Source organism: Lolium rigidum, chromosome 1 (genome assembly GCF_022539505.1).
Source record: "Lolium rigidum isolate FL_2022 chromosome 1, APGP_CSIRO_Lrig_0.1, whole genome shotgun sequence".
Classification (NCBI taxonomy): Eukaryota; Viridiplantae; Streptophyta; class Magnoliopsida; order Poales; family Poaceae; genus Lolium; species Lolium rigidum.
Genome location: NC_061508.1, coordinates 233,281,178 through 233,336,228, shown reverse-complemented (window position 1 = coordinate 233,336,228; position 55,051 = coordinate 233,281,178). Strand labels below are relative to the sequence as shown.

At 46.2% G+C, this 55,051-nt stretch overlaps 1 protein-coding gene, 1 long non-coding RNA gene, 1 other non-coding gene and 1 pseudogene across 3 annotated transcripts; 2 read left to right on the top strand and 2 right to left on the bottom strand.

Annotated features, from left to right (window-relative positions):
• Positions 1-1,405: 1,405 nt before the first annotated feature.
• LOC124683319 (triacylglycerol lipase 2-like) lies at positions 1,406-3,683 on the top strand. The gene is made up of 9 exons (XM_047217861.1): positions 1,406-1,612; positions 1,718-1,837; positions 1,912-2,052; positions 2,127-2,240; positions 2,328-2,471; positions 2,561-2,601; positions 2,932-3,011; positions 3,109-3,204; positions 3,283-3,683. The coding sequence occupies exons 1-9, from the start codon at positions 1,406-1,408 to the stop codon at positions 3,603-3,605; spliced, it is 1,266 nt and encodes a 421-aa protein (XP_047073817.1). The 3' UTR covers positions 3,606-3,683.
• Positions 3,684-5,190: 1,507 nt separating this feature from the next.
• Positions 5,191-5,351, bottom strand: LOC124685583. The gene has a single exon (XR_006997568.1). It is a non-coding gene; the product is annotated as a U1 spliceosomal RNA (small nuclear RNA).
• A 14,392-nt stretch (positions 5,352-19,743) lies between these two features.
• Positions 19,744-25,211, bottom strand: LOC124656067 (annotated as a pseudogene).
• A 4,219-nt stretch (positions 25,212-29,430) lies between these two features.
• LOC124683318 lies at positions 29,431-31,976 on the top strand. The gene is made up of 3 exons (XR_006996633.1): positions 29,431-29,940; positions 30,855-31,671; positions 31,771-31,976. It is a non-coding gene; the product is annotated as an uncharacterized LOC124683318 (long non-coding RNA).
• Positions 31,977-55,051: the final 23,075 nt, after the last annotated feature.

The window sequence follows — 55,051 nt, the reverse complement described above, 5'->3', positions numbered from 1 at the left end:
TGGTAAACCCTATAGACGAATGGTGCATCGCCACCACAAGAGCACTCTGTACACCGTCCTTAGTTTAGGAAAGTAGATTTGTTTTTCATCGAAGGGCCCTTATCTAGACTAGAATTGCATAATGAAGAGATCAAAGCCAGTTTAGTGAGCAATTCCACCCTCAAGTCTCATTGTTCTTTGTTTACTCTAACATCGCCTTCTGATGGGCTCAAGGCGCTATGAATTATTTTGTTACACAAAGTTGGACACTGTAGGTTTGAGTTGGCAAGATCATTAAACCAACTTTAGGAGATCTCTCTTTATACTTCTAGTAATATAAGAAAGATGTGCGCCTGTACGGCACGACGAAGGTATCCATAGTGAACTTAAATTGATCAAAAGAGTATTCTAAATTTCTTAAACAGAAACAACATTGCTAGTTTCCAACTGTGTCTATCGTTACAAATTATGTCATCCTTTTGCAATGTAGGTACTTGTCGTTGCCTATTCGACGGTACTCCAGAGGAGGGATCCTCATGGAGGGAAGAAGAAGTAGGGGTCATTGGGTGGAGAGTCCTCGGGACGGTGGTACGCGAGTTACCCAGTTTCGGAACACCTGCACGATGCTGCTTGTCTGGAATTATCTGAGCGCTTTCGTGTTGTTACAATGAGTTGTGGTAAATCATCTGTTGGTAAATCATCTGTATTCCCGGAAACGAACTTAACTGATCGCGCCGTGGTCAGTCTCGATCCGCAGCTGTTTAACAGATGAGTGCTATAGGCCCATGTCGTCTTTCATATGCTGAAATCGCCTGTACAGTTTTGAGGCCATGAGACCATTTCAGTATTTTGTTGTCTCCGTGACTGATGGATGCCGTTGTATTTGAATTCATCTTTAGAAATAAGTCAGCTCTCCGGATACTTGCTGCTAGTACACAAAGCTTGTGTTTCCTTCTCAGGCATTCTCATAGGTCAAACAGACTTTGGGATCACAGAATTGGTGTGGAGTGAACCATAGGGGTCTTCATCTCTGATCATCAAGATGGCATGATAGGTTTTACGTGGGTTGTTCTTCTGTTTTACTTAGTTACCTACTTCACATATGCACGTGCAATCTGTAATTTGAATAAGGTTCCAGTTTTTCTCTTGCAATTGTGGGGCCATGCTCTGTCAAGCGGTGAGCTATTTCCACAAAGAAACTCAGAAATCTAGAACACTCTTTTCGGTAATTTTGTTGCACTAGAGTTGAAGGTGGGATACTGTTCCTTATGTGGAGACCGTTCCTCCAGTATTTATGCCAAAACACCAGCGACACAAAGGAAGCACTGTTTTCTGGAAACGGAGACTGCAATTTGTGTCAACGCTATTGTTTCCCTTCCACAGAAAATTATACCACTCTCAGAAATAACCAGAATCATAGTAGCATATGACTCTACATCATATGATGGACCGGAATTTATTTATCATTAGCTTTATGATTCTTTCGTTTGTCTTCAACTCCTGCACAGCTCACTCATGGAGGAACAAGAGTTATGTGGATGATATTGGTCAGCGGTGTGAACCTTCAGACCATCCGTTTAGCCTGTGCAAGTCAGAAGCAGCAGCTTATGGCTATCCATGTGAAGATCACACGGTATGAGAGCTCTTATGAATGTACCCCTAGACACTTTTTGAACTTCAATGTTATTCCTAAATAAATCTGCCCCTTTCTAAAGTATACAGCTTAAATCTATGGCAGGTTACAACGGAAGATGGCTATATTCTTAGCTTAAAGAGGATTCCTTATAGTATATCTGATGGTGCTAACTCGACCAATAATACGAGGCAACCAGTACTGCTATTCCACGGGCTTATGGTGGTAAGGACACTGTTGGACAAACCTTGTGCTACTTTGTTTCATGCATACCTGAATCAAATGTGTGTGTTGGACAGGATAGCGTTTCTTGGCTACTGGGCACGCCAAAGCAATCACTTGGATTTATTTTAGCAGATGGAGGGTTTGATGTTTGGTTTGCCAACACCCGTGGAACTAATTCCAGCCGGAATCATACCTCCCTCTCCCCAAATGATCCGGTTTTTCTCTCAAGCCTGGTTAAGAACGCATTTCATTGGATTTTTACTGACAGTGTATTGATTAATATTTTCAGGCCTACTGGGATTGGACGTGGGACGAGCTTGCTGCCTATGATCTTCCTGCTTTCCTTCAGTATGTCTATGATTACACAGGAGGTCAGAAAGTCCACTATATTGGTCACTCCCTGGTGAGATCAGATGTCCCTCTTAAATATTTCGATGAGTTGATACTTGGGACTTGGGAGGTATACTTATAATTTTTTCATTATTTCCAGGGAACATTGATTATTCTTGCTGCCTTCTCCGAGCAAAAGTTACTACACTTAGTTAGATCAGCTGTGTTGCTCTGCCCGATTGCTTATCTGAGTAGGACGAAATCCAAACTCACCCGGCTTGCTGCTCAAATCCTCCTTGCTGAAGTAAAATACTGTTAAGCCTCTTATTATCAATTATCACATTTATAATTTACATAGAGAATGATTTATCACTTTGCTCTGTTATTGTGCAGGCATTTCACTTTCTAGGTTATCGCGAGTTTAATCCTATTGGGTAGGTATCTTTACTGCAATTTCTAGTGTTACGAAATGCAGTACATGCGCCTGCTTACCAAGTTCCTTCTTGTTACTTTGCCACTCACGGCAACTGATTATGAGTAGAGTGCATGTGCTTAAGATTTTCTATTAGGTTGCCATTTTATTAAACTATGATTATCAATGTGATATCAACGTTGCCAAGAGTCACCTGCATTCAGACATGACACCATTGTTGAAAATCTAAAGTTCTGTCGCATACTGGTACTCTGGGTAACCAGTCTCAACTTCTGTTTTGCTGACTCAAGCCTCAACTGTTGACTACTATAAATGTGCTGCTACATGACAGGCCAGTTACTCATGAAATTCTACTTCTGATATGCGGTGACCCTGAAATCGACTGCTACGATCTGTTTTCAGCTGTTGCGGGTACATTTCTTGTATACAACTGTCCATATTTCAGACAATGTATTATGCTAAGCTAAAATTGACCTCCTATCTGCCTGCGATTGCCTGATGTTTGAAGGACCGGACTGCTGCCTCAATACATCAACTGTATGCGCCTTCTGGCAGCATGCTCCACAGTCTACGTCTATCAAAAACCTTATGCATATGTCGCAGAGTAAGAATCACAATCAGAAGTTTAAGCTTTCTATTGTTGAAAGCTTAACTTTCCTTTTCCCAATTTGGCTGCAACCAGTGATCAGGAGCGAAGGTGTCAGAAGGTTCGACTATGGCAGCACCAAGGAAAACATGAAGCATTACAATCAGCCACGCCCCCCGCTATACAACCTCTCATCCATTCCAACCCATGTCCCGATGTTCCTCACCCATGGCGGCCAAGACTTCCTCGGCGATGTCCCTGACACCAGGCACCTCTTGAGGACGCTGGTCAGACGCCATGACAGCGACAACATGGAGGTGTTATACGTGCCTGACTATGCTCATGCCGACTTTGTGGTAGGTTTCAATGCTCCACAGTTGGTGTACAAACCAATGGTCGACTTCTTTCAACGCCACTGAGTGTTGATATGTCAGGTCTCTCTGTGATAAGCCTTCAGCAGTGCCTTCATATCAATCTATGCAATCAAACCTTCATATTACAAGCACCACCCTTTGAAAAAAAAACTTTATATTACTTGTCCTTGTATATATGGCTTTGTCAGTTCGTAGTATATGCCCCTACTTGAGTATTTGTCAGTTTGATCATGCGAGAGAATGGACTGTTCGGCCAAATATTCATTGTATGTATCCAGTTTACCTAATATATATCCTTGAGAGGCAAGTTCAGTACTGTGTTATCTATAATAAGTCTCGAATTTCTGAATGATAAGAAGACATATGCTGTTGATTCTTCTCGGTTATTTTCTGTTAAAGCTCAGTTTTCTGGTTGCTCGTGTTGTGTTTATATTTAAAGCTGTTGTGAGATGGCAAATCATGTTAAAATTAGATAGTTTGCCGTCTCAGGGCAAGAAGGGCAATGGCCTAGCAACTACTCCAGCCGGCATGCCCCTTCCTCAGCATCTTCAGCAGCTGCAACGCCTCTCAATCCCCTGAGCTGTGCATGAACTTTCGGCTGAAAGCTGCGTGAGTGTAATAGAATTCAGAGTGATTTTCCAAACTACTTTCTACCATGGAAATCTCAGGCAATAGATCTTGGGCGTGTTTTCTTGTCAGCTGCATACCACTCTAACCCTGATGAGGAAGCACGTACATTTTCTTTGCCGGCAGTAGGCTGTATTATTGGAAACAACCCCGATAAATTTTCCGTCTGCTCTATAACGTCATCAAAACAAGCAGACACTAGAATGCTGAAACTGTTTTCCGGATCTGAAGAACATACCGAGCCATTTTTTCAGGTTTAATTATCCGCCATTTCCTCTCTTATTCCGCACCGCAGAGGGGTTCTAAACTTCTAATGATTGTTGGTCAGATGGAGCCACTTCCTCTTAGTTTCGTCTGAATCTAGCAACCCAAAGGGTGTAGAAAAGAATTTGACTAGCTCTTTTTGTTTCCCGATAATGATCTGATCAATTGGTTTTAGAACATTTCGGCAGCCTTATTCGATTACACTATTCCAATCAACGAAAAGAAAGTTTCAACCCCTACGTTCTTCCCCATGTATTTGGCCCTTCCCCCTCCATAAAAACAACAAAATTTGACATACCTTTAGCTTTGCCGAGTCTCCCTTTTATTTGATGATGAGTGACTCATCGTCAATCTCTGGCCCTTCCAGGACCAAAGAAATGTCCTAGTATCAAATCTTGGCACAAAAAAAAATGTTGGAAGTGTATGCGATGTCTGTCTGTTCCAACAACTGTGGTCATTGACAACACTTCCGCACACAGAACCTGTGCCTGCAATCCAGATAACAAAAACCTCTCTTTTCAACAGTCCTAGTCACCTTCTAGTTCTCTCCTCTGAGCACAAAGGTGACGAAAACTAAGTTGGGGCAATTCCATCCTAGTACTAGCTAAACCACATGCTTGCCTTCTACACCGTAATATATATGGAAGAGTAAGAACAAACCATAAGAAATAGTCAGAAGAACTGAGAAACCATACCAGAGTAGAATAGTAATAGATGAAATTTTATTATAGTTAAATTGGCAGGGGCCGCGCGAACGCGTACCCCCTCTACCACAAATTACGACGTCCACTCTCCCACTTGAGGAGATGGTAGACCAACGCTCTCACAATGTGCAATGTGAGTCATTGATCTAGGCCACGGATCTTCTTGATCAACCGTCGACCCCGTCCAGGTAAGTAAGTTGCAGTAGAGCAACTAGCCGTCCTGATATAGCGAGTTCTCTATCCCTAATCTCCTTATGGCGTCGATGTGGTACTAAACAAAACAAGGGCGCTTGGGGTGCGTCTGTGGCGCGTTGCATTGTGACCAGATTTTGGGTGGGCTTGTTAGTCCAAACAGGCTCTGCCTAGGGCCCAGTAACCGAATAGATTCTCTCCGAAAAAAAAAACGTAAGATTGCTGACCGTTTCCTTATTTTGCTGCAGAATAATCTGTTGCCAGGAAACTGTCAAAAAAGAGTGGCACCTATGATTATCAACGGAATGAGTCAGATGTCTGTATGAGCCGCCCAAAAACTAGCTATACCGTGATGTCTGACTAGTGACTACTCAAAAGGGCCAGGAAACGGCATTGACTAGTGTTTGTCGTTGACCTTAGTTTGTCGTTGACCTTAGGTTTTCTTTTTTCCCAATATAATGCTCTAGTCTATTAGTTCAGAAACTTTCGCAAGCCATAGTTTGATTAATTATTCCAGTTATTGCCCAAAATCTTCAGTCGCCAGGGGATGCTTTTGGCCCTCTTCTTCCCTTCAAATGGCCGCTCCTTCGCACTTGACATTCTCATTGAGGGCATCTCCAGCGGCGCGACGCAAACGGATGCTGAGCGATCGTTTGCGTTCGCCTTGACCCAAAATGCGTCTGGCATCACCTCCAGCGGCGCGACGCAAAGTGACCGGACCGTCCGTAGGCAAAACTGGCGCATATTTGCGGTAGGTTTGCGTCTCTGCGGACGCTGCGCGGACGCGCCAAGTGTCCGCTCGCGTCTCCACGGGCCCGCCTGGCAGCGAGTATGCATCGAGGGCATCGCTTCGGCGGTCAGCGCTTCCGCGTCTGCGACGCAGCGTTCGCCATCAATGGCGCGGCTGCCTGTTCTGCACGCGCACTGGCGGGCGGCGGCTGGGCTTCTGCACCGCCTTCAATGACATCGTATCCCGCGCGCGGCCGCCCTTAAAAGTCCACCGGCCCCGGCTCTCCTTCGCCCACACCTCCACACGCACCACCACCGCCGCAACGCCATGGGTAAGAAGAACGACTTCGAGGCCCCCGGCAGCGGCAGCAAGAAGGGGACGCAGAGGGTGCCGCTGCCCGTCATGCTGGGGAGGCTGATGCACGGGAAATGGATGCCGTGTGAGGCCTGGTCGGGCGAGCAACTGCCTGGCGGCTGGCAGCTCAGCTGTCGCCGGGTGCCCATCCCTCCCATCCCTGCGCGTGAGCCTGATCGGACCGCGAAGATCCGGCGAAGGAGGCGGTACCTGCCGCCGGACCTCCGCGCCGATTCGGCGTACGCCATCGACTCTGAAAGTTGGCGTACCTATCTGTCGACCGAGACGGATAGGAGGAGGAGGGCGGGCTTCATGGGCGACAGGGATTTTCCCTTCGACCGTCCACCGCCGACTCGTCCACGAAGACAGCAGGCGCCGACGCGTCGTCAGCAGGTGCCGACGCGCGCGCAGTACAACGACGGCGACGATGACCACGACAACGATGACCACGACTACGACGACGATGAAGATTACATCGAGGCGCTCGCGTACCATAACGAGGAGGTCAAGGACGACAGCGATGACTACGTCGCGGCCGTCTTCCACGAATGGCAGCAGGCCATGGCGGAGGGCCGGAAATTTGAGTTCCCCGAGAACATGACGGACGACGAGATGGCGAAGCTCGGCGTCCTCGTCTCCGAGAACGACCCACCTGTGCAGCCGCCGCTGCCCCGCTACGCCACCGGTGTCATGCCGCCGGGCCTGTCGGAGGATGAAACTCTTCGACAGGCGTTACAGGACTCGGCCGCGCCACAACCGCCGCCGTACAACCCCTGGGCTCCTCCTCCACAGCCGCATCCCTGGGCGCCTCCACCGCCGCCACAGCCGCATCCCTGGGCGCCTCCACCGCCGCCACAGCCACAGCCCTGGGCGCCTCCACCGCAGCCACAGCCCTGGGCGCCACAGCCAGAGCCTTGGGCGCCTCCACCTCCAGCACCACCGGCGCGCTCGGCGTACGCTCCCCCGGTTTCCAACTGGCCGTGGACGGTACCGGAGCTCATCGTGCTCGACAGCGACGACGAGCAGCAGTAGGCGCACACGAGGGTTTATTTTCATGTGTTAAACTATGTAAATTATGTTTTCATGTTAAAAAAAATGATTCGGCCAAAAAATGCGTCGTGCCGCTGGAGCGACCCCCGACGCAAACGGCCGCGCGGTCGATTTCGATCATTTCGACCGATGCAAACGGACGCGCGCGGACATTTCCGAACGCTAAAATGCTTCGCGCCGCTGGAGATTTCCTGAGAAAACAAACAAATAACAAGTGAACCCCAACTGAGAAAACAAAAGGCAAAGTGGTACTTTAACAATCTGATAATTTGATAAGCTCTGTCGACCCAGGCTTCCTAGTCAAGTTCGATAGGAGAAGTAGACAGATAAACAAACACATGAGATGAGGTGACTTGGCGGCCGCTTGATGAACACTAGAGGAATGGGTCGATATGCTGAGGGTCGGGAACCCTCGGCGCAGCCTATTTTGGCCGTCGGCGTAGGCTACGCCGAGGGCAGCTCTCGGCATAGCTCCTCGGCGACTACCTCCCTCGGCGGAGCTACTATTACCGTCGGTGTAGCCCGGCCCTCGGCGTAGCACGCTACACCGACGGCATATAAATTTAAAAAATTCAGATTTCCTTTTTCCAAAAAAAATCGAAAAAATTCTTTTTTTAATATGCCGACGGCAAAGTTTCAAAAAAATTCAAATTTTAATTTGTTTTACACCATTTTTTTATTTTTTATATTTTTTTACTTGTTTATCTTTCACCCAATACACTTTTAACTCTAAGTACACTTAATCTTAAGTCAAATTACAATCATAGTTAAATTTCTCAATCAGTCACCCATCCTCACACTACTGCAGCCTCAGCACGCTTAACTTCTTGGTTCCATTCGGATGAGCTTTCATTAAAACAATTTACACCTTGCTGATAATAATAGCATATCAACCCTATTAATCCTTGGAATGTCGCACCTTTTTATTTTTGAATTCCAAACAATTACTTAAGTAAAAAATAATGAATATATAATTAATAATAATATTGAATTCAAAAAATAATAAAATGATTTTATTATTTGGTCTTTTCCTATTTAATATGGAATAATTAATATCTTTAAATCGAAAAATCGAAATTCCACAAATAATATGTCTAAATCGATCAGAAAAATGAGAGGAATCTAAATATAACATCCATATCAGAATTTGCACCTAAAAATTAGAGGAATCCAAATATAACGTCCAGTTTGCCATCTGGCCAAAACGGCCCCCTCGGGAGATGCGAAATGGTCGTACCGGGCGCGCTGGTGCACCGTTCGCCAACACGCTAAACGAACAAAAAATAGCACATAAAGTGATGTGTTATAGACCTAAAAACATTTTTTGTGGAATTTATTGAGCGACGGAAAGTGTACCCCTAGTTAAAATCCGGTCAATTTCCAGCGGATTCGGCGGGACACCGCAGAAAGCCGTAGGGATTCTCAGATAGCTAGAGCGCACATATGAAATGTGATATGTGGTGCGGAGGCGGTGTCCTACCACTATGCGGAGGTCTCGCGCAATACTAAAATGCGCCCCATGTAGCTGCTTCATAAAAAAAAAACCCGTTTTGGCACTCCAAAAATGAAAAACCATCGCCCATGGGTCAAATTGGAAATCCGCTCCTGGGACCTTTCTTCCCATCCCAGGGACCACGCACATGCCAAATATGACCTTATTTTTACAAAGTATACAGTGTCACAAGCCGTTTCCTACTCATTTGCCCTAGAAGACATAGAACTCCGGACGTGATAGCCCTGTTTGTGAAGGGTTTTCCAAAATAATTACCGTATCCTAATTCTAACTTTTGCAGTGGTTACTAGGACACATAAAATGACGCCATGCGGCTTCGCGGGATTTTCTGACTTCGTTTAAATTGCCATTTGGACAAAATGTCCCCCCATGGAGATGCGGTATGGTCGTACCGGGCGCGCTGGTACACCCGTTCACCATCGCGTTAAACAGAAAATATTTAGCACATAAAGTGATGTGTCGTAGACCTAAAAATATTTTCCCCAAAATTTATTGAGCGATAGAAAGTGTACCCCTAGTTCAAATCCGGTCAGTTTCCAGTGGATTCGGCGGGACACCGGAGAAAGCCACATGGATTCCTAGATAGCTAGCACGCACATATGGCATGTGATATGTGGTGCGAAGGCGGTGTCCTACCACTACGCGGAGTTCTCGCGCAATACTAAAATGCGCCGCATGTAGCTGTTTCACAAAAAAAAACCGTTTTGGCACCCGAAAATGAAAAACCATCGCACATGGGTCGGATTGCAAATCCTCTCTCGGGGCCTTTCTTCCCATCCCAGGGACCACACACGTGCCACATATGTCCTCGGTCTGACAAACTATGCGGTATCATAGATCGTTTCCTACTCATTTGCCCTAATATAAAAGCTAGAGAACCCCGGACGTGATAACTCTGTTTGTGAAGGTTTTTCAAAATAATTGCCGTATCCTAATTCCTACTTTTGGAGTGGTTACTAGGACACATAAAATGATGCCATGCGGCTCCACGGGATTTTCTGATTTCATTTAAATTGCCATCTGGCCAAAACGGCCCCCACGGAGATGCGGTATGGCCGTACGGGGCGCGCTGGTGCACACGTTCACCATCGCGCTAAACGGAAAAAAATTAGCACATAAAGTGATGTGTCGTAGACCTAAAATCATTTTTCCCGAAATTTATTGAGCGACGGAAAGTGTAGCCCTAGTTCAAATCCGGCCACTTTCCAGCGGATTCGGCGGGATACCGCAGGAAGCCGCATGGATTCCCAGATAGCTAGCCCGCACATATGACATGTGATATGTGGTGCGAAGGCGGTGTCCTACCACTACGCGGGGGTCTCGCGCAATACTAAAATGCGCCCCATGTAGTTGCTTCACAAAGAAAACCATTTTGGCACCCCGAAAATGAAAAAACCATCGCCGATGGGTCGGATTGGAACCCCGAAAATGAAAAAACCACTCCGGACCTGATAGCCCTGTCCGTGAAGGGTTTTCCAAAATAATTGCCATATCCCAATTCCGACTTTTGGATTGGTTACTAGGACACATAAAATGACGCCATGCGGCTCCGCGGGATTTTCGGACTTCGTTTAAATTGCCATCTGGCCAAAACGGGAACCCAAGGACATATAAGAAAGTGTTTGAATTGTTACTATATTAACATGGTATTGTACATGATTCAAATATGCATGATTTTGACATAAACGGATAGAGGATGTTTTTCTGAACATTTTGATACCTTATACGCATTTTTCTGACATCATATGAATTAGTTATGATTTTTACAATATTAGACAAATTTGAAAAATAGTCTACACCGAGGGTGGCCGTCGGCGTATCCCTGTCTACGCCTAGGACCAAAGATATACCGAGGGCTGCCCTCGGTATAGACCTCGCTACGCCGACGGTAACGCTACACCGAGGGTCGGACGGGCAGGCTGGCCATGCCGGGTCATACGCCGAGGGCCCCGACTTTTGGCCGTCGGTGTATAAAAGGCCTCGGCGTATCGTGCCATTCCTGTGAAGGATATGACAAGGGCCTTCTTGCCGATTCTTTACAAACAAATAACAAGTGAACCCCCACTGAGAAAACAAAAGGCAAAGTGGTTCTTTAACAATCTGATAATTTGATAAGCTCTGTCGACCCAGACTTCCTAGTCAAGTGCGATAGGAGAAGTAGACAGATAAACAAACACATGAGATGAGGTGACTTGGGGGCCGCTTAACGAAGGATATGACAAGGGCCTCCTTGCCGATTCTTTACTGTGACTCATCGCCATCATCATGGATTACTGTCCCTTCCACAATCAAAGAAGCGTCGTCCCCTCCTATCAGCAGCCAAAGACTAAAACAAAACAAAAAATGTTCGTGCGCTGTCGATCGATCCAGAACCTTACACGCATCAGATCGAAACTACAAAGTTTCGCTCGTACTTGTGATGTTTCACAGCTGGTCTGGTCGCTTTCCTGATCATTGTTTTCTTGTTCTAATCACACGATCAGTGCCGGCCACCAAAGCGGGAGCTAGACAGATAGATCCCCAGGTGGATTAAAATACGGGAGTGTGGTTGCAGGAGAACGTGAGGGGAGCTGGAGAATCGCATGAATCATTGGCTGTGAATCTGTGATCACTGATCACTGATCACGGGGCGCGCCGCACGCGTTCTTCGCCGCACGCCGTCAGGACGCGCTCGTTTGTCGTCGGCGTGAGCGTGTTGGAGGCGCTGGGCGAGCCTAGCAAATGTTGCACCTAGCGAGGGTTGCGGTCTTGGGGAGGTGTCTGGAGTGGCTAGCTGCTCGTGTTAGATTAACCATTGGTGTACTTTTTTTTTTTGGGTGCTCCATCACTACAGGATTTAACTGCGAAAAAAACAGAGCGGAAGATATATGTCCTGGCCCTGAAGAAACATGACAATCACACGGTGCAGTCTACACACAAGGCGGTATGCTTTAAGATTCGTGTGGCTATCTTTCATCAAGTACCGTTCAATTTTTATCAATTGCACGTGAATTGGACTAAATGAAACTCGACTGAAACAACATGAGCTGGAGGTCCCGTATATGCCAAAAATGAGTTTATTTGACATTTGCTCAATAGCACAAGATTTTTTGACATTTGTTTGATTCCACCTCCCACAGCTGGAGTGCAGTGGAAAATTATCTTGTGCAGCCTTTTGATGTGTTTTTTACGTTTTTTTCCTCCCATCTTAACTCCAGGATAACATTTAAAGTTTCGAGATACTCGATGCAAAAACAAAGCCTTCCATAGGCTGATAATTTCTAATTAAATTCTGAAATACTAAGTTGTATCTCATTTTATTTTTGCATATTAAGACTGAGTATATTTTTAAGAAAAAAGACCTTGCATTATATCCAACCACAAAATTCCCTTCACTATGTTGTGTATTATTTTTCTAAGTATACAAAATTCATGTTTTTTAAACAATAAACTTCATTACTCATTCTACTAACTCTGTTAATCTAGCTATCAAAAAAATATGCTAATCTAATGTTCGATGGAGCCCTCGAATATTTGACTTCTTTTCCATGACTAGGTTCCAACACAGATAGAGGACCACATGCACTATTTAAATTGTTCTTCATGCATTACTACCTTTGGATTCCAAGATATATGCCACTTTCTGAATTTATTCTACTAGATACAGACTGGTTAAGGAAAAGTATGGACCCCAGGAAAACTAAAATAAATAAAATTTGTACTAAACTTTTATATATTTAAGAAATTATTTGTACCACATCGTGCCAATAAGTATGTTTTTATTATATTCTTGGCATAGTTAACCCACATAGCTCGTTGTTATACGGTAGTTGTAATATTATTTATTACATTATTGTAAATGTATTTGTTCAAATAAACTTGTGTATTTTATTAATAAATAAATTTTTAAACACAATTTATAAAAAGTTTACTTCTTTAATTCATTTTAGAAATTGCGTAGAGTACATAATTTTTATATATGTGTGGTAACAATCTCCTAGGCATATGACCCAACATATATGTTAATAGTGGTTTCTAGTAGTATATGGCTAGGTAACCTGATTTATTGAAACCTCTAATAAATAAGTTGAATCGTTTGCATGATTCTTTAATTTTTATGTTTGGTCAAGCGTCTCCTACAAGCTACCCCGGGGTAACAAAATTAGTTCACATTGCTGATATAATAATAACCATTTTATTATTGCCGCTTTTCTCCATGAAACTTGAAGTTCAAATCCGCTTGAAAAATAAGGAGCTGGAAATTTTGTTTTCAGGAATAAGCAAGGTATGAGATATATGTGATATCTAAAACCTTATTGCAAAATGATAGAATATAATTTAGTGAGACTACATAAACTCATAAGTTTTATGGGAATATACGAAGGTTGAAGACGCTAGGCGTCCCGGTCCTCCAACTAGTTGGGCACTAACGATATTCACACATCCATGAAGTGATCGTCCTTAGTATGCACCATTGCTAAGACTCGTCGTTTTGAAGCATCGTGTGATGATCGGGTGTTATATTCTACGTGTGCATACAATGGGTGCAAGCTAGATTTTCACATGCCAATACTGAGGTTAAACTTGATGAGCCTAGCATGTACAGACATGGTCTAGGAAAGACATCATGATTTGATGGATAAAAAATATGAGTGAAATTGTTCATCACATTAAAAAATTACTAATAGTGAAATCTGGAACACTTGCCAAGTGATGATCAACTTCAAAGTAAGAACCTCAAGGTTATTGGTATTTGACCAACGGACCTAGAAGTTATTGATGGTGAAGTGTTTTCTGAAAATGAGGAAAGCTAAAAAAGAAACTACAAAAGATTTTGACAGAAAGAAAGAAAAGACAAGAAAGTCTAGCTCAGGTGTATATAGATTATATATATGTTATGAATGTATTCTTTGTTTGGTCACACAATGAAATTCTTAGGTATTTGTAGCATATTGGTTGGTATAAGGTGTCATACAAAACAACACAATACAAGAATACAATGGCCTAAGTGACTGACAAGGAATATGGTAGGAATGCACGTCTGGAACAAAATAAAGTGTTATTGTGTTCGTCGTTGGCATTCTACCTAGCCCTTCAGATTTATAATAAAGAACTTTATAATTGTTGTTTTGTTCTGGTCCAATGAAAACAATAAGTTAGTATAAATCTTTATGGTGAAACACATATGCATAACACTGACGCTAAAATGCCATAAGGCAAATGATGTGAATTCCACTTGTTAGTGGAACCGCCATTCAGGTCATGTTAGAAAGGAACGCGTGAAGGAACTCCATGCAAATGGATTTTTGGAGTCATTCGGTTATGAATCATTCGGCGCTTGCAAATCTCTTCTAAAGAGAATGACTGAAATACTGTTCATAGGCCAAGAGTTGAACGGGTAACTAGCTTAGTGGAAACATACATGATGATGTATATGATTCTTAGGCATAGTTGTGTCCGGAAGATTCCTCTACTTCATGAAAACTTCCAACAATGAATTGAGTGTATGTATAAGGATATATTTATTCAATAAGGAAGAAGTTTGAAACATTTGAATAGATTCAAATAAATTTCAGCATGAAGTGGAAATCATTGTAATAGAAAAGTCAAATATCTATGATGGGATCATGGTGGAAATATTTGAATTACGAGTTTTAGCGAACATCTAGGAAATTGTTCTACAACTCACGTTTCTTGAAGTATCATAGTGATGATGGAGTATCCAAGAGACGTATCCAAACCTTGTTAGGTTAATGATGAGATAAAATAAAATGACGCTATTATTTTTTTGGATTATACTTTAGAGACTACTGCTTTTACACTAAATAGAGCGTCATCATAATCCGTTGAAATGACACCATATGAGTTATGGCATGGGTATAAAACCTAATAGTCCTTTCTTAAATTTTGGTGTGCGTAGCATAAGTAAATGAGTTTACAACCAAAATTGGATGAATGTCTTTGTTGGTTATCCCAGAGAATTAATTGGGAATTTCTTTCCACTATGGAGTCAAAGACAAAAAATGTTTGTCGATGTTTCTTACTTATTTCCAAAAAAATTGTTTCTAGCGAAATATTTGAGTGGGAGGACGATGGAACTTGATGAGGTTTATGAACCTGAGCATGATGATCATAGTAGCGCAGCATCGAAAATGGTTCCGGAAGTGGCCACGATGATCATGGCTCCCATGTCTACAAAGTGTTATAGTCATGGAGATCGAAGTACCTATTGAACCTTGTAGGTATGGTTTACTTTGTGATCAAATAAATGATTTATGGACAAAGGATTGATTTTGAACAATAATAAACCAACTACATAAAAAGAAGCTATGATGGGCTCGGACTCCGTTAAAAATGGCTAAGTGCCATGAAATCCAAGATAGGTGAATACTTTTTGAAAGTAAATGGATCTATAAAATTGATGGACTTGGATACAATATCCTTGAAGAAGCTCGACTTGTCAAAAAATTGTTTACGACAATGTTCAAATAGTTGACTACAATAAAATTAGATCTTCCGTAGCGATGCTTATAGTCTATATGGATTATTCTAGTAATCACTACATATTTATTTTATGCGATAGGTTAGTAGGATGGCAGAAATACATACCTTACCAGAAGTGTGTATTAAGGATGTATACTAGATACAACCAAGAGTTTTGTTGGTCCGTGGAATACTAGATAGGTATACAAACTTCAATTGGATGAAGTGAGTATCATGGAGTTGGAATCTTCACCGGATGAAATAATCAAAGAGTTTTGATTTCATCAGAAACGATGAAGATACTTGCATTTGCAAGAAATTAAGTGGGAGCGCTGAGACATAGTTATAATATTATATGTGGATGACATATCATTGATTATAAATGATGTAATTATGTACTTGATGTGATTAAAAGGTTTCATTGAGAATTAAGTTCAATGAAAGGATAGGGACTAAAAACATAGTTAGCGTCAAGATCTATGAAGATAGATTAAAACACATAATAAGTTTAAGTCTAAGTACATAGAGTAAATATTGAAGTAGTTCAATATGAAAAAGAAGGTGTTCTTTTTCATGTGGAGGTTTTAACAAGACTTGAGTGTATTTGACACTCAATGAGTAAAAACACATGAAGTGATTTTAGATCACGAATAATATGTACACAATCAGATGTCCTATGCTCTAAATTGTTACGAGCATATACCAGAATGATTCATGTGATGATCATTGGACGACAGTAAGAATATCCTTGAGTACTTTAGAAGAACCAATGATATATATAGTTTTATATGGGGTAATGACAAACAAATCACTGTAAGTTGTTGCACCGATATTAGTTTGGTCACATATAAAAATAAATTTCAATCTTAATTAGGCTAAGTATTGATTAAAAGGTAGCACAATGAGCTAGAAGAAGTCTATGCTAGATTTAGATGAGTTCTAAATATTGTGACGGATTCTACAAACAAAGGCAGAGAATGTCATTGTTTTGACAATGACTGGGGATGTTTAAGTCGAGGAGTTCTTTGAGAACTTGGTGTAGTTCCGATAGTGTCAAAACTTTGAAGCTATATTGTGTGTGACAATATTAGTGACTTATTTCAGACCGCGGAATTAAGGTTCCACCATAGGACTAAGCATATACGATTAATGCCGACTCATTTGAAAAATGAGTGATGCGTGGAGACGCAAATGAATTGCAAAATATATATGTTTCTAAGCGTGTCAGATTCGTTGACTGAAACCTCTCCCGTGAGCAAAACATGATAAGCACCAGAAGGCCGAGATGTTATATTTTTACAAATGTAAACTAGATTATTGACTCTAGTGTAAGTGGGAGACTGTTGGAGATATGCCCAAGAGACAATAATAAAATGGTTATTATTATATCTTTGTGTTTATGCTAAATATTTGCATCCCATGCTATAATTGTATTAACCGAAACATTGATACATGTGTGTTATGTAAACAACAGGGGGTGCCTAGTAAACCTCTTGTTTAACTAGCTTGTTGATTAATAGATGATCATGGTTTCGTGATCATGAACATTGGATGTTGTTAATAACAAGGTTATGTCATTGGGTGAATGATATAATGGACACACACCTAAATAAGTGTAGCATAAGATCAAGTCATTAAGTTCATCTTGCTATAAACTTTCGATACATAGTTACCTAGTCCTTCGACCATGAGATCATGTAAATCACTTACACCAGAAGGGTACTTTGATTACATCAAACTCCATTGCGTAAATGGGTGGTTATAAAGATGGGATTGAGTATTCGGAAAGTATGAGTTAAGGCATATGGATCAAGAGTGGGATTTGTCCATCCCGATGACAGATAGATATACTCTGGGCCCTCTCGGTGGAATGTCGTCTAATTAGCTTGCAAGCATGTGACAAGGTCACAAGAGATGACATACCACGATACGAGTAAAGAGTACTTGTCGGAAACGAGGTTGAACTAGGTATGGAGATACCGATGATCGAACCTCGGACAAGTAAAGTATCTCGTGACAAAGGAAATCGGTATCGTATGTTAATGGTTTAAATGATCACTGAGTTATCGCTGAATGTGCGGGAGCCATTATGGATCTCCAGGTACCGCTATTGGTTATTGGTCGAAGAGGAGTCTCGATCATGTCCGCATAGTTCACGAACCGTAGGGTGATGCACTTAAGGTTCGATGTTGTATAGTAGCTTCGGAATATGATATGGAGACCGAATGTTTTTCAGAGTCTTGGATAGGATCCAGGACATCACGATGAGGTCCGAAATGGTCCGGAGAATAAGATTCATATAAGGGAAGTTATTTTCCAGGGTTCGGAAAAAGTTTCATGTTTGACCGGAGCTTCTAGAAGGTTCTGGAGGGCCACCGGTGGGCCCACCAACCCGGGAGGTACCACATGGGCCAAGGGAGTGCAGCCTGGCCTAATGGGCTAGGGGCACCAAGCCCTCAAGGCCCAGCCGGCCAGCCCCCTAGGGATAAGATCAAATTTTGGAGGACAAGATCAAATCCCTAAAATCGAGGGAGCAATTTTGGAAGGGAATGATTTCTGATCCCCCCTTTCCTTCCGTGCGCTGGTGGGGCCCAAGGGGCTGCCTTGGCCGCCCCTCCCTCTATAAATAGAGGAGAGGGGCAGCCGACCCCTTGCCGCTACACACGAAAGTCTGGCTGCCCCCTCTCTTCCTCCACCATAATTCTGTTCCGGTTTGGCGAAGCCCTGCAGTTTTTCTCCTCCACCACCACCACCACGCCGTCGTGCTGCTGGGATTCCGAGGAGAGCTACCACACCTCCGTTGCCCGCTGGAACGGGGAGAGGACGGACTTCATCGACACCGTACGCACGACCGAGTACGGAAGTGTTGCCGGATTGCAGCACAGGACGATCAACTACATCAACAACGAGATATGTTCTCGTAAGGCTTTGGATCTTCGAGGGTTAGTCTCTCATACATCTCGTTGCTTCGATCTTCACAGATTAGATCTTGCTTCTTCCTTGATTGGATCTTGATTTTTGTTCATGTTCACGGTAAAAGAAATTTGTTTTCAATGCATTGAACCCATCATCAAAAAGCATAGCTAAAAGTAATCACGATGAACATGAAACCATCTGGATTATATTATGTGTCCATACTTATATATAGGTAAGAGACTAGGTCGTCGTCACGTGTGGACATCTTTAGTCCCGGGTCTTAGCACGGACCAGGACTAAAGGTCCTCCATTCCCCTCTCCAGACAACAACCACGTCGAAGGTCTTTAGTACCGGTTCGTAACGCAACCGGGACTAGGGGGGCTCTAGTTCCGATTATTCTATAGTATCGGTTGGGCAACCGGGACTAAGGGGGCCTCTAGTCCCGATTATTTCATAGTTCTGGTTGGGCAACCGGAACTAGTGGCCGTCCTGAACCGAAACTAAAGGCCCGTTTTCTACTAGTGATAGTCTAATTAACGTGCTTTGAATTGTGATTGTTAACATCTAACATATACAGGTATTCTGACAAGTTCCTAGAATAAACATTCTTGTTCGAAAGTAAACATGAAATATAGTCACGATAAATTTTCGTGCATCCTAACTGAACTCTATGCAGGTGATGAGATTGGTTTGTTCATATGTGGTACCAAGCATGTGGAATGGACTTTCCCCTACAAATTGAGAACTTTAATTGTTTTGAGATATACAATACTGATGTTTTAGGCGTAATAGTTGATATAATAGTGATTACTAATGTACTTTAATAGTTGTTGCACTCCTTCTTAGTGCCCAGAGCGATGATGACCCCTGCCCCATCCCTCCCCCGGTTTTCCCAGCCTATGGGTTGGACCTGAGTAGACTTACAGGTTGGACTTACATGTTTCACACAAGCCCTACACTTGGCTTCTTCCACATTAGAAACCGCTGGTTGCCCCTCCTTGTCCCTCATGATGACCTTGATGCCTTCATTGCATGTGTTCTTATCTCGGGAAGCATCGACTGGTAGGAACTAGGGTTCTACCGAGGCGAGGGCGTAGATTGTAGGGGTGGAAGTGCGGAGAGCGAGAGGGAGGAAGGCGGCGCCGGCGGCAGGGCGCCGTGGCGAGCTCGCGGCGGCGGCTAGGGCTTGGGCGGCGCGAGCAAGAGAAGGCCGACTCCTGCGGGAGTCGGCAATAATGATATCTCGATTATTGCTTGATTGATTTAGTCTATTACAACTCGTATATATAAGAGAACTAGCGAAACCCTAATGCGCTAACCGGGCTAAGCCCCTAACTAAGCTTGGCCGGTTGGGCCAATGGGCCCCTCCGGCGGTAGACCAGGCCGGTCATAACATCTCTCCCCGCTCGCGCAAACAGCTCGTCCTCGAGCCGGTAGTCTGGATAATGCTGCTGGAACTCCTCGCGGGGCTCCCAAGTCGCCTCCTCCTCAGAAAGGCCCTCCCACTGCACCAACAAGTGCCACACATCACGACGAAGTTGAGCGCGGAGCACCTTGGCCGGACTGGGCAGCAGACGACCCTCAGCCGTCGGTGGAAGTGGTGGAGTGGCCATCGGCGGGGCACCGTGATAGGGCTTCAGCAGGCCCACGTGGAACACGTCGTGAATGCGAGCCCCTCTCGGCAAGCGAAGCCCGTAGGCCATGGTCCCAATCCGCTCGACGATGATGAAGGGCCCCGCATAGCGCGGACCAAGTTTACGCTTGGCACGCGGGTCGAGGGACCGATGAGAGCGGTGCAACGAGCGAAGCCACACCCGAGTCACCCACCGCATACTCAACCTCCCGATGTCGCCCGTCATAGTAGTGCTTGGCGACCTGTTGAGCTTGGACAAGACGCTGCCGCACCTCGGCCAGCATCTCGTCGCGAGCGCGGATGAGCTCGCCAGCTGCCTCCGTCCGCGCTGTCGCTGGATCCACCGGTAGGATAGGCGGTGGGGGTCGACCGTAGACCACCTCGAACGGCGTGGCACGCGAGGGCGAGTGGTAGGAGGTGTTGTAGCGATACTCTGCCCATGCAAGCCAATCCACCCAAGCGCGAGGACGATCACCCGTAACACAGCGCAAATACATGGCGATCACCTTATTGACCACCTCGGACTGGCCGTCCGTCTGAGGATGGAACGCCATGCTGAACCGGAGTTGGACCCCAGCCATGCGGAAGAGGTCCCGCCATACGTGCCCTGTGAACACCGGATCGCGATCACAGACAATGGACGAGGGAAACCCGTGTAGGCGGACGATACCGTCGAAGAAGGCGCGGGCCACAGACGCCGCCGTGTAGGGATGGCCAAGCGCGATGAAATGGGCGTATTTGGAGAAGCGGTCAACCACCGTAAGGATGACGGACTTGCCGCCCACCCTCGGAAGGCCCTCGATGAAGTCCATGGAGATGTCGGCCCACACCTGTGAAGGAACGTCAAGCGGCTGCAAGACACCGGCTGGACGCAAAGTCTCCGTCTTGTTGCGCTGGCACGTCTCACACGAACGCACCCAATCCCGGACCAGGGCCTTATCGCCAGGTATGTAGAAGTCCGCACGAAGGCGATGGAGGGTCTTCTGGACACCCTCATGACCGGCTGAGTGCGCCAAGAGCAGCACCTGATGGCGGAGGTCATCATGGTCGGGGACGAACACGCGGCGCCCGTGGAGGAGAAGGCCGTCGGTGACGCGCCAAGGGTCGTCCAACTCGCCCGCGGCAAGCTGCTGCCGTAGTAGCTGGGCATCCGGCGCGGACACCGTCGCCTGGCGGATGCGGTCGAAGAGGGCGAAGGAGGGACCCGAGCGGATGCAGAGCAGGTGTCCGGCCGAGTCACCCTCAATGGCGTCGGGCTCGACGTCGCGGGGGGACAGGGCGTCGGCCACTCGTGTTGAGGCGGCCCGGACGATACTCCACCGTGAAGTCGAAGCCAAACAGCTTGCCGATCCACCGGTGCCGGGGCACTGTCGACAGCCGCTGGTCCAAGAGGAACTTAAGGCTGTAGTGGTCCGTACGTACGCGGAACGAGCGCCCCCATAGGTAAGGACGCCAGTGGCGGACGGCCTGGACCAAGCCAATGAGTTCCTGCTCATACGCCGCCAGCTTGAGGTGGCGTGCAGCAAACGGCCGGCTGAAGTAGGCGAGCGGCCCGTCACCCCGGTGAAGGACGGCACCGAACCCCGCCCCGGAAGCGTCACAGTCGACGATGAACGGCTTGTCGAAGTCCGGCATCTGGAGAACGGGGCCCGTCGTGAGGGCCCCCTTAAGGGCCTCGAAGGCAGCGGTAGCCTCGTCGTCCCAAGCGAAGGCCTCGTGTCGCAGCGAGGCGCGTGAGCGGCGAGGCGATGAGGCCGAAGTCCCGGATGAACTTCCGGTAGTAGCCGGCGAGCCCCGAGGAACCCGCGGAGGGCGCGTGGTGAACGTGGCGTCGGCCAGGCGGCGACCGCTGCCACCTTGTCCGCATCCATGGCCACCCCGTCGGCGGAGATGACGTGACCAAGATAGGCCACCGAGGTCGTCGCAAACGAGCACTTCGAGCGCTTGAGGTGAAGTCGATGCGCTCGAAGCTCGTTGAAGACGATGGAGACATGCTTGCAGGTGCTCCGCCCATGATGCGTCGTAGATCAAGATATCATCGAAAAAAACCAGCACAAAACGACGTAAGTATGGGCGAAGGACATCATTCATCGGGGCTCGGAAGGTCGCGGGCGCGTTGGTGAGGCCGAAGGGCATCACCACGAACTCGAAGTGGCCATGGTGTGTCCGGAACGCCGTCTTGGCGATGTCCTCCGGGTGCATGCGCACCGATGATAGCCTCGAGCGGAGGTCGAGCTTGGTGAAGAACCTCGCGCCGTGGAGCTCGTCAAACAGCTCGTCAACCACCGGGATCGGGAACTTGTCCTTGAGCGTGAGGGCGTTGAGGGCGCGGTAGTCGATGCGGAAGCGCCACGTGCCATCCGACTTGCGCACCAAGAGCACCGGCGCGGAGAACGGGGACGTGGAGATCCCGATGATGCCCGCCGCCAACATGAGTGCGCACTGGCGCTCCAGCTCGTCCTTCTGCAGCTGGGGGTAGCGGTATGGGCGCACAGCCACGGGCGCCGACCCGGGGAGCAAGTGGATGCGATGGTCACATGCTCGTGGGGGCGGCAGGCCCTGCGGCTCCTCGAAGATGTCGCCATGCTGCTGTAAGATGTCGGCGTCGTCGGCCCCCGAGACTAGCTGGAGCTGCGGTGCGGGAGATGTGCCCCCGAGGCCCTCCCAGCGGATGTGGCGTCCCTGTCGCCAGAAGGTCATCGTCAGGGCGTCGAAATCCCAGAGGATGGGTCCGAGTGTCCGCAGAAAGTCGACGCCAAGGATGAAGTCGAAGCAGCCCAAGTCGATGCTCGGCGCACGTGATGACGAAGTGCTCGTCGCCGATGGTAAGGGGGACGTGCTGCACCACCCCATGGCAGTGGAGGCGGTCACCGTTGGCCACGGTCACGCGGAGGGAATCCCCGCCCGTCGGCCGTAGCGCGAGGCGGCGCATAGTGGCGGCGGGGAGGAAATTATGCGTAGACCCCGTGTCCAGTAGCGCCACCAGGGGCTCGCCCTGGATGGTGACCGGGAGCAACATCGTCCGCTCGTGGCGGATGCCGGCGAGCGCGTGGAGGGACACGACGAAGGCCGTTGCAGCTGCGTCGGTCGGCCCGGCCGTCTCGGATGCCGCGGCCACCGGGCCGGCCATCGGGTCGCCCTCCTCGTCATCGACAGTCTCCAGGTAGAAGAGGCGAGGGCACACGTGTCCGGGCGTGTATGGGTCATCGCAGTTGAAGCGGAGTCCCGAGCGGCGGCGTTCGAGGCTGCTCCGCCGGGGTGAGGCGGCGGAACGTGCGTGTGGCCGCGCGGGGCAGGGCCAGCCGGTCCGGGTGGGGCAGGGCGGGTGGCGGCTGCGGCCGGCGGAGGAGGACGGGCGGCGCGGGCGCCGCGGGTCGGGGACGTCCGCCGAACCGCCCGGGCGCGACGGCTCATAAGCGCGCGCGTAGTGCATCGCCGTCCGGAGGTCCCGCGGGGCCCGTAGCTCGACGTCCACGCGGATATGGTCCGGGAGGCCACCAATGAAGAGCTCGGCACGCTGTTGGCCCGTCACGCCGGGCGCATGGCGGGCGAGGGCTTGGAAGCGGTCGGCGAAGTCCTGCACCGTGGTGGTGAACGCCAAACGTCCAAGTTCCGCCAAGCGGCTGCCGCGGATCGGGGGCCGAAGCGGAGAAGGCAGAGCTCACGGAACCGGTCCCATGGAGGCATGCCACCCTCGTCCTGCTCCAGGGAGTAGTACCACGTCTGGGCGGCGCCGCGGAGGTGGTACGAGGCGAGCCACGTCCGGTCCGAAGCCAGGGTACGCTGTCCCCGGAAGAACTGCTCGCACTGGTTGAGCCAGTTGAGGGGGTCCTCGACGCCGTCGTATGTGGCGAAGTCCAGCTTGGCGTAGCGTGGGGGAGCGAGGCCGGTGGCGCCCTGGGCGGGATACTCCGCGCGACCAGCGGACGGCTCGGCGAAGCGGGCGGGCGGCGGGTCCGGGAAAGACGGCCGCGGAGGGTCCCCGGCGGTGGTGTAGACGGGGGCTGGCGCCGGTGCGGCCGAGTGGATCGGCGGGGGCTCCGTCGCGGTCACCCACGCGAGGAGTCGGGAGGGCGAGGGCGGGAACTCGGACCCGCCGGATGGGTACCCCCGGGGCAGCGTGGCGGGGCCCGGGCCGGGGGCCGGCGGCCGGGACGCCCATGGTGGCGGCGGTGAGGCCGGGGCGGAGTGGGCGCTCCTTGGCCGGGTAGGGCTGTCGGCGCGGCCGGGTATGCACCGAGGGGTGGCGACGGGACCGGCGTAGTCATCCCTCGCGTGCCGATGAGGTACGGGCGGATGCCCCGGACGGCGGTGGCGAGGTCGCGGATGGCCGTCGACCGGCTCTCGCGGCGAGAGGAGGGGGGCGGCGCCGGCTACATCGGCCAGGGGCGCTGCGGCGCCCGTGGAGGGCGGCGGCAGCTGCGCGGCGGAGGAGGCCGGCGGCGTCTCGGAGGCGGCGGCGGTGGTGGCGGTGATCTGGCCCGAAGACATGATCGTAGATGTCTCTGATACCAAATTGGTAGAAACTAGGGCTCTACCGAGGCGAGGGCGTAAATTGTAGGGGTGGAAGTGCGGAGAGCGAGAGGGAGGAAGGCGGCGGCGGCGGCAGGGCGCCGTGGCGGGCTCGCGGCGGCGGCGGCTAGGGTTTGGGCGGCGCGAGCAAGAGAAGGCCGACTCCTCTGGAAGTCGGCAATAATGATATCTGATTATTGCTTGATTGATTTAGTCTATTACAACTCGTATATATAAGAGAACTAGCGAAACCCTAATCTGCTAACTGGGCTAAGCCCCTAACTAAGCTTGGTCGGTTGGGCCAATGGGCCCCCTCCGGCGGTAGACCAGGCCGGTCATAACATTTGGTAGAAACTAGGGCTCTACCGAGGCGAGGGCGTAGATTGTAGGGGTGGAAGTGCGGAGAGCGAGAGGGAGGAAGGCGGCGGCGGCGGCAGGGCGCCGTGGCGGGCTCGCGGCGGCGGCGGCTAGGGTTTGGGCGGCGCGAGCAAGAGAAGGCCGACTCCTCTGGGAGTCGGCAATAATGATATCTGATTATTGCTTGATTGATTTAGTCTATTACAACTCGTATATATAAGAGAACTAGCGAAACCCTAATCTGCTAACTGGGCTAAGCCCCTAACTAAGCTTGGCCGGTTGGGCCAATGGGCCCCCTCCGGCGGTAGACCAGGCCGTTTCATCGCGCTTGGCCATCCCTACACGGCGGCGTCTGTGGCCCGCGCCTTCTTCGACGGTATCGTCCGCCTACACGGGTTTCCCTCGTCCATTGTCTGTGATCGAGATCCGGTGTTCACAGGGCACGTATGGCGGGACCTCTTCCGCATGGCTGGGGTCCAACTACGGTTCAGCACGGCATTCCATCCTCAGACGGACGGCCAGTCCGAGGTGGTCAATAAGGTGATCGCCATGTATTTGCGCTGTGTTACGGGTGATCGTCCTCGCGCTTGGGTGGATTGGCTTGCATGGGCAGAGTACTGCTACAACACCTCCTACCACTCTGCCCTGCGTGCCACGCCGTTCGAGGTGGTCTACGGTCGACCCCCACCGCCTATCCTACCGGTGGATCCAGCGACAGCGCGGACGGAGGCAGCTGGCGAGCTCATCCGCGCTCGCGACGAGATGCTGGCCGAGGTGCGGCGGCGTCTTGTCCAAGCTCAACAGGTCGCCAAGCACTACTATGACGGGCGACATCGGGAGGTTGAGTATGCGGTGGGTGACTGGGTGTGGCTTCGCCTGTTGCACCGCTCTCATCAGTCCCTCGACCCACGTGCCAAGCGTAAACTTGGTCCGCGCTATGCGGGGCCCTTCATCATCGTCGAGCGGATTGGGACCATGGCCTACAGGCTTCAGTTGCCAGAGGGGGCTCGCATTCACGACGTGTTCCACGTGGGCCTGCTGAAGCCCTATCACGGTGCCCCGCCGATGGCCACTCCACCACTTCCACCGACGGCTGAGGGTCGTCTGCTGCCCAGTCCGGCCAAGGTAAAACAAGCCGAGATGTAAAAGGCTCGTTTTTAGGTGTTAGGGTTGTGTTGCGTCGAGTCATGGTTTGTTTAGGTTGCAGCTCGAGGACGAGCTGCATGTCCAAGTGGGGTGTAGTGTTAGAGTACGTCATGGGCCTAGGCCCGTTAGTCTTATGGTTTGCTTAGGGGTCAAGTAAGCCTTGCTTGGGAGCCAAGTAAACCTCTCTATATATGGAGAGGAGATGTATCAATCTAATCAAGCAAGAATTAAGAAGGAAATCCCTTCCCTCTTGCCACCGGCCGTGGGCAAGGCCCCCGGCCGGCCCTCTCGCGCCCTCGCAGCCATCTCTCTCCCTCCCAAACCCTAGCAGCCACATAACACTTGGTATCAGCTTTCCAGGTTCGATCATGTCCAACCATCCCACCACCACTGGCCCGATGGCCACCACCACCGGCGCCCCGCCCAGGCCGGTGCCGGCCACCTCCACCGCGCCGCTTCCCGTCGCCCTCACCTCGGAGGAGATCGCCGGAGCAATCCGCGATCTCACCACTGCTGTCCAGGAGATCCGCCTCTTCCTGGCCGGTCCCTACGGGCCGCCACCGCCGGCGGCGTTGCTGCCGTGGCAGCCGACGCTGCTGCTGTCGTTGCCGCCACCCGACATCAGGCTGCTGCAGTCCCCGCTGCCGCTGTCCACCATCTCCGGGCCGGGCCCTACCTCGGCGCCGGGGGTCCCTCTTCTCCAGCAGCCGGCCGCCTTTTTCCCCACCGGGATGCTGCAGCAACAGCAGCGGCCGCCGCCGCCACCAACGCCGCTGCGACTGCTGTCCTCACCGATGCTTGTCCCTGTCGTTCGGTGGGCAGGCCGCAACAGCGGCAGGCTGCCGTCGCCACCAACACCGCAGCAGCGCGGCTGCTGCCGCCACCGACGCCGTCCCTGCCTTTCGGCGGTGTGGGAGCGACCTTGGCCACGGGCTCTACATCGACACCGCCCGAGATGCCCTGCCACCGGGTCCGTTTCCCTCCGTCGCCGTCACCTGCTCCGGCTTGGATCGCTATCCGCCACGTGTCGGCGGCGGTGAAGCTGCGGCTCGCTGCGCGCGGCCTCCTAGCGCGTCGACGTGTGCGGGAGATGCGTGATCTGCGGTTGCGGCTCCTCCAAGTTGCGCATCGTTGCGCAACGAACCTCGATCTCGTCCGCTGCGTCGGGGATCTTGGGCATGCGGTTCGCCCCACGGGCGGCGGACATGCTTTGTTTTCCCGCGGGCGGCGACCTCCAAGTCTGCGACATCGACGGTCGGCCGGCGGGGAGAAGACATGGTGTCACCGACGAGGAGCGCACCGCGTAGCACCACTGCATTCCGCCGCCGGCCGCCGCGAGGGCTCCCTTGGTCCCGATGGTGTCCTTGGGATCCAGGGGCTGTAAATGCACAAGTTCGGCACACGGAGGATTCTTGCCTTATCGTTCGGAGTCAAAAATAAAGGACATGCTGTTTTTCCCGCGGGCAGCGACCTCCAAGTCTGCGACATCGACAGTCAGCCGGCGGGGAGAAGACATGGTGTCACCGACAGGAGCGCACCGCGTAGCACCACTGCATTCCGCCGCCGGCCGCCGCGAGGGCTCCCTTGGTCCCGATGGTGTCCTTGGGATCCAGGGGGCTGTAAATGCACAAGTTCGGCACACGGAGGATTCTTGCCTTATCGTTCGGAGTCAAAAATAAAGAGTCGGAGTCTCATTCGGGTTAGCTTATTTCAGGTCAATACAATAGGCCGAGATGTAAAAGGCTTGTTTTTAGGCGTTAGGTTTGTGTGGGGTCGAATCGTCGTTAGGTTGCGGCTCGAGGACGAGCTGCATGTCCAGTGGGGTGTAGTGTTAGAGTATGTCATGGGCCTGGGCCCATTAGTCTTAGGGTTTACTTAGGGGTCAAGTAAGCCTTGCTTGGGAGTCAAGTAAACCTCTCTATATATGGAGAGGAGATGTATCGATCTAATCAAGCAAGAATTAAGAAGGATATCCCTTCCCTCTTGCCCGGCCGTGGGCAAAAGGCCCCCGGCCGGCCTTCTCGCGCCCTCTCTCCCTCCCAAACCCTAGCAGCCACATAACACTTGAAGCGGGCGGGCGGCGGGTCCGGGAAAGACGGCCGCGGAGGGTCCCTGGCGGTGGTGTAGACGGGGGCTGGCGCCGGTGCGGCCGAGTGGATCGGCGGGGGCTCCGTCGCGGTCACCCACGCAGGAGTCGGGAGGGCGAGGGCGGGAAGCTGGACCGGCCGGATGGGCACCCCACGGGGCAGCGTGGCGGGGCCCGGGGCCGGGGGCGGCGGCCGGGACGCCCATGGTGGCGGCGGTGAGGCCGGGGCGGAGTGGGCGCTCCTTGGCCGGGTAGGGTCGTCGGCGCGGCCGGGTATGCACCGAGGGGTGGCGACAGGGACCGGCGTAGTCATCCCCTCGCGTGCCGATGAGGTACGGGCGGATGCCCCGGACGGCGGTGGCGAGGTCGCGGATGGCCGTCGACGGCTCTCGCGGCGAGAGGAGGGGGCGGCGCCGGCTACATCCGCCGGGGCGCCGCGGCGCCCGTGGAGGGCGGCGGCGGCTGCGCGGCGGAGGAGGCCGGCGGCGTCTCGGAGGCGGCGGCGGTGGTGGCGGTGATCCGGCCCGAAGACATGATCGTAGATGTCTGCGATACCAAATTGGTAGGAACTAGGGTTCTACCGAGGCGAGGCGTAGATTGTAGGGGTGGAAGTGCGGAGAGCGAGAGGGAGGAAGGCGGCGCCGGCGGCAGGGCGCCGTGGCGAGCTCGCGGCGGCGGCTAGGGCTTGGGCGGCGCGAGCAAGAGAAGGCCGACTCCTCTGGGAGTCGGCAATAATGATATCTGATTATTGCTTGATTGATTAGTCTATTACAACTCGTATATATAAGAGAACTAGCGAAACCCTAATCTGCTAACTGGGCTAAGCCCCTAACTAAGCTTGGCCGGTTGGGCCAATGGGCCCCCTCCGGCGGTAGACCAGGCCGGTCATAACATCGACATTCGCATAAACACGTTTTGTTGGTTTGTATGGTTAGGAATTGTTTTTATACATAGACAAGTTGTCGTTTCGGCGTAGGAAAAGAGGCCAAGTGCCCCATTTTCCACTAAATAACTCAAACCATTTTATTGATATTATTGTTCTATATCATATTCCAGATTAGCTATTTTTGTTTATTCAAGCTGATACAGTTGTAGAAGGGGTACTCTTTTTGCCTAGACATACAAGATGTTTTAGCTTTAAGCGTGTTTGCAGTCTTGATTTATCTACACTACTCCTACTTAAAAAGGAGGAACATGTTCCCTATTCTGCCACTACAACCAAACCCCTTCGTCGTCCCACTTCCACGCGCGTTGTCGTGGCCGAATGGGCCAAGCCCAACAAAACCATTTCCAACCCTGCACAACACCCACGACCATGAATCCCTCTCTTCGCGTGCATCTATCTCCTCCCGATTTTCTCCCACTCGCCATGGCCGCCGTCGCAGTATCCCCTCCCCATTATCTCCCTATCGCCATGGTTGCCGTCGCAGTGAAGGCCGGAGGAGGCGAGTTGGCGTTCCACTACGCGGACTGCGGCGGCGCTGCCTTGGTCCCCGAAGACTGGTTTCCGTCTACCCGCGGCGGCCGAGATCGCCGCGTCGTTGTGGCCCGATCTCCTCCACGGTGACGGCGTCGCAGGGGGCGGATACAGGTCGCGTTGTTGTGGATCGATCTCCTCCACGGCGACGGCGTCGCAAAAGGCGGATACGGGTTTGGCGGCGGCCACGATGATTAGCTCGTGGAGATATTGTGGCGAGCGACCGAGATATCGCAGCTAGCAAAATCCCTACGACCACTTTCCATGGCGGAGGAGGAGCAGCATGGGGCCTGGGCGCACGAGATCCCTCCAACCCAGCTGCCAAGATCCCTCCGAGACCACGCCGACCTAATCCGGTACTCACATCACCCAGATCTGTCCGGATTTACCATGGCTGCTTGTAGGTTTTTGTGTGATGTTTACTGTGTCATTTTTGCACTTCTGCATCAAGGAATTACGGCCGTACCAGTGCCAGGTTTCTGTCATATTTCCAATATATGTTTCCCGTGACTTTATCAGCAGTATCAATATGACATGCTCTAGGAGAAGTATTAGGACTTCAGAAAAATCTTTTTAATTGATCTGATTTTCTCTACGATCCAGATATTTGGTCTTGATTATGTACGTTTATGTCACCAGAATATTTCAGCTAGCAACAAACCGTAATATATTAAGTTGTGTTTGCAGCCAATTTTGCCTGCCACAGCCTGCAAGTGTGCAATCCTTGCTATGCCTTCATTCTATACGCAATTCACATAACGGCTTGATTTAGGAGAGGCAGGCCTATCAAGTTATTTTATATGTATCTTTTAACCAAAAAAATTTAACCAAGCAAACCATATGAATGTTTCTCTTTTTTATCTTAAGAATAAATCCCAATTGTAAGTTGTTCTATAATGTTCTACCATTCCTTTTTGAAATATGATTTTGTATACAGAAATGATATGTCGGCATAACTTTCTTCATAATTTCTATCAGATATGTAGCTATCTTGTTAGCTTTTCTTAAATCAAATTTACTTTGTGATAATATTAAAGAGTGAAATTTGGTGTTTATTATTGCAACAAGTACTGAAACCGGATTTGCGTCAAAGATGTAGCTGATCCTCTTATCGCTGGTGAATGTTTGTATCCTTTTCATGAAAGTTGTAGCGGATCTTATTATCGTTGATGAATGACCAAAACTGTCATCATCTGAAGAATTGTTTAACAAATCAATGAATGGTTAAAAATAAACTCCTTAAAAAATTCTTATGTTTTACTATTTACAGAGACTACATGGTGCTACTTTAACTTAGAATACAACTTGACAGTATTCAGAACATGGCGGTGGGATGATGCTGGCAGGAGGAAAAGAAGGATGCAATTTCTGAAGGTTTATATTTACTATTTTGAGGACGACAGGTATGGAATTTCGCAATAGTACTATGTGTCCTATACTTATAGTTAAGTAGCGATGGTGGCGCAAGGGCGACATGGTTCTATCGACGCGGCAGCGGGGGCCGAGGAGACACAGTGCATCCCGCACGTTTGCTTGTTGGCTGGTCTCCTAAATACCTGCACACTACATCTACACTAAGTCACTGATGGTTCTTGTTTAAAATCGTGGTCTTGAATTCTTGATATGATTACATGTAAGCTGGGGGTAAGTAGGCAATTATTTCATGTTTAATCTTGTCACTTGGTCGGTCCATGGAAAATGAAAACTCCTATAAGAAATTAGTAATATATTGTGCAGTAAAACTTCTCGGGCGCCTTTAAGCATGATTTAAGTGTCTACAAGATTTAGCTTAACCAACAATATTTGACAATGCTTTGAGAGATAGTTACGTGATGATAGAAATAACAACTTTTGTAACAAATAGTTAAATATGATTTGGAATTCTTTATTGAAAATTTAGTATTTTATTTACTGAATTTTGTTTCAGTTCATGTTTATCCTTTTCTAAAAAAGTTGTTTGCATCAGATTACTTTTTGTTGTTCGCCATCAGACTAATTGAGTCAGAAAATATAATGCGGAGATGGGAGGAGAAGAGAGCAAAGGAAATTGGTATGTGCTGTCTACCTTTAATGGTTAGCGAAGCAAGGTGATTGATTCACAAAACCCATTCCATATTTACCCGCTTAAATATACTCTTGTATACCACCTGATTAACAAAAAAAAATCTCCGTCCAATGGATTCCAGAATGCTAGGCACCGCATGCTGCAGCCAAGGATCATGATACTTACCTGACAAGTACTAGGTAGTAATACACTGGAATTGTATGGAACTATCTTTTGTCTTTAACCACTAAAGCATATATAGAAATATACATTGGGATGTCGTGATTTCAAAAGTTGAAATAAAAATGTCTATTATGAAGACCATAAAGATAAAAAAAACTTTTAATTAGATAATTGTGTGCTATAGTTGGACAGTAAGTTTGCTAGAATCAGTGTTCTCTACTTCAAGGAGGGAAAGAAAGGGGTTCGATGATGACCGCCTTGCTGTGTGTGCCTTGTGTGGTCACGTATGCCGAAATCATAGAAGAAAAAAATAAAATCACCCATATTTTAGTTGTGCGGCTAAATATTCGGTTTTTCATTTTCCACCGATGGATTCATTAGCATGCATCGACCATTGCGGAATTTCCAAGATAGAGACTATGATGCCATGCAATGCATCTAACGAACCTCACCGATGGATTCATTAGCATGCATCGACTATTGCGGAATTCCCAAGCCGGAGGCTATGATACCACGAAATTTGGCTAAAGAAGCAGGTGCAAGATGTTTGGGAAGGTCGGTGGCCGGAAGGGGAGCTACCACGAGCAGCCGTGGGCACCGGCTTCACGGATGTGACAAATCGAAGGAGCTCATTGTGTTTCACCGTAGGCCGGACGAGTGGAAGCCTTAACTCCTACTCGCGTGCTCGCTCTCCGTCACCGGCACATCGTGGAGGCCGCACCCTGCCGGAGGGCTCGCTCCGAGCAACCGCCCCATTGCCCCACCCCACCCTGGTGGTGCTTCACTGTCGTCAAGTGGAGATACATCCATCCGAGCTCGTACTCGACATTGGCAGTAACCCTACTCTCAAATTGCGTAATTAATTGATACTTTTCTTCTTTGTTGTGATGCAAATCAAATCCTTTCTCATCACTCCAGCTTCTCTATAGAGTTATTATCGCAATATTTTTTCCGAGGATTTTGTATGTACGATTCAGGTTCAGCTAAACCCCCATGCCACACGTGAACGCCAAGGCAGCTGCGGCACCGCCAAGGAAGTGAAGGGGTGGATCCAGCGCTGGAGACGATGGTGTTGCTCGCATGTATGGACCAGGCCCTGAAGCGCTGGAGACGATGGTGTTGCTTTCACGGACGTGTGATACATCTCCGACGTATCGATAATTTCTTATGTTCCATGCCACATTATTGATGATATCTACATGTTTTATACATACTTTATGTCATATTTATGCGTTTTCCGGAACTAACCTATTGACGAGATGCCGAAGGGCCGGTTCTTTGTTCTGCTTGTTTTTGGTTTCGAAATCCTAGTAAGGAAATATTCTCGGAATCGGACGAAATCAACGCCCGAGCATCTTAGAATCCCCGGAAGCATCCGAACACCCGAGAGAGGCCGGAGGGGGCCACAGGCCCACCACACATGACCCTGGCGCGGCCAAGGGGGGGCCCGCGCCCCCTATTGTGTCGTCGCCTCGTTGACCTTCTGACGCCGCCTCTTCGCCTATATAAAGGTCCCTGACCTAAAACTTCGAGACGGAAAAACCATGGTAAGAGAAACCTTCCAGAGCCGCCGCCATCGCGAAGCCAAGATCTGGGGGACAGGAGTCTCTGTTCCGGCACGCCGCCGGGACGGGGAAGTGCCCCCGGAAGGCTTCTCCATCAACACCACCGCCATCTTCATCAACGCTGCTTGTCTCCCATGAGGAGGGAGTAGTTCTCCATCGAGGCTCGGGGTACATGCTCGGTAGCTATGTGGTTCATCTCTCTCCTATGTACTTCAATACAATAATCTCATGAGCTGCCTTACATGATTGAGATTCATATGATGATGCTTGTAATCTAGATGTCATTATGCTAGTCAAGTGGGTTTTACTTATGTGATCTCCGGAGACTCCTTGTCCCACGTGTGTAAAGGTGACGAGTGTGTGCACCGTGTGGGTCTCTTAGGCTATATTTCACAGAATACTTATTCACTCGTTATGAATGGCATAGTGAAGTGCTTATTTATATCTCTTTATGATTGCAATGTGTTTTGTATCACAATATATCCGTGTGCTACTCTAGTGATGTTATTAAAGTAGTTTATTCCTCCCGCACGGTGTAATGGTGACAGTGTGTGCATCGTGTAGTACTTGGCGTAGGCTATGATTGTGATCTCTTGTAGATTATGAAGTTAATTATTGCTATGATGGTATTGATGTGATCTATGCCTCCTTTCGTAGCGTGAAGGTGACAGTGTGCATGCTATGTTAGTACTTGGTTTGGTTATGTTGATCTGTCATGCACTCTAAGGTTATTTAAACATGAACATTGAATATTGTGGAGCTTGTTAACTCCGGCATTGAGGGTTCGTGTAATCCTACACGATTAGTGGTGTTCATCATCCAACAAGAGGGTGTAGAGTCTAGCATCTATCTATTTATTCGTTATGTGATCAATGTTGAGAGTGTCCACTAGTGAAAGTATGATCCCTAGGCCTTGTTCCTAAATATCGCTATCGCTGCTTGTTTACTTGTTTTACTGCATTTATACTGCCTGCAATATTACCACCATCAACTACACGTCGATCCTGGACAGCAAAGCACTTTTACGGTGCCATTGCTACTTGCTCGCATTTATTCATACCACCTGTATTTCACTATCTCTTCGCCGAACTAGTGCACCTATTAGGTGTGTTGGGGACACAAGAGACTTCTTGCTTTGTGGTTGCGGGGTTGCATGAGAGGGATATCTTTGACCTCTTCCTCCCTGAGTTCGATAAACCTTGGGTGATCCACTTAAGGGAAACTTGCTGCTGTTCTACAAACCTCTGCTCTTGGAGGCCCAACACTGTCTAAAAGAATAGAAGCACCCGTAGACATCAAGCTATTTTCTGGCGCCGTTGCCGGGGAGATCAAGACACGCTGCAATGGGAGTCTCCACAATCCAATCTCTTTACTTTGTTTTTGTCTTTCTTTATTTTATTTACTTTCTTGTTTGCTGCATTATATCAAAAACACAAAAAAATTAGTTGCTAGCTTTACTTTATTTACTGTCTTGCACTCTATATCAAAAACACAAAAAAAAATTAGTTACTTGCATTTACTTTACTTTTTTCATCATGTTTCCTTTTAATTTTACCGTAAAAGACATACCGGTAGGACGTGGGTCTATAGTTGGGAGAAACAATATAGAAGAATTTTTCAATCATGTTAGTACCGTTGAAGATTTTGAAGATAGACACTTGGTAGAACTTGCTCCTAATTATGAAATTGCTGCTTCGTTGCTTTAGTTCGCATGTTGGAAACTAAATTTGTTAATCTCAATCCTATAATCCAACACATGTTTCTTACACTCGGTGATATGGAAGAAGGGGAAAAGAAAGATTTTGTTTTAGAAACCCTTCTTAGAGAATTTGGTAGTATAGCAAGAGAGGCTAGAAAGGTCTTTATTAAATATAAGATGCTTGGTTCTTATACCAATTTTGTTAGTATCCTTGAAAAGATGGACATGGAGAGAGTAAGGTACACTAATAATATTAATGATGGTGGGGAGATCAAAGCACCGATACCATGTAAGCTCCTAGCGATGAATGAAGCGCTAGAAAATAACTATGCTTGGCTTGTTCCTGAAAATTTGTTTGATGAGAGCAGCAAGCCCAAGACTAATGAAAAAGGAGCCGCTGAAACTTATGTATCCAACATACTATGCATGGTTGAGAAAACTCCCAACACCCAAGGTAATGCCGATGCCTCATCTCTTGATAATACTTGATATACACTTTCTGCGCCTAGCTGAAAGGCGTTAAAGAAAAGCGCTTATGGGAGACCAACCCATGTTTTTACTACAGTATTTTTGTTTTGAATTTGAGTCTTGGAAGTTGTTTACTACTGTAGCAACCTCTCCTTATCTTAGTTTTTTGTTTTTTTGTGCCAAGTAAAGTCTTTGATAGTAAAGTGAATACTAGATTTGGATTGCTCGCGCGATAGCAGATTTCTTTGTCTGTCACGAATTCCGATCTGCCTCTCTGTAGGTAGCTCAGAAAATTATGCCAATTTACGTGCGTGATCCTCGGATATGTACGCAACTTTCATTCAATTTGGGCATTTTCATTTGAGCAAGTCTGGTGCCTCAATAAAATCCATCTTTACGGACTGTTCGTTTTGACAGATTCTGCCTTTTATTTTGCATTGCCTCTTTTGCTATGTTGGATGAATTTCTTTGATCCATTAATGTCCAGTGGCTTTATGCAATGTCAGAAGTGTTAAGAATGATTATGTCACCTCTGAACATGTTAATTTTTATTGTGCACTAACCCTCTAATGAGTTGTTTCGAGTTTGGTGTGGAGGAAGTTTTCAAGGATCAAGAGAGGAGAATGATGCAATATGATCAAGAAGAGTGAAAGCTCTAAGCTTGGGGATGCCCCGGTGGTTCACCCATGCATATTCTAAGAAGACTCAAGCGTCTAAGCTTGGGGATGCCCAAGGCATCCCCTTCTTCATCAACAACATTATCAGGTTCCTCCCCTGAAACTATATTTTTATTCCATCACATCTTATGTACTTTGCTTGTAGTAATTGGTAAAATGTCTTGGATAATGTGATACTTGGCAATTGTTGTGCTCATGTTTAAGCTCTTGCATCATATACTTTGCACCTATTAATGAAGAAATACATAGAGCTTGCTAAAATTTGGTTTGCATAATTGGTCTCTCTAAGGTCTAGATAATTTCTAGTAAAGGGTTTGAACAACAAGGAAGACGGTGTAGAGTCTTATAATGTTTACAATATGTCTTTTATGTGAGTTTCTGTTGCACCGGTTCATCCTTGTGTTTGTTTCAAATAAACCTTGCTAGCCTAAGCCTTGTATCGAGAGGGAATACTTCTCATGCATCCAAAATCCTTGAGCCAAACACTATGCCATTTGTGTCCACCATATCTACCTACTACATGGTATTTCTCCGCCATTCCAAAGTAAATTGCTTGAGTGCTACCTTTAAAATTTCCATTCTCTACCTTTGCAATATATAGCTCATGGGACAAATAGCTTAAAAACTATTGTGGTATTGAATATGTACTTATGCACTTTATCTCTTATTAAGTTGCTTGTTGTGCGATAACCATGTTTTCCGGGGACGCCATCAACTACTCTTTGTTGAATATCATGTGAGTTTCTATGCATGTCCGTCTTGTACGAAGTAAGGGAGATTTACCACTTTAATGGTTAGAGCATGCATATTGTTAGAGAAGAACATTGGGCCGCTAACTAAAGCCATGAATCATGGTGGAAGTTTCAGTTTTGGACATATAACCTCAATCTCATATGAGAACATTAACTGTTGCTACATTCTTATGCATTAAAGAGGAGTCCATTATCTGTTGTCCATGTTGTCCCGGTATGGATGTCTAAGTTGAGAATAATCAAAAGCGAGAAATCCAAAATGCGAGCTTTCTCCTTAGACCTTTGTACAGGCGGCATGGAGGTACCCCTTTGTGACACTTGGTTAAAACATGTGTATTGCGATGATCCCGGTAATCCGAGCTAATTAGGACAAGGTGCGGGCACTATTAGTATACTATGCATGAGACTTGCAACTTGTAAGATATAATTTACATGATACATATGCTTTATTACTACCGTTGACAAAATTGTTTCTTGTTTTCAAAATCAAAGCTCTAGCACAAATATAGCAATCAATGCTTCCCTCGCGAAGGGCCTTTCTTTTACTTTTATGTTGAGTCAGTTCACCTATCTCTCTCCACCTCAAGAAGCAAACACTTGTGTGAACTGTGCATTGATTCCTACATACTTGCATATTGCACTTGTTATATTGCTTTGCATTGACAACTATCCATGAGATATACATGTTACAAGTTGAAAGCAACCAGCTGAAACTTAATCTTCTTTTGTGTTGCTTCAATATCTTTACTTTGAATTATTGCTTTATGAGTTAACTCTTATGCAAGACTTATTAATGCTTGTCTTGAAGTACTATTCATGAAAAGTCTTTGCTTTATGATTCATTTGTTTACTCATGTCATTACCATTGTTTTGATCGCTGCATTCATTACATATGTTTACAATAGTATGATCAAGGTTATGATGGCATGTCACTCCAGAAATTATCTTTGTTATCGTTTACTGCTCGGGACGAGCGAGAACTAAGCTTGGGGATGCTTATACGTCTCCGACGTATCGATAATTTCTTATGTTCCATGCCACATTATTGATGATATCTACATGTTTTATACATACTTTATGTCATATTTATGCGTTTTCCGGAACTAACCTATTGACGAGATGCCGAAGGGCCGGTTCTTTGTTTTCTGCTGTTTTTGGTTTCAGAAATCCTAGTAAGAAAATATTCTCGGAATCGGACGAAATCAACGCCCAGCATCTTAGAATCCCCGGAAGCATCCAGAACACCCGAGAGAGGCCAGAGGGGGGCCACAGGCCCACCACACATGACCCTGGCGCGGCCAAGGGGGCCCGCGCCCCCTGTTGTGTCGTCGCCCCGTTGACCTTCCGACGCCGCCTCTTCGCCTATATAAAGGTCCCTGACCTAAAACTTCGAGACGGAAAAACCACGGTACGAGAAACCTTCCAGAGCCGCCGCCATCGCGAAGCCAAGATCTGGGGGACAGGAGTCTCTGTTCCGGCACGCCGTCGGGACGGGGAAGTGCCCCCGGAAGGCTTCTCCATCAACACCACCGCCATCTTCATCAACGCTGCTGTCTCCCATGAGGAGGGAGTAGTTCTCCATCGAGGCTCGGGGCTGTACCGATAGCTATGTGGTTCATCTCTCTCCTATGTACTTCAATACAATAATCTCATGAGCTGCCTTACATGATTGAGATTCATATGATGATGCTTGTAATCTAGATGTCATTATGCTAGTCAAGTGGGTTTTACTTATGTGATCTCCGGAGACTCCTTGTCCCACGTGTGTAAAGGTGACGAGTGTGTGCACCGTGTGGGTCTCTTAGGCTATATTTCACAGAATACTTATTCACCGTTATGAATGGCATAGTGAAGTGCTTATTTATATATCTTTATGATTGCAATGTGTTTTGTACCACAATATATCCGTGTGCTACTCTAGTGATGTTATTAAAGTAGTTTATTCCTCCCGCACGGTGTAATGGTGACGAGTGTGTGCATCGTGTAGTACTTGGCGTAGGCTATGATTGTGATCTCTTGTAGATTATGAAGTTAATTATTGCTATGATGGTATTGATGTGATCTATGCCTCCTTTCGTAGCGTGAAGGTGACGAGTGTGCATGCTATGTTAGTACTTGGTTTGGTTATGTTGATCCGTCATGCACTCTAAGGTTATTTAAACATGAACATTGAATATTGTGGAGCTTGTTAACTCCGGCATTGAGGGTTCGTGTAATCCTACACGGTTAGTGGTGTTCATCATCCAACAAGAGGGTGTAGAGTCTATCATCTATCTATTTATTCTGTTATGTGATCAATGTTGAGAGTGTCCACTAGTGAAAGTATGATCCCTAGGCCTTGTTCCTAAATATCGCTATCAGTTGCTTGTTTACTTGTTTTCTGCATTTATACTTGCCTGCAATATTACCACCATCAACTACACGCCGATCCCGGACAGCAAAGCACTTTTCTGGTGCCATTGCTACTGCTCGCATTTATTCATACCACCTGTATTTCACTATCTCTTCGCCGAACTAGTGCACCTATTAGGTGTGTTGGGGACACAAGAGACTTCTTGCTTTGTGGTTGTAGGGTTGCATGAGAGGGATATCTTTGACCTCTTCCTCCCTGAGTTCGATAAACCTTGGGTGATCCACTTAAGGGAAACTTGCTGCTGTTCTACAAACCTCTGCTCTTGGAGGCCCAACACTATCTACAAGAATAGAAGCACCCGTAGACATCAACGTGCAACTAAGCTTCGACCGCCGCCTCTTCAAGGTCTGTACTGCGCCCTTTTCGCTATCCTTTTCTAAAAAGTTTTATTGCTTTTGGGTAAGTTCAACTCCCAATGGTATTAATAAGATGGAAATCTTGATGTGTTTCTTTTGTACCGCTCTGGGTGTTTAAATCTGAATGCTTCTTTTACTCAAGCCGCCGAAGATAGGAGCTACTTATGTTGGCCATCTATTGAGTGTCAGCTTGTGCTACGATGATCACTCGTGTCCTTAACCTGTTGAAATAAATGACCGGTGTTTCTCTTGTTTCTTTGGTGCTATTGTTATCCCAAGTTCAAAGATGGCCATGGTCAGAATTTTTTTTTTTTTGAGAAGAGAGCCATGTATTAAGTCAAAAGACACGCGGCAGCGTCATGTGTTACAAGAAGGTTGACCCGGTCAGGTAAGAAATCTGTCCAGATACAGCTTCCGGCCGTGCTGGCAATGCTAGCTAAAGCATCAGCAACCTTGTTGCTCTCCCTTTTGACATGTAAGATACGGTAAGCACCACAATTCTTCAGGCAGCTCTTTGTTTCATCGTAAGTGGACCAAAGTCTTAACCTGTCCATCTCAGCAGAACGAAGAGCTCCAAGTCGCAACCGCACGAGTCCATCTCCAAGATAATCTTCTCGTATCCCCGTCCCGAATGAGTTTTATAGCCATCGGGGCAGCTTTTGCCTCGGCTTCCTCGGCTTCGAAACAATGTGTGATGGGCGAGCACGCCGCGAGGATCACCTTGCCCTGGCTGTCTCTGACCACAGCACCCGCCCCTCCAGGCTTGCCTCCTGAGCTGAACGAAGCATCCGAGTTGATCTTGATCCACCCATCCGGCGGAGCCGACCACACAGTCGCACTAGAGCTGCACTGGCCGCGTTCTGCTGGTGTTGTAGTGACAAACATAGGCCTCTTCCCTTTTGGGTCACCCGGTACTGGGACTTGCTGGGAGTCAGCATGGGCATATGTCTCCAAGAAAGCTACAGATTGCTCAATGGTCTCTCTGCCTTTGTGATGAATAACATCATTTCTGAGATGCCATGAGCGCCAAAACAACATCAGGATTCTGGATTTGGTGATCTCATTGACCTGGCTGAGCAAGAGCTGGAGCCAATCCTTTCCCGTGTATCTGAACAAGTATTCATCAGCAAGAGTCCAAATCTTTCGCATCGCATGGCGCAGCGCCGAGGCCTTCGTGCAACGGACAGTGGCATGGTGAGCATCTTCGGTGTCATTGCCGCAGATATGACATCGGTCGCTGAGCTCAAGTGTTCTCCTCCACTTGTTCTTCATAGTCGCGAGTGTGTCCGTGGCAACTCTCCAGCCAAAGACCTGGATTTTTGGTTGCACGTTTGATTTCCAGATGGAGTTCCATACCGATCTGTCGCCATTCGGCGCCATGCTACAGCTGCTTATGTCACGATTTCGGTGTTTCAGATCCAGGCCCAGTATGTGCCATTAGCTTTTCATTTCACACAGATATAGAGTTCCGTGCCTGTTTAAAATTTAGTTTCACTTGACTTATGATTTAGGGATAGTGTAAACTTTCTGAAACGAATTTGAAGAAAAGAATGTCTATGTCTATATTTTAGTTCTTCTCTCAATTGAACAACTAGGACATCCAAGAGATCAATAGGTAATTTTCTCACGGAAGAAGAAAAGGAAAATCAATAGATCAAGTAGCATTGCCTCCTTTTTTACCATGTTTAGTCAGTTTTTGTTTTCACATGCTTCTTTAAAGGATCATGATGTAATTTTAAACCTATGTTTTGTGCTCTGACTATTTAATTTAAGTCTACATGGTGTTCAATGGTTGTAACTATTGTTCACTTTAAAGATATAAAGTTTTATCTCTTAATCTATCATTGAGGTAAGATGATGTGAAAATTTTCCACGAATTCATGTTGTTGTTTGCATAGTGAACTGATTTTGCAGATAGGTAGATAGGTAAAGATCTCATTAGTAATTAGGCATGAACACATTTGTATTACTTCCATCTGACGAGCTGGCTACATTGACCAATGCTCTTGCAACTTGCGATTATCGTGTTTTTTGTTTGGAAGTAATGAAGTAGGACTAACTGAACTGGGAGGCTGGCTTTAAATTAGTGGTTCAGTGCCGCGAGTATGTGCATTTTTTCATCTTGTCACATGTTTCCCTCCTTTTAAATTGTAGGTGTAACAGGAAACTGATGCATAGAGTTTGGTAGAAGATTAGAAAAAGCCGATGTACATGACCAAGACACTTCTTGATTGAAGAATAGAGCTTGCAAAGATTACGACTAAGCTTCTAGCTAGGAGGTGGCAATTAGTAAAACTAGATAACACCCCGCGCGTTGCTGCGGAATAGTTTGATAATTTTTTAAATAGATGATGCATGAGCAGTAACTTCAAATATAGAGCGCATAGACAATGAAATACTTAGCTGCAGAAAAAAAATAGGCACCAGCCTATTTATGTTTGTAGCGAATGTCAATGTGTTTATCTCTAATAGCCACCCTTCCTGTAGAAGTATTGCATGCTTCAGTATGAAGTGTTCATTAACCTACATGGTAGAAAGGTGAAAAAAGATTTTGTAACTCAGAGATACATAGAAACCAAATAGGAGCAAAAATAAGTGGCGTCCTGCAGGATCCTGATGCGCTGCTCGTGGCCAGCTTACTGCTTCTAGGAGCCGAGCTGGTGGGTTAATGAGGCCATGCCGAGCTACGGCCAGACACTTATCCCTTATAACTAAGTGAGATGAGGTGGTTCAGAGTCACACGAGGTTTGGAAAATTGATTCCACTTAGTGGGATTATCAAATTTTGGATTAGCGTCTACATGAAGAAAACGTAAATTTCAGTGGTAATTATCGATGAAATAAAACTCAGCATCAGCATTGACAAAACGTGCGCGAGCCTTCCAGATGTTCCCGTTAAGTCGTCTCTGATGGCCCCATACGTGCACACCAATTCGTCCAGTGGCAGCAGAAAGACTGGGCAGCGACCGGCAAACGCATCGGCACTCGGCGTTGTGCACGGCGGCACCCGAGAGGCTGAGAGGCGTTCGATGCCTCGGCCTTCCGCGCCCAGGAGGCCAGGACACAGCCGACGCCATGGAGCCAAGGCCGGACGTGCCCACGGCAAGTCGTGTTGCCTTCTTCGATGCCAGGCACTGCTCGCCCCCACCGTCTCACTCCATCACCGATGAAGCAGCCACGCACACCCTGCGCATGTGCCCAACGACAACGACCAAGAAGTTGTGACAGAGGAACGACCCGTCGTCACTCACTTCAACTTAATTCCTCAGCGCGCAACAGCAGTACCAATCCCCGCTTAACCACAGTCATCGTGCCTCAAGAAAGCACCGCCGAAAAGGCAAAGCTGCAAATAATAAATTGGAGGATTAGTTGCTGGCTTAGACCTGAAGGAATGTGTAGAGAATAATCTCGTGCAAGCATGACGGGCAATGGAAGCCAGGATTGCTGTGAGCACTTCGTAAACGACATGCAAGTGCGAAAATTCGAACTCGCGGATCAAGTAAGAAGAAATCGATTCCGTAAAGTGATGGTTGGAGATGAACCGGACGGAAACCATGTTGGATCTTTAAATAGGAACTGGAGCACGAGGGAGATAAAGGGGCATGGAAGAGGAAAAGTACCAGGTAGATAAAGGGGCCGTTTCACTGTCCCTCACCGAGCTAGAAATTGAAGACCAAGAGAAAATCATCGGGAGACGTACCGATGCGTCTACAACCAATAACATTTTACTGAGGTTGATTGGGAAGATGAATCGGAAATCAGTGGTGATTGTCCCAGTCGATCGGAGTTTATTGCGGCCGGTGATGATTTCTTTTCAAGAAGATAAATATCAACGAAGAAGATGAAGAAGCTGTTTATGGGCAGGAATGATAAGATGGGCTATGATTAAGAAGGTGTTCCTGCGGCGACCAGAAGACTAAACAGAAACCGAATGACATGGCTGACAACTAAATAGAAACGGAAGAAGCACATCTGATGTGGCATCTTGGTGATGTGGCATGCTTGCATGTTGAGAGAAATCAATTAGTGGGTTGCTTCTATTTAGGTATTATAGATTATTGGATCATCTTTTATGATGGTGTACTGTGCTTAGATATATGTGTGTAGTACTGAAGTGGGAAGAGTCAAGTGAAACGAAGATTGCTTGTAATGCATGAACAGTTGCGAGTGTACCAGTTAGATCAACTTTATACTATACATTGGTCTTCTTAGTTGAGTACTATGGAATGCTTGGAATTGTGTAGAGAAAATATTACATAATATCTGTATTAAACAATAATGAAATATGTATTAATAGATAATATAGGAAGGCCGCTGAATTCAGACCTAAAATTCAAAGACTATTTTTTCTTTCAATAGGAACAACATCCATAGGGAGTTAAACATTCAGAGTTAGGTCTTAGCTAACAATATTCAACGATAACATTCAGACAGATGGCTATGTTGTGAGCTCTGAGACAAAGACGTGTATTTTTACCGTTGTTTCTCTTCTTGCAAAATAGGATTAGCATGCAATGTATTAACTTGTAGTTACAGTGCAATTTAGACCTCACTTGATGGCTTTCCCAGAAAAAACCTTAAGACATGTTTTGGCAATTTAGGAAGATATATTTTATTTAGTGCTTTTCTCATGTTAATTTTTTTGCATGGGACTTTATACTTTAGATATCCAATGATGCAAAGAAGGATTGTAAGGTAAATGGCGAGTTTTTCTCTTACTTTTGTTTGGATTTTTTATATAGTAGAACATTTAAGTGCATTTAAATTTTGGTGAGATCAAATATGCTTCAAACTGAAGATGTTTAGCTCAATTCAAGCCCGTCGCAAGGCACGGGCATACTAAACCTTGTTTTTTTTCTCGAAGTATCTGTTTAGTGCTTAGGTCTTGAGTTACACATAATATTATGTGTGTGCGTAAAATTTGACAATTAACGTTTGATGTGTTCAATAATTTTAAGATTACATGTTTGACATGATTGGTGTAGAACCATTAGAGTATTTATAACCCTGTTGCAAGGCATTTGTAATTACCTATTGTCTTAAGCAAGGATGGCTAACATGGTACGAAATCGCTAGATTGTTCTATAGGTTTAGAAGAGAAAAAAAAGCACATGCTATTGGTCAAGATTTAGGAGGAGGAATAAAAATGTCGGCGTATAATGTTGGATCGAAACTACAAATCATCGTGCTTGTAGCGACTATCAAAATAAAATCACCTCTCTTCATGTCTTGTTTTCCCGTGGCAACGCACGAGCATTTATACTAGTAGAGAACCAAATTTTGATTTACCAATGAGTAAAATGCCATGCATGGTTTTTCCACATGATTTTTGAAAATTTCGCTTGGTATTTTTGGATAAACAGCAAAAGGGTGCACGATATCTGCAGTGAATTACGGAGTTAGACATGACTTCCTATGTCATTGTGCAATTTAGTACTCCCACTGCCCGGTGCCTAAATTTCTTCTCGTGTTCTCTTTTAAATTCAGTATACTCCAACTACAGCAAAGGCAAAGGCATAGCATCTGGCAAAGCACCTGCTAGTTCGTGCGTTAAGGGCATGAGCAATGGAGGCAGCTGTCCAACTAGGTTTGGATAAAAATTTTGACATATGCATGTCATATTGTGGTCCTACTAATATGTCTTTCTCTTAAAACCTGATTTGGGTTTTTTCTTTCTCTCTCACATTTTCACTTAGTTTTCATTTTATTGCTGAAGAGGTTGTCTCCTTATCCGAACCTAATTTGCACCCGAATCAAGATAAAGCTGCGAGGCAACACCCGTGGAGCTATGCATTGGCCATGCCCTAGTGCAGCCATATCGCATACGCTGTCCTTTCACTGACGTTTTCATCTCATCCCAATCGTACCAAACTTCAAATCAACATCTGACTCAATAGAAGACTCTTCAATCAAACCCCCCTGAAAACGAAAGAACCTCCATAATCGCTACCACAAGTTATCATTCTGAACCGCACTCCTGATCACTTAACACAAACGTTTAATCCTGCCATAGCACACAAGTTTGTTACAGAAAGTCCTTTCACTAATCTGTTCATTCCATCCCAATCGTACCAAACTTCAAATCGATCCTCAATCAAACCCGCCTGAAAACGATGGAACCTCCATAAACGCTACAGTACTAGTTATGATCCTCAGCCGGACTCCTGATCACTTATTGCCCCGCCTCGTTGCAGACAGTCAGACACGCCCTTCGAAACCTATGAGCCAAAATGCCACCTCCGGATTTATTGAGTCTGACTGAATAGGATCTGTCAATGGAGAAACTCTCTGAAAACAAAAATAATAATCTAAAGGTTGCTCATCATTTCATAATTTTGTTGTAGAATAATCTGTTGCTAGAAAATGTCAAAAAAGTGTGGCACCTATAATTATCAACGGAAATCGAGTCAGATGTCTGTGCAAGGCTCTCTTTGTTTTTTCACTCTGCCGCCCAGAGCTACACCTACTACTATTATACTCAAGGGTCAGGAAACAGCGTTGACTAGTGTTTTTCGTTGACCATAGGTTTACTCTTTTTTTCCCAATATAATGCCCTAGTCTATTGGTTCAGAAAGTTTCGCAGGCCATAAACTGATTAACTATTCCAGTTATTGCCGAAAGTTTCAGTTTCCAGAGGGGATGCTTTTGGCCCCAGGCCTCTTCCCTTTAAAATGGATGTTCCTCTTATTGAGAAACATAAACAAAGGCAAGGAGTATAATTTGATAAGCACTGTACGTATAAAATTATTTGATAAGCTCTGTCAGACACAGACTTCCTAGTAAAGTTTGATTGGAGTGGAGAGATAAACAAACAGCTGATATGAGGTGACCTGGCGGCCGTTTGACGAAGGACATGACGAGAGCTTGGTGCCGCTTGCCGATTCTTTACTAGCCATCATCGATCATGGATATCTCCTCCCCCCGCGTCGCCCTCCTCTGGCGACAAGGGGGGAACCCTAGCCGCCGCCACACCTCGCCCCCACCCCGTCTCTCCCCTGCTTCGCCGCCGCCAGGGGGGCCCGGCAAAGCCGCGCGCGCCCCAAGGAAGGTGGCGGCGGGGCGGCTTCTTCCCTCCCGCGGCCCCTGGTGAGAAGGAGCTCACTTGGGCGCGGCGGCTGGTGGCGGGCGCGGCGACGGGAGGTGGGCGAGGCGACGGACGACAGGCGCGGCGGCGCTCCTGGCAGCGGGCGGCGTGTGGTGGCGAATAACTTTTGAAGAACGTACTTCTTAAGGAATAACAAGTATTATAATTAAGGTTTAGGTTGTTTAGGTTTGCTATTTAATTCCCTAAGTAAAGAATGGTTGGTTCCTAAATAGAATGGTTCATAAGTATCCAACACTAGTAGGGTTTAGTGGAACATGGTTATGTAATGATAAATATTGGGCATAGATGCTATTGGAGTTCATCACAATGGTGTGATGTTGAATAAAGATAAATAAGGATTATGGTTTTGGTAATAGGATCTAGGTTTTAGAATTTGTTGATCCTATTTGATCATCTAGGTTTTATTAAGATGAACACATGGAATACTAAATTCTTAGTGATAGGGCTTCTACATTTTATGTGGATATGGCAAGTATTTAGTTGCTATTATGGTTCTATGATTGTAAAGCAAGTATCATGATCACATGTTCTAACCTAGTGGTTAGGGTTAGAAGAAATTTAGGGTTCACATGTAATAATGGAACTAGGGTTCCTAATGGAGTTAGGGTTTTAGGGTTTCTCATGAAATGATAGGTTTCTAGTTTCCTCCCTTATGGAACTAGGGTTTTCTAATTACCCTAAAATTCTTGAATTAATAACTTGTTTGCAAAGTTAAAGTTATTAATAATTTTGAAATAAAAATAATATTGGATTTGGCATTTTTCTATTTTAGAACAATTAATAATTAGGACAATTAGGGTTTAGATCCTTTTAATAAGGATTTAATAAAATAACAAATAAAGAAAATTAGTTTTTAAGTTTTGTTTATTTAATAATTGGTTTCTATTTAATTTGTAAAGGTTTCCTAATTATTGAATTTTAATTCAATCAAATACAAAAGAAAGACTTAATTAATGAGTTTAAAATAATTAAATTTTTATTAAAAATAAAAATTTCATTTTATATTTTTATTGGATAGAGTTTACTTTTCTAAGAATTTTGATGTCTTATTTATATTTTTCTGACTTAATTTGAATTTTATATAAATTTGGAAAGTTGCAGTAATTATTGAATTTGAATTTAAACAGGAAAATGACTGAGTGTACCTGGGTTAGTTTTACCCAGAGCCACTGACGAGTGGGCCAACGGTCCACGTCAGCTGCCATGCAGTATTGACCAAGGTCAAAATCGCTGGCGTGGCACGGTGGCTACTGGCCGGCGGTCAATCGACGACGGCGCCGGGGCTAGGCTGCCCCCCAGGACGAGCGACTATGCCTAAACGAACCGCGGCATGATGGGGAGTCTAATGGTGGCGGCGCCGCCCCGGTTTGGTCACCGGAGCGTGGCCGGCGGCGATGGTCTGCGGCGGTGGCTACGGTTGATCGGCGAGGAGTATGCTACGGCAGGTATTTGAGCTCGGCGAGCAAGCTAGGAGGCTTAGAAGCTCACCAGGGTCACTCCAGGCTTGACGGCGAGGTCGGAGCGGGCCTGAGACGCCGGATTGAGCCATGACCGGCGTCGGGGAAGACGGCCAGACGTGGTTGATTGGAGGCGTATCAGCTCGATTCCTGGCGCACGGTGGCCATGTAGAGGACGGCGGTTCTAACGGTGGTCACGGCAAGGTTTGGGGCATCCCCAATCGACGGTGATGGTCTTTGCCGGAGCAAGTTAGGGTTTCGGTATGGAGAAACAAAATGGAGCAAGGAGGAAGAAAACGAGCCAGGGTTCATCGTGGGGTATTTATACTGCGCGGGAACACGATCCTTGTCACGAATTGTAGTAAGGAGAAGCTGCCAGCGAGAGGGGGAAGATCATCACGGCGTCGTGCTGCTCTCCAGCTCACGGAGAGGATGAGGACGAGCTCGTCCTCGATATTTTTAGACGAAGGGGTATTGGGCTGGCTTTGGGCTGCGGTTTGGGCCGAGTTTGTGTACTCCTGCTGGGCCAGTTGCTGGGCTGCTACGGTCTGGTAAGGTCCAGGTAAGCCTTCTCTCCTTTATTTCATTTTCTGTTTTGTATATTTTCTATTTTCCATTTCTCTTTTCAATTCTATTTTATAATTCAGATCTGAATGCTTTTCTATTTTGCAGGTATTTGATAATTTGATTTTTATGAGGACTAATAAAAGGGTTATTGTATTACTGAATTGTTTTTGAATGAGCATTTAATATATGTGAACCTTTATTGCAAATTTTAATTAAGCATGATTTATGCTCTCATTTTAATTTCCATTTATCTTGTGAATCAAATCTGTTTGGAAATATTGGAGTTGATACTTTCAACTTAAAGTATTTCAGAGGTTTTATGAGGACTTGACTTCCATTTGGGGAATTGGTCCCTTGCACATGATTTTATGTGAGCTCAAATGTATTAGGGTTTTATAGTTTCTATCAAAACCCCCCTTATTAAGGTTAATACTATCATTATATTTGAAACTATCTAAGTAGGTATTGTTTCCATCATGGTTTATCTTGTTACAAAGATAATTGGTTGATCACCACACATGGTTTAATTATCAAATATGTTCTAGGTTTTAACTGTGATCACCTAAGTGATGCACAAACTAAGATTGAGACGTAGTTTAGGGTTTTACTTGTGATCATCAATTAATTCACAAGTTAGGTTGTGATATGGGCATAGATTCTTTTTATAGTTAACTTTGGTTATATGGATGAATGGTTTCTCACCATATAAGTGTTGGAGATATGCCCAAGAGGCAATAATAAAATGGTTATATAATATATCTTTGTGTTTATGATAATGTTTACATACCATGCTATAATTGTATTAACCGAAACATTAATACATGTGTGTTATGTGAACAACAAGGAGTCCCTAGTAAGCCTCTTGTATAACTAGCTTGTTGATTAATAGATGATCATGGTTTCATGATCATGAACATTGGATGTTATTAATAACAAGGTTATGTCATTATATGAATGATGTAATGGACACACCCAATTAAGCGTAGCATAAGATCACGTCATTAAGTTATTTGCTATAAGCTTTTGATACATAGTTACCTAGTCCTTATGACCATGAGATCATGTAAATCACTTATACCGGAAAGGTACTTTGATTACATCAAACGCCACTCGCGTAAATGGGTGGTTATAAAGGTGGGATTAAGTATCCGGAAAGTATGAGTTGAGGCATATGGATCAACAGTGGGATTTGTCCATCCCGATGACGGATAGATATACTCTGGGCCCTCTCGGTGGAATGTCGTCTAATGTCTTGCAAGCATATGAATAAGTTCATAAGATACCACATACCACGATACGAGTAAAGAGCACTTGTCAGGAGACGAGGTTGAACAAGGTATAGAGTGATACCGATGATCAAACCTCGGACAAGTAAAATATCGCGTGACAAAGGGAATTGGTATCGTATGTGAATGGTTCATTCGATCACTAAGTCATCGTTGAATATGTGGGAGCCATTATGGATCTCCAGATCCCGCTATTGGTTATTGGTCGGAGAGAAGTCTCAACCATGTCTACATAGTTCGCGAACCGTAGGGTGACACACTTAAGGTTTGATGTTGTTTAAGTAGATATGGAATATGGAATGGAGTTCGAAGTTTTTTTCGGAGTCTCGGATGGGATCCAGGACATCACGAGGAGTTCCGGAATGGTCCGGAGAATAATATTCATATATAGGAAGTCATTTTCTAGTTTTGAAAATGATCCGGTATTTTTCCAGGAAGGTTCTAGAAGGTTCTAGAAGAGTCCGGAAGAAATAGGCATAGAAGGTGGAGTCCCAGAGGGAATCCACCCACCTTGGCCGGCCAGCATAAGGGAGGAGGAGTCCCAAGTGGACTCCCCACCATGGTGGCCGGCCACCCCACCAAGGAAAGGGGGGAGTCCCACTCCCCCTAGGTTTGGTCACATGGAAGGTTTTTGTTGGGGTCTTATTCGGAGACTTTGACCTAAACCTTGGGGCTTCCACCTATATATAGAGGGGAGGAGAGGGGCTGGCCGGCCACATCAAAACCACCATGGCCGCAACCCCTTAAGGCTGCCCTAGCCGGCGCCCCCTCTCCCAAACCCTAGCGGTTCCCTCCTACCTCTCTCTCCCACATAGCTTAGGCGAAGCTCTGTCGGAGATCTCCACCACCACCGCCACCACGTCATCGTGCTGCCGGGATTCCGAGGAGGATCTACTACTTCCGCTGCCCGCTGGAACGGGGAGAAGGACGTCGTCATCAACGCCGAACGTGTGACCGAGTACAGAGGTGCTTCCCGATTGTGGCACTGTCAAGATCTTCTACGCGCTTTTGAAAGCGGCAAGTGATCGTCTACCGCAGCAACGAGAGCCTCCTCTTGTAGGATTTGGAAATCTTCAAGGGTTGGTCTCGTTCATCCCCTCGTTGCTCCCATCTTCTAGATTGCATCTTGGCTTGGATTGCGTTCTCGCGGTAGGAAATTTTTTGTTTTCTATGCTACGAATCCCTACAGTGGTATCAGAGCCGTGTCTATGCATAGATGGTTGCACGAGTAGAACACAATGGTTTGTGGGTGTTGATGCTTATGTTGTCTTTAGTTTGAGTACTATGCATGTTTGTGACATAGTGGGATGAAGCGGCTCGGGCTAACTTTACATGAACGCGTTCATGAGACTTGGTCCTCGTTCGACATGCAACTTGTATTGCATAAGAGGCTTTGCGGGTGTCTGTCTCTCCTACTATAGTGAAGATTCAATTTACTCTTCTATTGACAACATTAGTATCACCGTTGTGGTTCATGTTCGTAGGTAGATTAGATCTCACTCGAAAACCCTAAACCACGTAAAATATGCAAACCAAATTAGAGACGTCTAACTTGTTTTTGCAGGGTTTGGTGATGTGATATGGCCATAATGTGATGATGAATATGTATGAGATGATCATTATTATATTGTGGAAACCGGCAGGAGCCTTATGGTTGTCTTTAAATTTCATGTTGAGTAGTATTTCAAAGTAGTTGTAATAGTTGCTACATGAGGTGTACAACCATTAAGACGGCGCCATGGACCTTGACGCTACGCCGACGATGATGGAGATCATGCCCGTTGATGATGGAGATCATGTCGGTGCTTTGGAGATGAAGATCGAAGGCGCAAAGACTAAAGGGGCCATATCATATCACATATGAATTGCATGTGATGTTAATCCTTTATGCATCTTATTTTGCTTAGATCGCGACGGTAGCATTATAAGATGATCCCTCACATTAATATCAAGATAATAAAGTGTTCTCCCCTCGTATGCACCGTTGCACGGTTCGTCGTTTCGAAGCATCTCGTGATGATCGGATGTGATAGACTCAACGTTCACATACAACGGGTGTAAGCCATGTTGCACACGCGGAATACTAGGGTTTGCTTGACGAGCCTAGCATGTACAGACATGGCCTCGGGACAACGGAAACCGAAAGGTTGAACACGAGTCATATGGATGATATGATCAACATGTTGATGTTCACCATTGAAGCTACATCATCTCACGTGATGATCGGTTTTGGTGTAGTGGATTTGGATTGTGTACCACTTAACAACTATGAGGGATGTTGTATTAAGTGGGAGTTCATTAGTATTTAGATTAAAACATGAACTAATTATCATGAACATAGTCTGAGTAGTATTTTGAATTAATTTTGTAGTATTGGCATCCGTTTTCTACCATGCGCTAGTCTTGTTATTGAGATAGAAATACTGTTAAAATCTGACAAGTAACTTTACGGACTGGTACCGTATTGTTAATGAATCAAGAAATGATTAAGTCCTATTGCAAACTTTTAGTAAACCTCACATTGTTGATTCAAAGAGCTATGGTTTCAATTAGTACCTAAAGTTATCTTGTCTCCGTGAAACTTGAAGTTCAAAACTGTTTGAAAATTAAGGAGCTGAAAATTTAGTTTTCAGAAATAATCAAGGTATGAGATATATGTGATATCTAAGACCTTATTGCAAGATGATAGAATATAATTTGGTGAGACTACATAAACTCATAAGTTTTATGGGAATGTACGAAGGTTGAAGACGCAAGGCGTCCCAATCCTCCAACTATTGGGGCACTAACGATATTCGCATATCCATGTAGTGATTGTCCTTAGTATGCACCGTTGCTAAGACTCGTTGTTTCGAAGCATCACGTGATGATCAGGTGTTAGAGATTCTACGTATGCTTACAACGGGTGCAAGCCAGATTTGCACATGCGAATACTAAGGTTAACTTTATGAGCCTAGCATGTACAAACATGGTCTCAGAAAGTCATCATGAATTGATGGATAAAATTATGAGTGAAATTATTCATCATATTACAAAGTTACTAATAGTGAAATCTAGAACACTTGTCATATGATGATCAACTTCAAAGTAAGAACCTCAAGGTTATTGGTATTTGACCAACAAACTTAGAAGTTATTAAAGATGAAGTGTTTTTCTGAGAATGAGGAAAGCTAAAAGAGAAACTACAAAAGATATTTTGGCGAAAAGAAAGAAAAGACTAGAAAGTCTAGCTCAGGTGTATATAAATGATATACATGTTATGGATGTATTCCTTGTTTGGTCACATAATGAAGTTCTTGGGTATTTATACCAGATTGGTTGGTATGAGATGTCATACAGTACAACGCAATACAAGAATACGATGGCCTAAGTGACTGATAAGGAATATGGTAATAATGCACATCTCGAACATAATAAAGTGTTATTTTGTTTATCGTTGGCATTCTACCTAGCCCTTAGAATTTATAATAAAGAACTTAATAATTGTTATTTTGCTCTGGTCAAATAAAAACAATGAGTTGTTCAAATTATGACATTTCTCCATGTACGATGGATAAGTTATTATAAATCTTAATGGTGAAACACATATACATAACACTGACGCTAAAAATGCCATAAGGCAAATGATTTGAATTCCACTTATCTGTGGAACCGCCATTTAGGTCATGCTAGAAAGGAACGCATGAAGGAACTCCATGCAAATGGATTTTTGGAGTCATTTTATTTTTGAATCGTTTGGCGCTTGCAAATCTTTTCTGAAGAATGACTGAAATACCGTTAATAGGCCAAGAGTTGAACGGGCAACTAACTTAGAGGAAACATACATAATGATGTATATGGTTCACTGGGCATAGTTGTGTGCGGGAGATTCTTCTACTTCATGAAAACTTCCAATGAATTGAGTATATATATGTGGATATATTTGATAAGGAAGATATTTGAAACATTTGAATGGATTCAAATAAATTTCAGCATGAAGTGGAAATCATCGTAATAGAAAAGTCAAATATCTATGATTGGATCATAGTGGAAATATTTGAATTACTGTTTTTAGCGAACATCTAAGAGAGTTATGAAATTATTATACAACTCACGTTTCTTGGAGTATCATAGTGATGATGGAGTATCCGAGAGATGTATCCAAACCTTGTTGGGTCAATGATGAGATAAAATATTGATGCCATTATATTTTTGTGAATTACGCTTTAGAGACTACCGCTTTTACACTAAATAGAGCATCATCATGATCCGTTGAAATGACACCATACAAGTAATGGCATGGGTATAAACCCTAATAGTCCTTTCTTTAAATTTTGGTCTAAGTGTTTACAACCAAAATCAGATGAATGTCTTTGTTGGTTATCCCAAAGAATTGGTTGGGAATTCTTTTCACTATGAAGTAAAACACAAAAGTGTTTGTTAATGTTACTTGCTTATTTCCAAGAAATTGTTTTCTAGCGAAGTATTTGAGTGGGAGGACAATAGAACTTGATAAGGTTTATGAACACTGAGCATAATGATCAGAGTAGCGCAGACATCGGAAATTGGTTCCGGAAGCGGCCACGACGATCATGGCTTCCATGACTACAAAGTGTTTTAGCCATGGAGATCGGAGTACTTATTGAACCTTGTAGGTATGGTTTACTTTGTGATCAAATAAATGATTTGTGGGCAAATGATTGATTTTGAACAATGATAAACCAACTACAAACAAAGAAGTTATGATGGGCCCTGACTCCGTTAAAATGGCCATGCGCCATGAAATCCATGATAGATGAATACTTTTTGAAAGTAAATGGATCTATAAAATTGATGGACTTGGATGAAATATCCTTGAAGAATCTCGACTTGTCAAAAAGTTGTTTACGACAAAGTTCAAAAAGTTGACTACGATAA

Excerpts from the sequence above, each read along its gene's own strand:
- LOC124683319 (XM_047217861.1), top strand. The coding sequence starts at position 1,406 with ATGACTCTACATCATATGATGGACCGGAATTTATTTATCATTAGCTTT. Across the intron at positions 2,241-2,327 it reads ACTATATTGGTCACTCCCTG|GGAACATTGATTATTCTTGC; the intron begins GTGAGATCAGAT and ends CATTATTTCCAG. Across the intron at positions 2,472-2,560 it reads CTCAAATCCTCCTTGCTGAA|GCATTTCACTTTCTAGGTTA; the intron begins GTAAAATACTGT and ends GTTATTGTGCAG.